Genomic DNA, 72089 nt, shown 5'->3' with positions numbered 1-72089 from the left:
CTACAGTTGACCATGGCATATGCGTGATTTCGCCTGCGTTACGCCCAACCATGACGACAGGGTATGGCAGCCCGGGCCCCTACAATGTTCCCCACGTTAAAAAAAATAAAGAAGGAAACGAGTGAACGCGCTGTCTGCACGCCTATATCCTCGAAGTCGTCTTTTTACAGTTTTTCGTGAGCGGCATGCATCAGGGTAGTCAAGGCACTCATCGGGTGTCGTCGCAACGCTGGCCACAGAGGTTCAGCGGAGCGCTAGTCGCGCTCAAGAGCCCTTGAGAGGCGCGCTCAAGAGCCCAAACAGCGCGCAGGCACATTGACACATGCCACAGCGCTATGGCCGAGATACAGTGACGCGTGGAGGTTTTTCTGGGATAGAGGGGGGGGGGGGGGGCACGGACACAAATTGTGTTTTTTCAGGGTGGCAGGAATGCACAGAACTTAAGCGTTTTCTTTTGACTTCGTTTCGTCCTATAGGGGGGAGCAGGTGACACTTCAGGGGGGGGGGGGGGGTTCTAGCCCACTCTTGCCCTCCATGGTGCCACCCCTGGATCGAAGCTTGTCGACACTATCTCGCAGGTTGCAAGCACAAACCGGAAGCGCATCGCCCCTAATGCTGTCAATGGACAGTTATTGTTTACCGTTAGCGTAGTTAAGGTAATAGCGTTACCGTACCGCAAACGTTCGTTGCGAACAGCGCCTTGTAGTTCAGAGGGATAGTGTTCACGTGATTCGGAGGAGGAGGAATAAACTTTATTATTCAGAAAGAGGAGGAAAAATGGGGGAAAGCAAGTTTGACGGAGGCTAGGTGGGGGCCCAAGGGGCCACAACACCAACTAACCAGTCCGCCAGCTTGGCCTGTTTACGTGATTTACGAGCCTAAACTGAGACGATGGCGCCACTTAGCGCAGAAAAAAAACGAGAATTCTTGCTTCTGACTTTGCGTGAAGCAAAGCTAAAAGTTTTTTTTTGTTTTAACAATAAAAGCGAATAAATATGAACCACGCACCAAATGGAAAAAATACTTATACTGCTGATTTGTTGACATCGATCTCTTAGAGATGTTAGAAATGGGAAGCTATCTCAAAAACTACGCTAACTTATCCGTAATACTTGGTCATCGCAGCTAACTGAAGGCAAGCGAAGCCGTTTTGAACAGTCACTAGATGCGAACGAAGTGAATCTCCCAAGAACCACGCCAAAATCACTTCGAAGCGTGCGTCCGAAATAGCCGCAATGTTTTACGTCCACTACGTAAAACACGCTTACATGGTAACGTTAATACTGAAAAAAAAGCGTGCGTACACTGAGCGGTAAGGGTCACGTACGTTACTGCGCATGCGCACTTCGATCCCGCTATCCCGGTAAGCCCCAGTAAACTGTAATTTACATCGTTATGAATGTTCAGGAGGCGTGCGCTCATTCACACATTGTCTCAGGCAAGGGGGAAGGGACCCCTCCCCAATCACGTGAAAGGGTGCACCAATTCTGCGTCGGAGCTTCACTAAGCCTGACGTTTCCCGTCGTTTTTTAAAAGCCTGGGGGTGGTGGTGGTGTTGCAGCAGGCGGGGTTAGCCTGGCCTGCATGGCCGGCAATTGTTCCGCCTGAGCATCTCCAGAATTTGGAAAATGTCCCCACGTGTCAGACAGCCCAGTGTCTCGCAGGAAGACCAACAAAATTCGTTGCACGTTTCTCCCAGTTGCCGCGGGTCCTCCAGGAAAGATGATGTCATCAACTGTCCGGTGCCTATGACAGCCTTTTCGCAAGGTGCGGATCATCGCTGCTCTTTGCGCATCAAGCTGTGGGCAAAGCCAAGTGAAATGTTCAATATCCTCGATGTCACCACAGAAGGCACAGAACGGGGAAGCGTATCTCCCAGTCTTGAATGACCAGGCCGGGGTGTATGCGGAGCCGGTTCTAATGCGGTACAACAGCGTCGCTTCTTCACGAGAAAGTCCATGAAATACACATGCTTGGTGTGGAAACTTGTAGATCGCCTTGAAATGATTGCGTATCACATCTTTGTTGTTCTGGTAAGTCTTGGGAGTTCTTACATTTGGAAACGATGTACGTGCTTCGCATGCAAGGGCATCAGCCTTTTCGTTGCCCTCAATGCCAACGTGGGATGGGATCCACTGGAACTTTATATTAAAACTCTTGCCATTTAGGTGTTTGATTAGTGCCAGAGATTGCCTGGTGAACTTTTCTTGAGGTAGGCCACGATGCAGTCTTTGTAGCGCCGATTTGGAGTCCGTCAGCACTACAACATCTCGTGCAGAAAAGGATCGCAGTTTTCGCAAAGCCGCCGTAATTGCAGCACTTTCTACCGTTGTGGACGAAACCACGCGATGCAGGCGGCCCGACCATGACACGCCCAGGCTGGGTATGCAGAAAGCCGCTGCGCAGCTATCCGTCTGTGTGCACACTGATCCGTCGGTGTACACTTGTAGCTAGCCGCGGTACATGGTGCTCAAGTGGTCCAGCGCAAGAAATTTTGCTTCCGCGGCTGGAATGGTGCGCTTCACTGGTAGATTGGGTACGCTGAAGTTGCATGCAACATCCACAAAAGACCATGGCGGGTCCATAGGGCGCCGTTTAGGCAGTTTCAAGCCTAAATATTGAAATGTGTTTAGTGCCGCGTTGAAATGTGAGCCAGTTCTTGTTCTTAGCCGCCGGAGAAGCGCCGTGCCTGCGAAGGACTCGCCCAGTCTTGACAGCTGCGTCAATAAGGCCTGAGACGCCAAAAGGCGGAGCGGAAGAGACTCGGCTTCATTGGTGACCTTCGTGTTTGAAGCCGCCTGAGGGACTCCCATCGCCAAGCGAAGACCCTTTCTGTGCACTGCCTCTAGGCGTTCGAACTGGCTTGGTGATGGTGATATCAGGGGCAGCTGATAAAGAATGCGGCTTGTTATAAGCGCATCATTTAATTTAAGCATGGACATAGGATTGTTGCCCCAACGGACCCCTGCCTTACGACGAAGACCGTTGATTCTTTGTACTGATGCAGTGACTATACCATCAACCGCACGTCGCCATAATAGCTTGTTGTCGATGGTAATGTCCAGGAAACGGACACTTGTTGCACAACGAATTGAGTTGCCTCGAATATTCAGCGACAGACGTGTTGACTTCCGTCGCGCTCCCGGGAAGAGCATGAAGGCCGACTTTTCCGCTGATAAAGATAGGCCAAGTGTCAACAAGTGACGCTCAATGATTGAAATAGCGCTCTATGCTAACTGGGCCAAACGTTTGTGCTGGTACCCTGAGATCCACATGCAGATGTCATCGGCGTAGATGGATATTTTAACTGCTTTCAGAGCTGAGTGCAGCGTGTCGGGAAGCCTGGCTATGGCAGCGTTAAAAAGCAAGGGAGATAGAACACTTCCTTGTGGGATGCCGAGGGAAACACGTCTTTCTTCGCTCGTTACATTTCCAAGCTTAACACGGACACAGCGGTCTCTGAGAAATTCATGTGCGAACCAAAGAGCATTTCCCGACACACCCATGGCTTGGAGCCCGTTCACGATGCCTGCCTGAAGCACACAATCATATGCCTTGGCAACGTCCATGAAGACGGCGAGTGTCGAGAGTCCACTGACGCGGTGGTGTTCGATGTGGCTTAATAGGTCCAAAACACTGTCCTAGGCACTCAGTCGTGGGCAAAATCCGGTCATACACGGTGGCCATCGTCTTCCTTGTTCAAGGTACTAAGTTAATCTTGTACATAATAATCTTTCCATCAACTTAGATACGCATGATGTAAGAGATACCGGTCGATATGACGCGAGGTTCACAGGATCCTTTCCGGACTTTAGGACTGGCACCACCCATGCTGTCTTCCAAACAAATGGGATCTCTCCCGTGCTCCAGACATGATTTAATATGTCCAAAAGGGCCCTTTTTCGCTAATATGGTAGGTTTGTCAGCATTTGATTACTGATAAAATCGGGACCCACGGCACAGCGTCTTCTTAATTTGCTAAGTGCCATATCCAGCTCTCGGAAGGTGAATGGCGTATCCATCGTGTGAAAAAACTGGGGTGACAGAGGAATCGCCGCTCCTGCTGATCTACCAGATATGTACACGTCTGCGAAATCCTCTGCAAGGGTTTGCAAATCTATCCCTTGTTTCAAAGCGAGTGCTTCGAATGGCCTGTGTGTTCGGATCTTCCCAAAAAGACTATTTATTACAGCCCATATCTTTGTCAAGGGCGTAAACGTTGATAAACTCTCGTTGTCAAGGGCGTAAACGTTGATAAACACTGCGATGAATCGCAGTGTTTATCCTGTTATATTCGGTTTTCACAGACGGATTTCCTTTTGTTCTCATTATTTTCCGCTCTGCTCGTCTACGTGCTGCGCATAGGTTCTTCAATTTCAAGTCAGGAGCAGGAAAATGGTCGGGCAGTTTCAGCAATGAAGTTGCTGATCTCTTGCTTTGCAAATATCTGCGAACAGCTCACCAGTGGATTTGTCCAACACTTCTCTGTAGGTGTCCCAGCATGTTACATTTGTAAGGGGGTTTAATAGCGACGACAGGTAATAGGCAGACAGCCGGTACGGAAACAAATGCTCGGGCAGTCCAGCGTCTACAGCTCGTGCTCCCGCTCGCGCTTCGCACTCAGCGATGGTCCCACTGGTCATTGCCTAGCGAATTCCCCACTACAATGCCCCGGCGACAAAGACGAACCATCCTGGCGACTCAAGGTGACGAGATAACAGGAGGGTCGTAACAGGGCTTGAGGCGACTGACGTGGACCGTCTCACGACCAAGGCGGCGCTTGTCCGTGGACGGCTTGAGCAGTTCAATCACATAGGTGACAGAAGAAGGGTGCTGTATGACGCGTTAAGGGCCCGTATACTTCGGTGCAAACTTTGGAGTCAATCCAGGAGAGTGGAAAGGCAGTCGGAACCACACGAGAGAACCGACGGGGAAGGTATTCGGAACAAGATCATAGTCGTGGCGATCTTCTTGGAGGGCTTGGTTATCGGCTGTGAAGGACTGTGCAAGTTGACGACACTCTTCGGCATGTTCGGCCATTTCAGAAACTGGGCTGAACTTGGAGGCATCAGGATTGTATGGCAGAATTGTGTCGAGTGTGTTGCATGGGTCACGACCATATAAAAGAAAAAATGGAGAAAAGCCTGTTGTTGATTGAATCGCCGTATTGTAGGCGTACGTCACGAAAGGAAGAACAACGTCCCAGTTGGAGTGGTCGGAATCAATATACATAGCGAGCATGTCTCCGAGGGTTTTGTTGAAACATTCCGTTAGGCCGTTCGTCTGAGGGTGGTAGGCTGTTGATCAGCGGTGTACCGTACGGCATGAATGTAGGAGCTGCTGCAGAACTTCGGACAAAAATACGCGTCCTCTGTCACTCAGGAGCTCCCGTGGTGCACCATGACGAAGAACAAACCGGTGCAAGATGAAGGTTGCAATGTCACGAGCGCCAGCCGAAGGTAGCGCTGCCGTTTCGGCGTACCTTGTCAAATGGTCCGCAGCCACAATCACCCATCGATTACCACCAACAGAGCATGGTAGCGGGCCATATAGGTCAATCCCAACACGGTCAAATGGGCGTGCAGGACATGGCAAAGGCTGCAGTTGACCGGGTGAATGAGGGAATCTCTTGCGCTGCTGACACTGGGAACATGAGCGAATGTGTTTGCGTACAAACGTGTACATACCCCGCCAGTAGTAACGTTGGCGGATCCGCTCATACGTCTTTAGCGCACCGGCGTGTGCGTGTTGCGGTTCAGCATGAGAATATTTGCAGATATCAGACCGCATATGGCTGGGTATGACTAGCAGCCATTTACAACCAGCCACTTGATAGTTGCGACGGTATAACAGGCCATCCCGTATGGCTAAATGCGTTGCTTGGCGGCGAAGAGCACGCGGCTAACCGGAAGTTGATGCGTCAGACAGCATATTCAAGAGCGAGGCGATCCAAGGGTCCTTCCGCTGTTCGGATGGCATGTCTGTGACGCTGACGGCAGAGAGGGGAAGGTCCAGGGCTGATATATCCGTATCATCAGATTTCACGGGTGATCGTGAAAGCGCATCTGCGTCAGAGTGCTTTCGCCCCGATCGGTAGACGACGCGTATGTCGAATTCCTGGAGGCGGCCGGAAGGATCTTTCAGCGAAGCCAGCCAACAGAGTGCGTGATGGTCAGTTACCACATCAAAAGTTTGGCCGTACAAATAGGGGCGAAACTTGTTTAACGCCCACACAATCGCGAGGCAATCTTTTTCCGTGACAGAATAGTTGGCTTCTGCCTTAGTGAGGGCGCGGCTGGCATAGGCGACCACATACTCCGTAAAACCTGGCTAGCGTTGCACGAGTACTGCACAAAGGCCGACGCCACTTGCATCCGTGTGTACTTCGGTTGGCGCAGAAGGGTCGTAATGGCGCAGTACGGGTGGTGAGGTAAGGAATTGGCGCAGTGTTGCGAAGGATTCGTCACAGGCTGCTGTCCAATTCGAAAGATCTGCAGGGCCAGCAAGGAGTTTGGTGAGTGGAGCGATGATGGAGGCAAAGTTCCGGACAAAGCGACGAAAATAGGAGCACAGGCCCACAAAGCTCCGTAGTTCTTTAATAGTAGTCGGCTTAGGAAATTCGGCAACAGCACGAAGCTTGTCAGGGTCGGGAAGAATGCCGGCTTTCGAGACGACATGACCAAGTATGGTGAGTTGTTTAGCCCCGAAGTGACACTTCTTCAGGTTAAGCTGAATCCTGGCATTTGTAAGGCACTGTAGAATCTTACGCAGACGAGTGAGATGCGAAGTGAAATCGGGTGAAAAAACCACTACGTCATCAAGATAGCACAAGCAAATGTTCCATTTGAGACCGCGTAAAATGCTGTCCATCATTCGCTCAAATGTGGCAGGCGCATTGCAGAGTCCGAATGGCATCACGGTAAATTCATAGAGGCCATCCGGTGTGACAAACGCCGTTTTTGGACGATCAGACTCAGCCATTGGGACCTGCCAATAACCCGAGCGAAGGTCAAGCGAGGAAAAGAATTCTGCACCTTGGAGACAATCGAGGGCGTCGTCTATGCGGGGAAGAGGGTAAACATCTTTCCTCGTAATGTTGTTTAGGCGCATGTAGTCAACGCAGAACCGGATTGAACCATCCTTTTTTTTTGACGAGTACAACTGGGGAAGACCAAGGACTACAAGAAGGCTTGATGACTCCACGCTGTAGCATGTCGTCTACTTGTTCTGCAATTACCCGACGCTCCGCTGGTGACACACGATAAGGGCGCTGGCGCAAAGGAGTACTCTTTCCTGTGTCAATTGTGTGCACAACGGTGTTCGTTCTTCCTAGCACCGCTTGGGGAAAGTCAAATGAACGCTTGAATTCATTCGTGCAGCAGGGTAACAAGCTGCTCTCGTTGAGCCGGGGCGAGATGGCTGTCAATAGAACGGTGAAATGCATCGGTAGACACGCTGTTCGAGGCAAAGTGAGGAACCAACGCGTTCAGCTCCATATTCGGCTTGGTGTCGAAGAAATCGGCAGGCACGATAGTACCTTCATCGATAAGCTGAATGTGGCCGAGCGTGTCGTTGCGGCGCAAACTGAGGGGGCACGAGTTGGGATTGGAAATAAATATCCCGGTAATGTCTTGACAAAGATCAAGAACGGCGAATGGCAGCGATGTGTGGTGGCGGCTACCGAAGATGTCTGATGGCGTGAATAGGACGGTAGAGTCAGAAAGTGAAGCACAGCGGGCAGGGACAAACTGGGTGCTGAAAGGAGGAAGGTCTATGTCCGTCGCGATGACAAGGTTAGCCACACTAGATACGGCCGCATCAACAGAAGGCGCATCACGAAACGGTAACAGCTTCACTTCGGCCCGAGCGCAGTCCACGACGGCGTGATGACGTGATAAAAAATCCCATCCTAGAATGACATCGTGGGAACATGAAGCCAACACGTGAAATTCAATGATGTACAACACGTCTCGAATAACCACTTTTGTCGTACATGCCGCGACGGGCTCAATTTGTTGGGCGCTCGCAGTACTAAGAGAAACCACGGGAGAAAGCATCGTCACTTTACGAAGAGAGCGGCAGAGTCTTTGACTAATCACGGATATCGCGGCACCGGTATCGATGAGTGCGAGTGTTCGTACACCTTCGACGATTACATCGATAAGATTGGCGGGAGACAGGCGAGGGCTTAAACGACTAGACGATGACGCAGCTCGTGCCTCCTGAGCTGTGGCAGTTAGTTTTCCGTCTCAATGGGGGTGGGTCGTCGACGCATAGGCGATACAGAACGACGACTTGTTGAAGGTGAAGGCGAGCGGGAAGTAGAACGTCTAGAAGCGAATGTTCGGGCGCCGGAAGCAGTTTGCGCATCGCGTTCGTGAACTTCAGGTGGTACGTGAGGCGCGTGGTATGGAGGCCGAAACGAATAGTCAGGATATCTTGGTGCGTTAACTATGAAGCGCCAACGACATAGACGGGCAACGTGACCTGGAATTCCGCAAAAGTAACATATGGGCCGGTTGTCAGCAGTGCGCCAAGGATTTCCGGTGTGTCTCTGTGTAGCTGGAAACGACGTGGTGGACGGTCGCACAGGTTGTGGCGTATACATTGGAAGACGAGATGGAGGCATTGCCGCGACGGCCGCATAAGTCAGTGGCGCGGCAACAGGCGTTGGTGGAGAGGCAGGCGTAGGTAATGGCAACGCCTCGGAGACCTGCTTCTGAATAGCCTGTCTGAATATCGGCGTTAGGCGGTTCGTTGGTGCTTCGGTGGTCGGCAGATACGAGAGACACGAAAGTTGTCGTGCGATCTCTTCGCGTACATATTCTTTTATCTGCTCCAGCAGGGAGCTGTCACCACCGACGGCCAGGGCAGCGAGAGAGTCGTCTGCAGTCGTCGACCTCCGAACTGCTGCACGTTGTTTCCGAATCTCTTCCAATCTCTGGCACAAGGTCACAAGTTTGAATACGGTACTTGGGCCCTTTGCCAGCAACATTTGATAGGCATCATCGTCTATGCCTTTCAAGATATGCCTGATCTTGTCATGTTCGGTCATCTCAGGGTTGAAGCGCCAGAATAAATCGATTACATCTTCAATATAGCTAGTGAAGTTTTCACCCTGCCTTTGTGCACGTCCGCGTAGGCGCTGCTCAGCGCGCAGCTTGCGCACTGTGGGGCGATTGAACACAGCTGCGAGTGTGGTCTTGAAACCGGCCCAAGTGATATATTCAGTACGGTGGTTTGTGAACCACAGGCTGGCGACGTCTGAGATAAAATGGGACATACTCCATTTTCGAGGGGTCGTCCCACTTGTTGGCGGCGCTCACCTTTTCAAACAACTGCAACCAGTCCTCCACATCTTGGTCCTCGGTGCCGCTGAAGAAGGGCGGATCTCGTTGGCGCAGGGTGGTAGGCACGATGACCAGTTGAGATTGGGCCGTGCTTTGCTGGGTGGTGCCTTGCTCGGTCGTCTGATCAGGCATTGCTGATGCAGTGGGCAGCTTCCGGCTTAGAAGTTCCAGGTTTGCGTACCCAGCACACTTCCACCACTTTGTAAGGGGGTTTAATAGTGACGCCAGGTAATAGGCAGACAGCCGGTACGGAAAAAAATGCTCGGGCAGTCCAGCGTCTACAGCTCGTGCTCCCGCTCGCGCTTCGCACTCAGCGATGGTCCCACTAGTCATTGCCTTGCGAATTCCCCACTACACATTGCAGAATTGTCGACCAGCAGTTCGAAATCCCAGGATATTGGTGAAGATGGGGAAATGGTCGCTCCTTATCTTGTCTGGAGCCGTGGTCGATGATACCAGAAGGTCCGTGGAGGGAAGTACAAGGTCTATTGCACTCCATGAATCTGGTGGCCTGAAAAATGTAGGTTTACCATCGTTCGGCACACATAAGTCGGCAGCATCTGCAGCTGCTAGAAGTTCCTTGCCTCGAAAATCTAAACTCCTATCTGCCCAGAGTGTATGGTGCGCGTTAAAATCGCCACAGATTATTCGAGGAGCGGGACATCGAGTGCAGAGGTCCTTTAGAAAAGTCTCCATAGAGACCTTTTTTCTTGGGCTTATGTACACCGATACCACACTCAGTTTTCGGTTTCCCAGGCACACTTGCACAGCAGCGACTTCCAGTAAGTCGGAACAGAGGTCTTGCACCGGTAAGGTGACGTGAGGTATTTCCCGCCTTATGTATATCATTGCGCTTCCATTCGCAAACGACGTTATGCTCGGGTTGCCGTGTCGGGTGTACCCTGGGAGCGTCCTTGCATTCGGTAGACCGGCTTCGGAGAGGGCTAGAATCGGTATTGGAATGTCGCGCAGGAAAAGGTTGAGTTCGCACAGGCGTTTTAGAAAAAAGCCTGTGCGGTTTAAAAGCCTGTCTTGTGGCTCACCATTCTTTTTGACGGTGATGGCGACCGAAAATGTGTGAATGATGTATTCAAAGGACAGCTTTCCTCCCCCGGATTGCCGGGACCTATGGCAGGCCTTTGCTGGAAGCGCGTCTTCGCTTCTTTTTTTTTTTCATTTTCGCATACACGCCGCATCTTGTTTCCTTTGGGACTCAACCTATGAGGGACGGAGGGGGGAACGCTGCAGTGAGAGTGGGGCCTCCCTACGGAGGACCCGGCGCAAGCCCAAAGGTGGTGCAGCAGGACATATAGGCCGAGCTTCGATTGGAATCGGCGAACCACACTGCTGCCTGCGTGAAACGACAGTGTATGCCAATTTATTCTTTGTGTTCTCGTGGTTTAAGTTATTGATTCGGCACAATTTGTTTCCACTGGTCACTTTTAACATTACTTTTATGCCTTAATCTGAGGACGACACACCGAACCCATCGTAGGACAAAACTCAGCGTGGTAAAACTTCAATGCAGGGCCCGATTAGCGCACGACGCGACATTTTTACGAGAATAGCCGTAGTCAGCAATCAATACGGGATGTCGCCAGAAACCGATGTCACGCATCCAACTGGTCCAGTGGTTTTTACTTAAGTGCGGCAGGTTCGACTGTCATCGTGTCATATCACCAGCATGGCCTGGTGTCATTATCGTAATCACGACGGCGTCACCGTCCCGCCTGGTCACGTCACGCGGGTTGTGACCGCAGAGTTTCTTAATATACGCTAGAGGGAACTCTGGCGCTAGTGTCTATGGGAGCGGCAACGCACGGCGCTTCAGCGAGCATGGGAATGATGGGTATATGGAGTACACAGGTTTGTCCAATCTTCGTACTTCTGGCCTGCTTCTGGCTCCGTGTGTGTTCGTATGGCTTAGAGCTGTTTTCTCACGAAACAAATGTTCAGTGATTGCGCTTCACCACCTTATTTTTTTAGACTTACCATTTCAAATCGGGTCACAAAATTGAAAAAAAACTTCGTTCTTTCTTTCAAAACGAAACCGAAACCAGTAATAAACGAAGCCGGAAGTGCGATTCGCCGCCTGCTAGTACGAAGAGCAGCCAAATCTGTGTACAACCCATCATTCCCATGGTCGCTGAAAGATCGCAGCACCAGAGTCCTTTCTAGTTAATTTTAGGAAACTCTATGGTTGTGACGTCGCATGGTTGCTCACCACACAACATCCTCGCTCGGGTAAAGGTGGGCCGATAACGGAGGCCACGTAAAACAACGGCGAGATCCAAAAAGCTCGCAACGCCGCTTATCCCGGAGGCAATGCAGCACCTACGTTGGGTACAGAATGCTATTGGCGGGAGAGGGTAGTTTCATCGAACGAGTAGGGAAAGAACAAAGGTTCCGCCTTCGCAGTCGTCTTAGCGGGTTGCGTAAGGGAGCTTGAGAGTTTTTTTTTGTCCTTTACGGGAACCATCGCATACCCTCACCAATAATCACAGTAAAATTGAGTGTGCTAGAAAGTGCATCGGTAATATTGTAACGATGTTGAAGGACTCGGGGTGTAATAAAACGTATTTATTAAAGGGCGAACCTGTGCCCACAACTCAAAGGGACTATGGTCGTAGCACGTTACAGCAGAACACCAAAGATGTCTCCTTCTTCTACTTCTTCAAGAAGAGTCCCAAGCGCGTGGCGCACATCAGCAGGGGCCAGCTGGGTTCTCGTGCTATCATCATCGTCTCTGCGCAACACTAGACGACGCGCATGTATGTCCCTGTGCGCGCGGTGGTGGGCGCGTTGTTTGAATGCAGGCACTATGTCGCGGCATAATCTCCCTCCTCATACGCATCGTCCCGATGCGGCAGACAATGAATAGATTCGTAATAGGCGGCACTGGTCTTCCGGTGATCTTTCATAGTAAGGCTTCATCCGGACTACATGTAGAACCTCTGTAGGGTTGCGGCGTTTTGAGCTCCCGTGTATATCGGATCTGACTTGGTAAGTTACATCGCTTACACGATGGAGTACTTCGTAAGGCCCGAAGTAGCGGCTAAAAAGTTTTTCAGAAAGTCCACGGCGACACACTGGGGTCCATATTCATACTTTATCACCTGGTTGAAAGTGCGCTTCGGTACGACGCTGATTGTACCGATAGGAGTCGATACGCTGTTGGTGGCGTATTCTGTATCTCGCCATCTGTCGTGCTTCCTCGGCTCTTTGCAGGAAGTCGTCCAGGCCAGGTGGATTGCTGTTTTCATCATTCAGGGGTAACATGGCATCTAGTGGAGTGGGGACTGTTCGGCCGAATACAAGTTCAAATGGTGTCACTCGCGTTGTTTCTTGAACGGCTGTATTATATGCGAACGTGATGTAGGGCAATATTTCATCCCACAGTTTATGTTCGACGTCGACATACATTGAAAGCATATCAATCAGAGTTCTAGGCGCTCCGTTAGGCCATTTGTTTGAGGATGGTATGCGGTAGTTCTTCTCTGGTCTGTATGGGCCATTCGCATCAGACATTTCATTAGGTCTGCGGTAAAAGCTGGGCCGCAATCGGTAATTACGACTCTGTGTGCACCATGTCTGAGGACTATGTCATTGATGAAGAACTCGGTAACTTCAAGAGCTGTTGCAGAGTACAGCGAGTCAGTCTCAACGTAACGAGTGAGATAGTCCGTGGCTACGACTATCCACCTTTTGCGTGCAGTCGATGTCGGAAACGGGCTTAAGAGATCCATACCGACTTGTTGGTATGGGGCATTCGGTGGTTCTATTGGCTGGAGGAGGCGTCAGGTTTCACGGATGGAGTTTTGCGTCTTTGACACTCACGGCAACTTTTCACATAGCACTGAACTGAAGATAACAGTTTTGGCCAGAAGTATTTTAGGGGAATTCTCGCGAATGTACGGCTGACACCCATGTGTCCACATGTTGGCTCATCATGACATGCGTGCAGAATCTCGTTTCGTAAAGGTGCAGGTCCAACGAGTAAAAACTTGTCACCATGAGGCTTGAAGTTCCTCTTGTAAAGGACCCCTTCTCGAAGACAGAACGAAGGGAGCCCTCTGGATAAAGTGCGCGGGACTTTAACGTTGAGTCCTTGGAGACGCTGTATAAGCGGCAGCAAATCGGGGTCATTTTGTGGTTGTTGAGCGATTTCTGATGCCTGGACGACGCCTAGAAACGGGAAGTCTTCTTCCTCCAGCTCACTCGTATCCGCTGGTGCGCGTGACATGCAGTCGGCATTGCTGTGCTTTTTCCAAGATTTGTATACCACAGTAACATCGTACTCTTGTAGCCTAAGGCTCCATCTTGCTAGTCGGCCAGAGGGATCCTTAAGATTCGCCAGCCAACACAGGCAATGGTGGTCACTGACTGCTCGGAATGGTCTACCGTAGAGGTATGGCCGAAATTTACTTATGGCCCAGATGACCGCGAGACACTCTTTTTCAGTTGCAGAGTAATTTGTCTCAGCTTTCGAAAGCTTGCGGCTGGCATACGCTAGCACTTTTTTTGGCCGTTTTGCCGCTGGACTAGAATGGCTCCGAGGCCGACGTTACTCGCATCAGTGTGAACTTCAGTTTCGGCAGTCTCATCGAAGTGGGCGAGGATTTGAGAGGCTTGCAGGCGTGTTCTTCACTCATCAAATGCTTCCGTTTGTTCACTTTCCCACATAAAGGGCACCTCGTCTTTTGTTAGATTAGTAAGTGGTTCAGCAATGTTCGAAAAATTTTCCACAAATCACCGATAGTGCGCGCATAAACCCAGGAAGCGACGTACTGGCTTCTTGTCTTTGGGTGTCGGGAACTTCGCGATGGCAGCTGTCTTTTCGGGATCTGGCCGAACGCCGCCGGAGCTGACGACGTGGCCGAGGAATCACAGCTCTTCTAAAGCAAAGTGGCATTTTTCTGGCTTGATGGTGAAGTCTGCTGAACGAATGGCTTCTAATACTGTGCAGAGTTGCTCTAGATGTTGGTAGAATGTAGTGGAAAATACGACAAGGTCATCTAAGTACACCAAGCTGGATTGCCGTTTCAGTCCCGCGAGGACAGCGTCCATCATTCTCTGAAACGTAGCTGGCGCTGTGCACAGGCCGAATGGAAGCGCTTTAAATTCGTAGAGGCCGTCTGGGGTTATGAATGCCGTCTTTTCACGATCGCGCTCATCCACCTCAATTTGCCGATATCCGCTCTTGAGATCAAGGGAGTACGCGGCAGAGGGTATACATCCCGTTTCGTTACGCTGTTCAGTTTCCAATAGTCGACGCAGAATCGAAGGCTGTTATCTTTATTTTTAACAAGCACTACGGGAGACGACCATGGACTGCTGGAAGGCTGGATCACGCCATCTGAAAGCATCTCCTCCACTTGTTTTTTGATGACGTCTATTTCCTTTTGCGATACCCGATATGGGTGTTGGTAAATCGGTCTTGTGGCTTCTTCCGTTATAATCCTGTGTTTTGCAATAGCCGTGCGTAGCACCTTAGAGGACGTTGAAAAGCAGTCCGAAAACTCTTTTATAAGGGCGGACAATCGTTTCTTTTGATATTCTGGGAGCCTATGGTTGACGTTAACTGATGCGTCGACATTGCAGGTCTCTTGTGGAGTGGTTGGCATTGTCGCTAAACTGCATAGTTCAGTCGCCATGCAGAACTCGTGGAAATAGGTGATAGCCATACCTTGCGCGATGTGCTGACATTCATTCCCAAAATTCGTAAGGAGGACAACTAAGCGGCCATTCCATAAGTGAACAACACCCCTCGCCACGCAAATTTTTTTGTGTAAAAAGAGCTCTACGTTTCCATGCGCAATTCCTTCGTGGTCACAAAATGCCTTATTTTCAACAAACACCATTACACTACTGCGTGGTGGCACTGTGACGTCATCATCAACAACGCGCAGAGCAGTAAGACGTCGCTTTTCCGATTCCTCCACTGAAATAGCTTGTTCGGTCGAAAACGTTACACTGGATCTGCGCAGATTAATTATGGCTCCATTGGCTTGCAGAAAATCCATTCCTAGTAAAAGCTCCCTTGAACAGTCAGGCAGCACGATGAAGTCAGCAACGTAAGTAAAGCCTCTTATTTTGACCCTTGAGGTGCATCTGCCAAGCGGTGTAATAGTGTGGCCACCTGTCGTGCGTATCTGTGCCCCACTCCATTTTGTCACAACTTTTTTCAGTTTCTTTGACAGTTTGTGACTCATTACCGAATAATCAGCGCCACTGTCAACTAAAGCATTTAGCTCGTATCCGTCTATTTTCAACCGCAAATCTGAAGTAATCTTCGCACTGCTGCGCTTATCCTCTGTAACATAGCATCGTCACCTTGAAACCGTAATGGAGGATCTTCGCAACTGTAGTTATCAGCGGCCTCACCTCCACAGGTCGCTTGCTTCAGTTTTTCGGGTGTGGGCTTGTAGAACGGTGGCCAGACCGTGCGGAAGAAGCACGTGGGCTGGGTGATCGGTAACGCCTGGGCGACGGCGATCTTGGCTGATGTTGGAGTGGAGTCAATGGGATCTGGCGCGCGGACAAGTACTCTTTGATCTCCGTTGGCCGTTCACCGTTTCGAGGGCATGGTGCGTACAACGGAAAGCCCCTTAACCTTGCCTGTCGGTAAGGGCAGAACCTATACAGGTGACCTGCTTCCCCACAATGGAAACACAAAGGCCTGCGCTCATGGTCACGCCAGATGTCACTTTTCCGGGGCCTTTGATCCACGTAGCGAGCTACACCACGGGCTCGTGGCAGGTAGGTAGCCATCGGTTCCAGTGGACGAGGTGCGCTGCGTACCGTCTGTGGGCAAGGAGAGGCCATTGCAACTGCTGCATTGGTGTGCGCCACGGGTTGTCTGAGTATTTCAGAGTAGGTTGGGATGCGTTGGATCGGCTGTGGCGCACGCTCCGGCTCACGTATCATCTGCCTCAGTTCATCTCGTACTACGTCGACGACAGCAGTGTTGCTGTAGTGTGAGGTGCTTGCAACTTGCTGAGCTCTTCCCTGATCACCGACCTGATAAGTTCTCGCAGGGCGTCGATGTCACTTCGCTGGCGTCCAGAGAAGACATTGGCAGGTGCGTAGTTTATGTCTCGATTGTACTGTCGAGCGCACTGTTCCAGCGTTTTCTCGATGGCTGTCACTTCCGTATGAAACTCCGCAACTGTTCGTGGTGTGTTGCGGACGAGAACAGCGAATAGCTCTTGCTTGACCCCACGCATGAGGTGGCGTAGCTTCTTGTCTTCAGTCATATGGGAATCTGCGCGCTTGAACAGGCGGATCATGTCCTCGATATACATTGCGACACTTTCGTTGGTGAGTTGGTTCCTGGATTCGAGCGCAGCCTGCGCCTTTTCTTTGCGATACGCGTTGGCATAAGTCGCCAGAGCTTGTCGCCGAAATTCATCCCAGGTCGTAAAGGAGGTTTTATGGTTCTAATACCACGTCTTTGTGAAGTCCTCCAAAGCAAAGTATACGCGGCGGAGCCTCTCTCTCTCGTCCCCAGCGTTCAAACGTGCCACTCCCTCAAAGAAGTTCAGCGAATCTTGTACGTCTTCAGACGAGTCGCCATGAAATACTGGTGGCTGGTGAGGCTGATTTATCACCACTTGGGCTGGTGTTACATGACCTGTCATGGTGGCGGCGTCCATTGACTGAGTTCCCCTTGGCGGGAAGTGGAGTGCACTGAATTCTGGTGAATCACCTCGAAGACGGCGACTGGTCCTCAGATGCACAGGTGTCAGCTCCCTAGGATCAACTCGCTGGTGATCGGGGCTACGCTGTCTTGCGTTCGTAGGGCTTTGATTCATTACCCAGCACGTCCACCAGAAATGTAACGATGTTGAAGGACTCGGGGTGTAATAAAACGTATTTATTAAAGGGCGAACCTGTGCCCACAACTCAAAGGGACTATGGTCGTAGCACGTTACAGCAGAACACCAAAGATGTCTCCTTCTTCTACTTCTTCAAGAAGAGTCGCAAGCGCGTGGCGCACATCAGCAGGGGCCAGCTGGGTTCTCGTGCTATCATCATCGTCTCTGCGCAACACTAGACGGCGCGCATGTATGTCCCTGTGCGCGTGGTGATGGGCGCGTTGTTTGAATGCAGGCACTATGTCGCGGCAGTATTACCATTTCAGTAAGGTCACGCGGGCGTTTCACGCACGAATTGCATGTCAGTAGGTTGGAAAGGAAAACACTCGGCCGTAACAAACAGCCCACCTAGCATGAATGGCAACACTTTGATGAAATGATCAACTTCATTTTAGTAAACTGAAGCATAGTGTACATATTTAGGTTTGCCAAACACTCTTTGAGCTGTTTGCGCTGATTCCAAAGCGAGGGCGAGGACTCTTCGTTAAAAATACACGTATTTAACATGGAAAATATAACTTTGCAAGCAGCAGTACAGCTGCTGGCTGAAAACAACTTTGTTTATTGCAATTAAAATAATTTTTAATAGGACAAACGGTCACTGATTGCCAAGAGCCCAGCATGACACATGAAGCCGACGTGAAGTAGCTCTTCTTATCTCTTCGTTTACATCAAAGCGTAACCAACGCAGTTAAATAATTTGCTTTGCCGTGCGACCACCAGACGAAGAAAATTGATTGATTGATTGATATGTGAGGTTTAACGTCCCAAAACCACCATATGATTATGAGAGACGTCGTAGTGGAGGGCTCCGGAAATTTCGACCACCTGGGGTTTTTTAACATGCACCCAAATCTAAGCACACGGGCCTACATTTCCACCTCCATCGTAAATGCAGCCGCCACAGCCGAGATTTGATCCCGCGACCTGCGGGTAAGCAGCCGAGTACCTTAGCCACTAGACCACCGTGGCGGGGCGGCAGATGAGATCGTGAGCACTCAGTCCACGCATTCCTCTTGGCTGATCGAGGTTCTCAAACCTTGTGCGGTTAGACCAAGTTAATACGAGGCAAAAAGACCCTTCTTGCCTATTAGAGCTGCATTACCCTTGTCAGATATGGCAAAAAGAAAGACACCAAGGAGTGTGTTTGTTCGGCGGTGGATACCTAACTCACCATGCTGGATTAGAAAAATGGGGACCGTATTCCGCAAAAGCTGCGGGAAAAAATTTCGTGGCAATAGCAATTGGTGCCTTTGTACCAACATATTTGTTTGCTTTCTTGTCGTATACGCATATACCATTCGTTTTTCCTGGAGAATTTGATTTTTGTAAAAGTTTATTGTGCCCATTGACGCCTCTTTCCGTCTTGATGACGAGGTGCTGCTGCTGATACCAATTCGAATCCCTGGTCTCTCTGACAAATTTCAACTGCACTTCATCGGGCCATGATTAGTTTTGGAACAGACTTTGCCTGTCAATTATTGTGTGACCCTGCACCTCGACCTCATATGACGTATTGGTTGACCCCATGGTTATGCGAGGGAAGACGTCGGAAAACGAACGGGCAGAGCACGCAGCCAAACGTATAGGCTGGTATAGACACACGGTGACGATGAGGACCGAGAGACAAACATTGATGGTGATTATGATCATGCCGAGGTGAGGGAGAAGTCAAGAGCAAATGCCCACACCATATTTATAATTTCGAGGGCCTAAAACAGACCGCCTATTTTTGGCACCTAAATCTCAATTCTTTAGTGCCTCTAAATACGGCCTCTAGTTATCAGCCACAAATTTTTCATCGAAGTGGTATCTAGAAGATGTTGCACCTTTCCAAGCCCACCGTGACAGCTTTGATTTTGCTATCAAAATAAAATTCTGTTGCTCAAACCATAGATAAGCGTAAGCGCTGTGCGTGAAAACATATACAGAAGAAAAAAAAAACTAGGGTAACTAATTGATACATGAGGTTTAACGTCCCTGAACCATCATATGATTATGAGAGACGCTGTAGTGGATGGCTCCAGAAATGTCAACCACCTGGAGTTCTTGAACATGCAGCCAAATCTAAGCACACGGGCCTACAGCATTTCCGCCTCCATCGAAAATGCAGCCGCCGAAGCCGGGATTCGACCCGGCACCGGTGGTTCAGTAGCCGACTACCTTAGCCACTAGACCACCGCGGCGGGGCTCATAGTAATTAACTGAACAATAAACAGACTTAAGCCAATTTTTTGTCATGAAAATTTCAGTTGGCAGTATCTCGCACTGCAATCAAGTTCTATCAATCGAGTCAGGTGATATCGGTTGCATAAATTAAAGACACAATGAAAATGTTACTGGGTTACATGCTTCTTTGGTGGCAAAGTGAAGGGAGTGAAAGCCTGAGAAAGTTTGGCAGTGGGAAATATATAAGAGAACGCTTAAAATTAAATAGATTTTTTCAAAGAAACAAAACCAGACGTGATATCCGTCGCTCGAACTCCACAATGGCGTACATCGCTCATCGTCGACGTATTTCTTCCGCTTCGAAATTCTTCCAGACCAGTTTTTCCACCCGAAACGGCGGTTTACACATAGTGGGTACATGTCCGAGTCAGAATGATGGTTCACACATTCTATAGATTCCCAGGATGCCCTGATCTGCAGCCCAAATCCCAACGTTCAGCAATACATCATCCGTCAAGCCCTTGCTGCTGCCTTGTCTTAAGGGATTCCGGTCGACGGCAAGGGGCGATGGGTCATGCCTGACGTTATTCGCTGATTTTTTATTTAAATAAAGGCCAGTGTCTCTTTTTCTCTTCGCACCGGGCCAGGGCTTCTTCACCGTATTCGACCGTCACGGGTCACGGCTCGGGCAACGGGCTGCCTGTCCTTTACAGCTTCGCCCATAGGTTTGAGCCGCAGCGCAGACACATTTTTTTTCGCGCTTGGTTAATATGGGGGGGGGGGGGAGCTGTATAATTACATTTTACGTATGTTCGTGCGTGCGCTTGCATGTGTGCGTGTTTATATACAGATACGAGATTGATTGATTTGATATGTGGGCTGCAACGTCCCAAAACCACCACATGATTACGAGAGATGCCGTAGTGGAGGGTTCCGGAAATTTCGACCACCTGGGGTTCTTTAAAGGGCAACCCAAATCGGAGCACACGGCCCTATCATATCCACCACCATCGAAAATGCAGCCACCGAAGCCGGGATTTCATCCTGCACCTGCGGTTCAGCAGCCGAGTACATTAAGCACTAGACCACCTCGTCGGGCGATGCAAGATTGAAAAAAAGTTGAAAGGGAAATGGGGAGGCATTAAACCACTCATTCCCGTTGGCTACGCCAGTGGTCGCAACGATTATTGGTATACACTTTCCTCGAGAAAGCCTATCGTACGCAACCGTCCTAAAGGCACAGGGCTATGCAGCTTCCCGCACAGGTCTCACCGTCGTCGTCTTGCGAGAACTGGCAGCACAGGAGGAAGGGGTAGAGATGGTATTTGAATATGTGCATTGGATTCCTCTCACATGTGGTAGACTTAACTTCAATCAGACTGGCCGTTGCGCTCACGATAGAATAAGAGAGCATGACAACTATGTGAATAAGCACCAGATGTTTTTTTAGCTATCCACAGTATGTCATGTGCGTGCTGACCTCTTTCTGAGAAATGTAATGTAGTCAATAAACGCACTCACCGCCTACCACGTGAAATCGTTGAAGCGTGTGAGGTTCAGCAGTTCGTTGAACCACTGTGTCAGCACCCCGCCAGTCACAATTTTGACCAAGGAATCTTACAAATCTTTCTCGGTCAGACACGCCCAACTTTGAACGCAAAAATATGTAATGGCCTAATGGCGGTTTAATTACATTAGAGCGTGCAGGCCACACCGCCACTATGTGTAGCCGTTTTCCTACGAAAGTTAGGTGCAACCTCCCGAATGTGCGCCGTGCGTCATGAGTAAGGGTTCAGAGAAGGTCTGAACTATAACTGGGCAATCCTGTATTATTTCAGGTGCTGAAAAGGTGAGGGATTGGCTTACGAAAATGGTTATGTCGTTGTGTACAGTTACGCTGGCTATTTACACGTCCTCGCTTTCCTCACCTGCTTGCTTGAGGGATGATTATTATTATTATTATTATTATTATTATTATTATTATTATTAGAATAATAATAATAATAATAATATAATAATAATTATTATTATTATTATTATATTTGATTTGCATAATCATACACAAGGACATAGAGGAAAGAGGGAGAGAGCAAGCTGGCAACTGCCACCTGGAGGGGCACAACGCCTGCTCACTCTTTCAGGAGGAGAAAAGAAACAGAGGAAAACAAATATTAGAGGGGAGAAAGAGGAAACAAGGTGATGAAGAAAGTAAGAGAGGGAGAAAAAACATCAAATTGCCCATTTCAATTCGGATCTAGCTGGCATATCGTGAACCAAGCTCGACCAGTATTCATCAGCGAATGTATTCATTTCGACCATTCTTTCGGCGTTGCACTGAGTTGCGTGGCCTGGTTGCACATAATGTTTTTTGCTTCTTTTAATATGATCACATCAACCATTTGTTGATCCATTCATCACACACGCCGATGTCGGTATAGTATACTCCCGCGCCTGCGCGGCTAAGCTAATTATAGTCTCCTTCTCACTGTCCACTCGACGATAAGGATAGCTAAAAAGAAAAGAAAAACCCACCGAATCGTTTACTGCGCATGTCCACGTCATTATTAAAACTGACAGACTTTAACGCCTCTCCCCCTATTCCTACGCCACCTATTCTTTCATCGAAACCTGCAGCCAAGCATTAAAAACGAGAGCTGCCTGGCACACTGGTTTCACCCATACTGCGTAGCTACACCAACCATGGCACTGCAATACCGAAGCCTGACGCATCTGGAGCGGCTGATTGAAGAACTTGCCGTCGTTCAACTGTCTAGCAGTACGCCCAGCCCTAGGATGACGAAGACACGGGCTTACACGCTGACCGGCTTCACCGACTCTCTGGAGCGGCGACGGCTCATTTTCCTCGAGCCCTTGCCCGACTCGCGAGTGTGTGCCACCTGCGGTGTGGTACCTTTCCAAGCTTCGCTGTTGCCCTGCGGGCACGCCTTCTGCAGGTTCTGCGAAGAACAGATAAGAGACAGAGAGACCTGCCCCGTCGACCAATACAAGTACGACGAAGAGAACGTCCAGCAGGTCAACTTCCCGCTGGAAGACTTGGAACAACATCGTGTCCTGTGCGGTGTAGCCGGAGAAAAGTGCGAATTCGTCGGCACGGTGTCCGACATGGAGTGTCACCTGGTCGAGTGCGTCGCCGACGAAAGCGAATGCGCCAGGTGCCGTCAACCAGTCACTCGCAGCGACGCCGTCGACCACTACCGGCACTGCACGGCTGATCTTACCGCGACGTCGCTAGGACAGGCGGCGACCTGCTTTGTTCCGTCATCTGTCTTCCAGAAGCTGAGTGCCATCAAAGAGGACGTGGAATATTTGCGTCAACACTTGACATTGTCAGAAGACTGGGAGGAGGGATCGAGCGATGGCGCCGACGTGACCTCGTCTTTGATCGACAGCGTGGTAGGGCTTGTACGTGAACTGCTTCCGGTGGGAAAAGTAACGACGGACCAGGACCGCGTCTTCGCGCCTTCAGATTCTGCTAAGTTACTGTGGACCTTCGGGCCTTATCGAGGTGCGTCCAAGGCGGGCGTTTTCCTCGCGACGTGCGCCATAGAGACCGTGAATGCTCGCTGGGACTCGGACGACAACGGAAACGATGTGAACGTAACCAGCGAACAATGCACGGCCGCCGGATACACGTTCCGTATAAGAGCCCACTTCGTGAAATACACGAAGCAAGGTGTTCGCGTGGATTTCGCCTTCTTCCTAGAGAGTGGCGAGTGGGATGACCACATTGCATGGCCGTTTGCCAAGCAGTTCTCTCTCAAGCTGACCCATCCCGTGGACGCTAGTAGAGACGTCGCCCTGCCTGCGATCGCGGCCGATGAAGACAGTGCCAGGAAACCCATTCCCGGAGTTCCCAACGAAGGATATAAGACGGACACCATTGAATGGAGTCGCATTCTGAGGCACGGTTACATTGCCAAGAACAAGATCTATGTGACCGTTGAACTTGAGTAGCATGCGGGGTCGTTGCCTGTTTGTCTTTGTCGCTTAATCTTCTTTTCGAATGTGTCGCGCTAAAGTATATGGGAGCACCGGGAGTTTAAGGCGCCCACACGCGTTCAGTAGAGTATTTTTTAAAGAATATTTCGTCACGATATTTGCCCTGCGTCTTCCAGTTTTGTCCAGAACATCACTTCGGCGTTTTTTTTCCTTCTGTTCCTTAGTTTTTTATGAGTGCAACCATAATAAACTTACTCAATACATGTAATTTCCATTGCGTCTTCTTTAGTTTTTTGTTAACTTTATCTCGACGCTAATTCACTCATCTAGCTTAAAGCACCGCTCTGCTTAAGTGTGAAGGTTGTCTTCAAAGGGCAAGGCATAAATTTGCACACTTTAGTCATAAACTCAATTTTTATTCAAATATAACTGCTGCTGTTGAACTGTACCAAGTTGCAGCAAAAGCGTGTGAGAACATTACTCGTATAGGTAATCGAGCTACATTTTGTAGTCATTCGCCGAAGTTTATTTTTTATTTTTATTTATTGATACTGTAAGCCTTAACAGGCTCATACAGGAGTGGGAAGAAATTTGACAGATTGTCATCTTCACATTAGACCACAGAACAAAAATAGTAAAAAAAATGAACACGGGAAGAAATAAGAATGAACAGTACAGACTACTCTAAACAATTACAAATTACAACTGTACATCTAGTCGAAGAACCAAGAAATAAAACAGAATAAAAACACCACAGGCTAACAGGGAAGAGTGCATATTAGACACAGATCTGAGAATTGAAACATCGAGTGGCATACAATTCAAAACGTACATTCAATGAAAAGTTGCGCCATTATTCTTCAACGCTGCAACTTACTGATCCAAAAACTTTTCAAAATTGGCAGTGAATAATTCGAGAGATTCTGAGGACACTATATCACGTGGCAGGTTATTCCATATTTCTATTACTGACGGAAAGTAGGAATACTTAAATGAATTGCAACGGGAGATGAAAGGCCTGATACTCTTGTCGTGGTTTGTTCTGGCGGAGCACTGATATGGTGGTTTCCAGTATTCGTGTTTGTTGATGTTAATGTTGTCATGATAAAGCAGATAAAGAAATTTTAATGCAGCTATGCGTCGCCGGATCGCCAGTGTTTGAATGCTTGCCCTATTGCGGAGCGCGGTTATGTTGACATCTCGAGAATACTGAGAATACACAAATCGGAGCGCTTTATTTTGTATTCCCTCCAGCTGGTTAAGAAGGTAAGTTTGATGCGGATTCCATATTACACTGCCGTATTCGAAGATTGGTCGTACAAGGCATTTATAAGTTCTTTTCTGTTGCTGTGCCATCTCGTGAAGTGCTGATCTTTGGCAAGCATAAAGTAATGAATACGTCACTGACGTCATTCGAATGCTCTTCGCAAGCTCACAATTCCGCAAAAGGGGCTATCCTTATCTCGCGCCGCTTTGTCGAACTTTCTTAAAAGCAGCCGTTATGTGGAACGAAGAGGGATTTTTTTGTTTTGAAAAGTTGATGCTTCAATAGGAAATGGTGCAGCTTCAAAAGAATATTCGTGCGAACATGTCAGGAACGCAGACTTCGAATACTTCCACAGAAGCCCTTGTTGCAAAGTAAGAGGACCCGTAAGTACTAAGCCAGCGGCCGTTTCTCGAAGGGCACCCCCATATTTCTTCTCATGCCAAGCGATACTGCCCGCGTTATCGTCTCGCGGTAAATTCTGAACCATTCGGTAGTCGTTACGATGCTCGGCTTCTGAACCGAAGATAGCGCGTTTGATTCCGGCCGTGGCGGTCGCATTTTGATGGTTTCGAAGTGTTACGGTATGGACCCGTGTGTTGCACGATGGCATGCAGTGCACCTTGAAGAACACCTGGTGGTCAAAATTACGGGACCCCATCACTATGGCGTGTCTGATGACTATGGCGTATCTGATGACGATGGCGTGATGATGACTATATACGTTAAACCCCAGGTATACCCAGGTGCAGTATACCACCAAATAAAATATTCGGTGAGGTGCTGATCGGAAAACTTCCATTGACACACGCGCTAACAATTACGCGTGCTCGCACGCATGTGCTATCAGCGTCATATGAAATACCGAACAGCAGCAAGCCTTCGCGATGGTATAGTGTACGCAGTCCACTTATCACTCAGGCACGCAAATGTGCGCAAAGCTGCTGAACAGGATTCGCGCGCCTGTCAATGGTGATAACTGGACGGCACGCACTATGCACTATCGCAAAGGCTTGCCGCTGTTCGGGTTTCATTTGACGCTGATAGCACGTACTGTCGTGAGCAATATTAGTTCGAAAACGCAATTGCGTGTAAAATAGCCTCGAACCCTGCACCTGCCGCATCGCAGTGGCCGATGTCGAAAACGAAGAGGAAAGGGCGCCGCACTTCCGCTATAGCTGCTGCCTGCTCCCGTGTAGATATCGTTGCAGCAAAACGGTATTGCATGTCAGAAGCCCCTAGCGGCGATATTGTTTCGCATTAACGAAAGAAGCTACGCCCAGTGTCCCAATAAGTTGTGTAGCTGCCGATATAACGGTTGTGATGTAGTTTGCCTCGATGCACAGGCCATGCTTTTAATAAATTTAGGTGGTGTTGGCTGGGCATTTTGATACTTTTCTGTACTATCTCTCTTTTTTTCCTTTCGTAAAATAGTAATGTCCCGGGCCACGGGTGCCTATAGTTTGATCTAGGTTCCAGTGCCTAATTATGTCGCCATTTGTTTTGCTTGAGCGGGAAAAAATAGTCCAGTTGTCACTGAAAGGTTACTCGCAGAGCAGTATTGCTACCTCGACAGGCTGTAATCTGGGCACTGTCAACTGGACAATGCGAGCTTACCGAGATGAAAGACGCATCAAGGATTCGCCGCACGAAAGGCAACTCCGTGACATGTTGATGGATCAAGAACGGCAAGTTGTTGCTGTAGTCAGCCAGGAGCCATTTGTAAGTGCGCAAGATGTACTTTCGATCTCATGGATGTGAGTGACAGCACAATACGGCGGAGGCTAAGCGAAGCCGCATTCCGAAGTCGACTCGCTGGTCAGAAGCTCCCCTCTCACATTTTGTCTACAAAAACTGCTCGCCTAAACTTCGCTGTCGATCACCGCGGCTGGACTGGAAAAATGTTCTTTTTTTCCGACAAACCAACTTTCTAGAGCCGCTGGGACCAGCAGAAATCAGAAATCAGAAATGGTTTTATTTTGTCATCAAATCAATTACAAAAATTTGTGCATGTAGAAGGAGGTCCCATAGTCAGAGACTGAATCGGGACCTCCTACAGTAGTGAAGATAGAAAAAATTAATTGATGCAGCAAACGGTTGTATAGAAAACAGGTAATGAAATACATCGCAGGTAAAAACGAAAAAGAAGTTCTACTTAAGAAAAACATTAGCAGAAAGCAGCAACAAAAACTGAAATGAGACAACATAAAAAATAGAGGTAACTCAACTCTCCTAGGTAGTTTTCAGATAATTACCATGGTGAAAGATAGTAAAAGTAAACTACGAGAAAAAAAAACTAAACAGTGACATCTGATATCAGCAATGTAGGACAATAGTTGCGCATGGAGAACACGCACTTCCGTCCGTAGAAGATCAAGAAGGTGGCCGCAAGTGGTCACACATCGGTAAACCTTCGGGCAGTTATATGCCGCGTGATGGCCTGTGAGTCCCCTTGTGACGATCTCTCGCAGATTCGCAAGTGCTGCGTATTGCACGCTGCTGGAGCGCGAGATGATTCCATGTGTATTGAATGGCCCCCACTCAGACGGATGCTATCCATTCCATCAGTACTAGTCTTTCGAGTATACAGAAAATAATGTCGTGCGTATTTTAGATGAGCGAGAGGTAATGCGCCTTGAGTGATGCGTGGAGGGTGCGGACACGGCTATTACTGAACAGGCGTAACCACGTATCAAGGCTAACCTTTCTAGGCCTTTCCTGGACGCTGTGGCAGCTTATGAACTGTGGGAAGCTGTGCAAGAGCAGTGAAAACATATTGAAGTTGACACAGCCTTCATCGAGGCTCTCTACAGGTCTCTGCCAGAAAGAATGGAAACCATATTTCCAAGCCGGTTGAGCCATGGCCGGTCATTAGCTCGGCAAACGGGCATGAAAAGTGCAGGCTAGCTGATAAATTGTGGGTAATAAAATTTTGCTACGACTTCGGAAGCAACCAGTAAATGTTTTCCGCCAACTACAGCCTGCCACATTTTTCGGTTTACGAGGTCAGGAAACTGCAAAATAGTAATAAATAGCATTACAAAATACCGCTTTTTTTTCTACGCTGGCGCTACAATATCAATCAGGCAACCTTGCGAGATATTCTCCGCTAGCAACTAAAGTGAGACAAGTGTGTTTTGCGCTGAACCTTGGGTAACAGATTACCACGTTCTGCATGCTTTAATAGCTTATCATAGCTAGCGGCCGACGGCACGTAATCGGCTACTGTTTCGCAACAACGCCAGCGAAGCTGGAGGGTAAACAGTTAGTAGAAGAGCAGTCCTTCCTTCTATTTAGAAGCTTTACTCCCTTGTCCTCCAGTTGGGGCAGCGCCATCCACGTACGACGCTATCTCGGTCTTGAAGATATTTGCCACGTGCTCGCGTGTTTTAACTCATATTGCTCCCCATAGTACGTGCACACTTAGTTTAAGAAAGATTGTGGTAAAGAACCTCAGGTGTAAATGTTAATCAATCCATAAGACCTTGCTCTGGCATCGCTACCAATCGATAATTGTGCACATCGTGGCTTTAGCGCGTACATCCGGACAGCATGATTGTTTAAAGAATTTTATCGTCAATTTTGAGACCCTGACAAGGAGAGAACCACGAGATTGTTAATGTGGTTTGATGACGAAGCCTTCCCCTATCCCAGCATTCATTGCGTAGTGCATCGTGGGCACTCTCGTTGCGGATGATGACGGACTCTACACCGCTCCTATGTAATAAATACCCCGCATGTGCAACTGGCCAATTTATTCAAGAAAACAACTGCCTCAATGCACGCGGGGCTTGGGCTCGCCAGACCGTCGCGCTCTTTCGGACACCAGTTCAGGAATTGACCACCGGCAGTCGAAAAAGATGCACGCCTGAAAGTAAAAAAAAAAAAATAGCGACATGAGAAGAATGGTGATGATTCCAAAGCTATACCCTGTTTTATATTCAAATATAAACTCTGCGTTTGCAGACATATGCGAAAGACATACGTAAACGTTTTTCTAAGATAAATAACCCCCTGTTTTTGCCATAAAGTTTGTGATTTCGTTTTCTTGAAGTTCAACAACATGCCGAACGTGGTTTGTTACATTGAAAATAAGAAAGTGTCAAATTTTGTTGCCGGTACGTTGATTCTGGACATTTCCCGTTTTTTGGCTTGTCTGCTTAGCTTTTACATTTGATTCTGTTTTTTTTTTCCTGTCGATGTGGGCTGAAATACAAAAAAAAGCTGTTTTAAAGATGTAAGCGCATTCTAAAGACCCCTCTACGTTGTCAAAAGTGAGCCTCATTGCCTCACAGGGGAGTGTTTGATAATCGTGTTATGCTATCGGCGCGCACACTCCGAGAATTCAATTTTATTTTCAAACAAGGCTCATTTCTTCTTGGCTTTTCGTCACTTCTTGGGAGCGTCAATAAATCACGATGTCGTACCAAATTGGCCCCTATAGTAGCTCTACTGGCACTTACGGAGACTTCCTTAAACGTGGCGTCTTCTTCAGGCGTCAATCCCACAGTGGCCTGTAAGGACAAAGAGCGAGCAAAATAATCATCCTCTGCTCCTTCTTATTAGAGCTTACTCCTCTCTTATTGTTAGCCTTTTTCCGATTACACAACTAAGTTGTTCTTTCTATTTCTCATTCTCCACATCAAAGTAACTCTTACCCAAGCATCATCATGATCATCATGCTCTGGGACAATCTGGATGGTGTGCTGAAAACACTGAATAATCAATTAGAAGCGCTAAGGGCAAATGTAATGCGCTTCCAAAGCTAACACACGATCACGGCATCGTTGGTTCTTCTAGCAACCAAATCCCAACAAGCGTGAGGGGCTTTTGGGGCCAGTGTTATTCATAGTGAAAATGCGATCAATGGGCGCTTAAACGGGAATTGAGTTTCTATAAAATAAGACGTAGTCTTTGTGTGCAGGTTTTCCCGGACGCCAAACGCAAATGAATGTACGCTCCTTTGTATCTATGAGGATTAGAAAGAACCAGGAGGTAACGTAACGGTCACGTAACCAGCCGTCGCAGCAAGTATAGTCTTGGAAGACCACTTGTATGGACAAGTTACCATTACTGGCGTAGCCAAAAGTGTGCACATCACCCCTCCCCACCGGAAATTTTGACTCTGGCATGCGTATATGCTCAGTGTGCACAGACGCATACAAGCACACGCGTGCAAAAATACATCAAAAAGGTATCTCACAGCATCAATGGATACACTTTGGCGCGAACGAAATCGACGAAAAACGAAAGGCGAAAAGATAAACGGGCGTGAACTCACAACCCAGTTAATTGAAGGAAGTACACAAAATATATCCCAGGGTCGCTCAAGAGCGCAAGTGTGTTTGCCTTTCAGAATAAAGTGGAAAGTTTGTGACGTGCATGATAGGGGCAGTTTATTTATTGACCTTAACGTGTGCTGGTTTATATTAGGTAAAACTGTCCAGTGCATTAATAATTGCCTTAATGAACATATAAAATATGGTCACTAAGACCAATAGTGGTCACCCCCACCTAGCCGAACTTTGCAGAAACTGCCAATGTTATCCTGCTTGCTATGACACAAAATTTTGTTTTAACACAAGGACAAGTTAACTCGGGAACTAGTAGAAGCCTTTTATATCAGAAGGTGTACTGATGATATGCGTAAGTAGCCCATAAACTGCACTGATTGACAAGGAGTTCGCCTTTTTGTGCCATACTTGTCTTTAACATTCTGCTGAACGTCGTAGATTTACTTATCTAAAAATTACTGGCATGTTGTGTTTTGTTCTGTTTATCTTTTGTTTTCGTTTGATTTGCTTACTTGTTTGTTTGATAAGTTTACGCACATGACTTGCTTCATCAAACTTAGTTGTGAGTTCACGCCCGTTTGTCTTATTGCCTTTAGTTTTTCGTCCTCAGTGTGTGCGCCGAAATGTTTACAGTGATGTACTCAAACGAACATGCTCAGCTTTCCTTACTGTTACATCTGCCAGCACTCCTGGTGACCACTGATTTGGGACCACTTGGCCAAGACCACTTAGTCTTCGGTGAGCTTCATTTGATGCACACTTCGCTTGCTTTCACGAATGCTTTGTAGGTGTTCTCTCAAGGCACGCTTAAACAAATTAGTTTTCACCACAACGTGTGAACTATCGCTGACAGGCGAAGCATGGACGCGAAAACGTGAGACGAAATGATACTGAAGTGAGGCGCACTGACAAAAAAAAGAAAGAAAGAAAGAAAGAAAGAAAGAAAGAATGCGCTTTCATTATGCGTAAATATTACGCTCTCCAGTTGTTCAATACTGCATACACATCTTGTACAAAAACAGTGGAAAACGTAATGAGCAAGACACTAGAATAACACAGTAAGAGTGCTGTCTAACAGCAGAAGTTTAAGGAAACAGAAATGAATGCAAAGAAAACTGCAGCTTACGCGTGCGCCGAAAAACTTGAGGTGACGCCAAGAGAGAGAGAGAGAGATAAAGATGCAAGGAAAGGTAGGGAGGTTAACCAGACGCACATCCGGTTTGCTACCCTGCACTGGGGAAGGGATAAAGGGGAGAAAAGAGGTTGCAGAAAGATGACAAGGTACACACAATCACGAGCACACTCGGGGAGCACACACAGTTTACAGGCGGTCGCTCAGGTTTGTTGACTTAAGGTAAAGTAGCAGTGCTTTAGTTGCTTTCTGCGCAACTGAGGCAGATGCCCAAGGTCCTAGTATCTTCTGCACACAAAATAATCCGGGGTCAAGTCGATTCAAAACCATCCGTAGCTGGCATCGCTGTGTGTCGTAGCAAGCGCAGCTGCACAGGACGTGTTCGATGGTCTCTTCATCTCCGCAGTAGTCGCATGTAGGAGTGTCTGCCATACCAATGCGAAAGGAGTACACCTTTGTGAATCCAACACCCAACCAAAGGCGGCATAACAGTGTCGCATTGGAGCGGGAAAGTTGTGATGGTAGCTTTAGCTTGAGCGAAGGATCCAGTTCATAAAATTAACACCTTTGGAAGCTGGTAGATGACCAGAACGTGAGTATGACATCTCGAGCCAGCAGGTAAAGTTGTCTTGCTGCATCATTCCTTGATAGAGGAATCGGGACTACACGGGTTTCTTCATGGGCTGATCGGGCTGCATCATCGGCTAATTGATTTCCGGTAATACCGATATGTCCAGGCAGCCATTGATATATAATATCATGCCCTCGTGCTAGAGCTTCATGATGGCAATGTCTTATTTCTTGTATCAGTTGGTCATGGCTCCTCCTACGCATGGCAGCCTGCAAACTCTGAAGCGCTGCCTTCGAATCACAGAATATGACCCATTTTCCTGGACGTTCTTGAACGAGATATTGTGAAGCAGCCCTTATAGCAGCAAGCTCTGATGCCGTAGATGTAGTCATATGCGACAACTTAAACTTGATTGTCATTTCTGCAGCCGGAATTACAGCGGCACCTGATGAGCTGCTGGATGAGACGGACCCATCAGTGTATATCTGCGTTTGGTCTAAGTACAACTCATGTAATAATAACAGTGTTGCTTGCTTCAATGCTACTCTGGAGTGACTGCTTTTCTTTTTGATTCCCGGAATTTCTATACGTACTTGCGACTGGTCGAGGCACCACAAAGGGCATGCCGTTCTCGCAGCTGCCGTATATCCTGATGGAATGCTGCTTAGGTGCTTGGCTATGACGTCTGAAAACGTAGCACGTGGTCTTCCGGAAGGTAGAAGGGCCAAGTGGTGGTCGGGGACACGGCTAGCATGTCGAATGTGCGCTCTGAGGCAATCCACACCTATATATGTCCTGACCGGATGGTCTTTGGCAAGCATGATTGTGGCATAAGTAGAAGCGCATCGGGGCAGTCCTAGCCAGATACGCAGCGCCTGACCCTGCAAACTCTCCAATGAATGAGTATTCAATTTGCAAGTGTTAGTCAGTACCGGCAAGCTGTAGCGCAATAGACCCAGAAATAGGGCCCTGTACAGCTGTAGCATGGAGGCCACAGAAGTTCCCCATGCTTTACCGCACAAGAATTTCATGGTATGCACAATAGATAGAAGTCTCTTCTTCAAGTACGCACAATGTGGGCTCCACGAAAGACTTCTCACGATTATTATGCCCAGGAAACGATGCGTCCGTGCATATTTGACACTCTGCCCATTGATGTAAACAGGGTATGGCGTCATTGGTTTGCGTGTAAACGCCATCAACGCGCACTTCACAGTTGATATACTTAGGCCTTGTTTCTGAAGGTAGGCTGTTGTGAGGGTTGCTGCCCGCTGTATTCGTGCACGCACCTGAGGGCGAGTAACTGCAGCACTCCAGAGGCAAATATCATCGGCGTATATGGATAGGCACACCGACTTTGGCAGAGCCTTCACCAGACCAATGAGGGCCACATTGAACAATGTGGGGCTTAAAACACCTCCCTGAGGTACTCCGCAGTAGGTGTAATGTTGGGCAGTTGTACCCTCTTATGTTTGTACAAAGAAACCCCTGCCAGTTATATAATCTTTTATCCATTGAAACATTCATCCACGAATGCCCATTGCTGCGAGAGAAGTGAGGATGGCATCGTGAGCTACATTATCATATGCACCCTTTACGTCAAGAAAGAGTGCCACTGATATGCGCTTGCGACTTTTTTCTTGTTGAACAAATGTCGATAAATCAAGGACACAGTCAATGGAGGAGCGGCCCCGACGAAAGCCTGCCATGCAAGAAGGGTATTTGGTGTATCGTTCCAAGTACCACTCGAGACGAAATAGAACCATTCTTTTCATCACTTTTCCGAGGCAGCTTGCGAGGGCAATAGGGCGATACGCTGTCAAGTCCAATGGTGATTTTCCCGATTTCAAAAGTGGTATTAATCGACTTAATTTCCATTCTCGGGGAACACTACTGCTGAGCCAGGAGTTGTTGAAGCATGTTAAAAGTTCTTTTCTAGCTTTTTGTCCAAGGTGTCCCAACGCACTATAAGTAATACCACCAGGACCTGGCGATGGCATGCGCTTAGAAGCGACTAACGCACCTTCCAGTTCTTCCATGGTGAACGGAATGTTAATTTCTGGTAATCGCGTCTCAGGAACGATCACGGCGTCGATGCTCTCGTTCATAATATTCCCGGCAACTCTCGTGCGAAATTCTTCAGCCACCTCGAGTTCTGTTTTTCCATGATGGAGTGCCAAAGCTTTAAAAGGTGACGCTAAAAAATTGTTCAGCTTGTGCACCTCGCAATCTAGTAGACAAGCAGAATAATCAAATATACAATGAGATCCCTGTTTTTATATAAAGAACGCTTCAGCAAGTTCAGGTGCCCTTTATATTTGTCTCCTGGTGCATCAAATCCAACTCGCCTACCTCTATACCTTACTGCATATACATAATCCGCAATTCATTCGTTTAAGTATTAGTACCCACATGGTTATTTTGTCGAGCAAGAGAAGCAGTTTACTCTCGTACACCTAGAACCCTTGCCAGGGACAACAGCTGCAACTTGGGTACAACGTGGTTTGTGTGCACAGAGTGGTACTTGATTCCCGATATGTACTCAGAGGAACTTGCACTGAAGGAAGTAGATAGTAGAGTTATATAGACAGAAATCGCTTTATACGATAGCGTCATCGTCCTTCTATCTAATGTGCTGTGGTCTTTTTGCGTAAGATTCCGGTATATAAGTTATTAACGGCCTGCGCTGCAGCTGGAACTAGCTTGGGAAGATGACGTCAAAGGAACGGCCGCTGCGGTTGCTGATTCCTCGCGTATTCATTTATTAAAGTGCGGTAGCTTTGCCATGATGCTCCCACTACCTACTCATTAAATTTATTTGTTTGTACGTTAAAAGCGTACCTTTGTTTGGAAGGCCACATCTTTGAAGCACTGCTTCTCCTGAAACGAAAAGAAATGTATGTTAATTGGGATTAGCAAATCGATGTCAGAAGTAGCTGCAGCTTGAATTCTCGATGAAACCATTCATTTAGAAAGTGAAATGTGCCATCTCTTTTGCGTGGCTCGTATATTACTACAGTGCCTCGTTACATCGCCAAAGCATAATAGCATATATACAAATGAACAGAGCTTCTTGTGGGTACCGCAATAAAAATTATAAACTTCGAGATTGGTCAATGTAGGAAACGAAAAATTATCTTCTTATTTATATAATAAATAAATAACTGTATCGTTTCCTATATTGCACCACTTTTGAAGTTATATATATATATATATATATATATATATATATATATATATATATATATATATGTATATATATATATATATATATATATATGTGTGTGTGTGTGTGTGTGTGTGTGTGTGTGTGTGTGCGTGTGTGTGTGTGTGTTGCTACGGCGCGCCACAGATGAACATAATAGTAGGAAAGAGGACGATGCTTAGCGCGAGCTCGTGCAGACTGGGGCTTCATACTGTATTCCTGCTTGTTTCTCTAAATTAAATATATTTTTCAGGCGCCTTTTTCCCGTAACATTTTGGCGATGAGAACGACGGTTCTTCGGAGACTACCCCGATCGTCCTTCAACAACCAACAGCAATGCATCCAGCCACTACTAACGGCACCGTCGTCCTGACCCAACCGCGTCACCCAGGCATCTTTGTGGGCAGTGACAGCGCTGACGTGGAGGAATGGCTTCAGCTGTACGAACGGGTGAGCGCTCTGTACAACTGGGATCCGACGCTCATGTTGGCCAATATTATTTTCTACCATGATGGCACAGCTAAAATTTGGTTTTCCAACCACGAGGAAGAGATCACCAGTAGGGACATCTGCAAACAGAAACTCGTTGATCTCTTCGGCAAGCCCATTGGGCGTCGTCTTGCTGCGCAGAAAGAACTAGCATGCCGACTCCAGTCCTGCACCGAGTCATAGGTTACATACATACAACAGGTGCTCGCCCTTTGCCGGAAGGTTGACGACAAGAAGCCGGAATCTGAAAAGGTCGCGCAGATCCTCGAAGGAATCACCGATGACGCCTTCACTATCCTCGTGTTTCAAAACTCATCGAACGTGGACGACATTATTGATTAATGCTGACGCTTCGAAGAAGCGAAAAGTCATCTTATCACTCCACACTTTTCGCGTCTTCCCAACACGGCTGCAGCATCTACCTGCGAGAACGCCCGTTTGCCACCATCCCCTGCTGCTTCCGACAATATCGTGCGCATCGTGTGCCGCGAAATCGAGGCAGCATCTCCACTGTCTGACCAAGTTCGGGCCCCCGACGACTTTCGCGCCACGACTTCTTTGATCCAGAGAGTTGTGCGCCAGGAACTGGCCAACGCCGGACTTCAGAGCCATGCCCCGTTGACCGACGTGGCTACCGACTGCCCAGTATACCTAATATGTCCCGCGGACCGAACAACCGCCCACGTTACCGGAACTCGGCAGAATGGCGAACTTCCGATGACAGGCCGATCTGCTTCAACTGTGGACGAGTCGGCCATATTTCACGTCATTGCCGCACTTTCTGGAATTGGCAGCCATGGTCGCAATATTGCAACATCTGACGCCCACCTTCTGGTTTTCGGATATCGATCTACATGGAACAAGACGACAAGACGATGCTTCGCCATCCAGGACCGCCCGATCGAACCGCTCCCCGTCACCCTCTGGGCGCATGTTCCGCTCAACTAACCAACGTCGCATTCCCTCACCCTCCTACCACCAGTCCTCGGAAAGCTGACCAGCGCAGCTCATAGAGGTGAGCCTGCCTTGACGCCCCGACCCGAAATTCCTCTACACATAATACACAAACACAACAACTTGATTGAAGTAAATGTTGACGGTACTTCTGTAGCAGGAATCATTGACCCCGGCGCTCACATATCAGTCATTAACTCTAGCCTTTGTGCTCGACTCAATAAAGTGCTCACTCCCGCTCCGATCACTGTAGTACGAGTCGCCGATGGTGCAACACCAGTGGTCACGGGGATATGTGCCGCCCACGTCAATGTTGCTGGACGTCATACCACTGTGCTGTTTTACGTACTGCACCACTGCCCACATGACATCCTTTTGGGATTCGATTTTCTGTCGGAGAATTTCGCCCTAATTGTCTGTTCTGCTGGTGTTGTTCAGCTCGTCGTACCACACGCCGTTGACCTCCCTGATCCTGCACCGCCAAAGCTATGCTCCGCCTACTTTGTTCGCCTATCTTTTCGAGCTGTGACGTATATCGAACTCTCTTCTTATCCACCTGTGGCTGACGGTGATTATGTTGTGTCACCTAATCCTACCTTACTCTGTTCGCTCAATGTTGTGTTCCCCCACGCCATCATCACGATGAAGGACAACGTGGCATGTCTCCCTATTGTGAACTTTGGACGCTGCTTTGAAGTGCTGCCACGAGGCATATCACTTGCAACCCTTGCCCAAGCCGGCGACTACATCTCCACCTTAACAAAGAATACACTGTCATCTGCCAGTATTCAGTCGGGCAGTACACTATACTGCATAACTAAAATGATTGCCTCTGATCTCCCGGCTGAGCATGTGTCATTGCTTCGTGGCCTTCTTGCGTCGTATCAAGGCGTTTTTGATCTCCATGTCCGACCCTTAGGTCAAACGACCGTCGTAAAGCATTAGATTAACACCGGCGATGCAAATACAATGCACCGGCGGCCCTATCAGGTTTCCTCCACCAAGCGTCATGTGATCCTGCAAGTCAATAAGATGCTTGCCCGAGACACCATATATCCATATTCAAGTCCTTGGGCTTCGCCTATTGTGCTCGTCAGAAAGAAGGATAACAGCTGGCGCTTCTGTGTCAACTACAGAAATTTTAACAATGTCCTAAAAAAGACCTGCATCTTCTGCCAGGGATAGATGACGCTATTGACTGCCTTAGTGGAGCAAATTATTTCTCTTCCATCAACCTTCGTTCCGGGTACTGGCAGATATCAGTTGATGATGTGGACCGTGAAATACAGCATTCGTAATTACTGACTGGCTATATCAGTTCAAAGTAATGCCGTTCGGGTTATGCAATGCCCCGGCTACATTCGAACGAATAATGAACGCTCTTCTTCACAGTTTTAAGTGGTCAATCTGCGTATGCTACCTTAATGAAGTCATTGTTTTTTCGCCGACTTTCGAAACTCATCTCGAGCGTCCCTCAACAATTTTTTCGGTTTTGCGCAAAACAGGGCTCTATTTAAACTCGTCGAAATGTCAGTTCAGCCACTGGCAGCTCACTGTCCTTGGACACCTTGTAGATTCTTCCGGTGTTCGTTCCGATCCTGAGAAAGTCCACGCTGTCAACGATTTTCCTGTGCCGACCTCTGCGAATGACAATCGAAGCATTGTGGGTCTTTGTTGCTTAATTTCGTAGATTTGTGCGGAATTTCGCTGATGTCGCACGCCCGCTCACGGAACTACTAAAAAGAAAATGTGACCTTTGTGTGGGGACCTTAACAAGCCAGAGTATTTGCTAAACTGACGACGAGACTTACGAAGCCACCGGTTCTCGGCCACTTTGATATATGCGCTCCAACGTAAGTGCGTACCGACGTCAGCGGCCACGGAATCGGAGCTGTTTTAGCACAATGACAGCATGGCTGTGAGCGCATCATTGAATACGCTAGCCGTCTTTAACGCCAGCAGAACGAAATTACTCCATCAGGTAACGCGAATTCCTCGCGCTCTGGGGGGCAGTGGCTAAATTTCGGCCATATTTGTATGTACGGCCGTTCACGGTTCTCACACATTATGCTCGCTGTCGTCCTTAAAAGATCCTAGTGGACGTCTCAGCCGGTGGGCTCTACGGCTACAGGAATATTCCTACACGGTTGTCTATAAATCAGGCCGCCACCATGAGGAGGCTGATTGCTTGTCGTGTCATCCAGTGGACCCAGCAGAGCCTTCTGAGAGCGGCAAGTCTACTTGTGTTTTGGCACTTTCCGCGTTCAGCAACATTGGAGATAAGCAACGCCGTGATCCTCACCTCAGAGATATAATCCTTCGGCTTAGTGGTCCCACAACTCCTCCGTCTATCCGTATGTTTCTGCTCTAAGTTGCCGTATTGTATTGCTACAACATGCATCCTGACGGACCTGGGCTGCTGTTGGTCATACCACAACATATGCGTCAGACTGTCCTCACACAGTGGCATGATATTCCGACAGCTGGTCACCTGGGAGATTTAAGAACTTATGACTGCGTTCAACGTCACTTCTTTTGACCCGGTACGAGCCAAATATTATATAGCACAGCATGCAGCCTGCACTTCAATTTAAATTATTAAAGTCCAATATTGCTTTTTCTTCTCTCGTCAAATGACGGAGGAAGCTAAAAAATCACACGTAGAAGGCCTTCTATCAGCCATTGGCTGATTTGAACATGACGCGCTTGGCGATTAAGGAATTGCTGTGTGAGGCCGCGATTTGACCACGCGTGCGCGCACGATCACACTGGAAAAGTCACGCGTTCTAAGCAAAAAAAAAATGCTCAAGGTGGCGATGCGCGCGTGACGTATTTTCTTTGCCCTTGATACTCTCCCCAGGTAAGCATCCAGCGCTTCCGTCGAGACGAGAGAAGAGAGAACGCGATTGCAGCGTGCGACAAATCTTTGCAACTCCGCTCGTGCTGAGCGAATTCTCAAAACTTTTTCAGCGTTGAATTCGCGAGGCACTGAGCTTTTTTAATCAATCCATTTTGTGGTTACTCGAAAAAAAAGTTTGAGGGCCCTTGAATTTTTTGGCAAAGCATAAGAAACACCCGGTTTTTGTTCATAGCATCTGAATGTCGCGCAGTGTAATAAACACTTCGGTACATAAATTTGCGTATCTACGCATTTTGTCAATAGGAGGACACAGTACCTGACACTTAGCTTTCGATACTGCACCTCAAATATGCGTGAATTTTGCTTCTTGATTCACAATATTCAAAAGCATGAACGCAGCCACCAGATTAATATGGGTGGGTTTTAAGCATAAATTTAAGCTTTCATCGGATGGCTCAATCGTTGGACAGCTACCAACACACACACACACACACACACACACACACACACACACACACACACACACACACACACACACACACACACACACACACACACACGCACACGCACACGCACACACACACACACACACACACACACACACACACACACAAACTGAAGTTTTGTGTTGAAGTATCGTACGAAATAATTTGAAAAAGGTGATTCTCGTGGTCTAGTTGTCTTGGGCGATTGAGTAAAGAACCGTTTCGCTTTTCTGGAGGTGATGAGTGGTGATCACGTCAAATTTTGGAAATTTTAGCATAACCACAACGTCCAAAATACGATGAGATAATCGAAAGTAGTGACGTGAAACTAATGTATGGTGATTATAGTATCAACTATAGAAGGTCTGCAGCAAGTTCATATGAAAGTTAGACATTTATTTTTCTCTCCTTACAGAGAAACCATCCTTTCAGATTACCGCTAAAAGCCCACGCATCGATGTCGTTATATTAATATGTAAGGTTTAACGTCCCAAAACCACCATATGATTATGAGAGACGCCGTAGTGGAGGGCTCCGGGAATTTCGACCACCTGGGGTTCTTTAACGCGCACCCAAATTTGAGCACAAGGGCCTGCATCATTTTCGCCTCCTTCGAAAATGCAGCCGCCGCAGCCGGGATACGATCCCGCGAACTGCGGATTAGCAGCCATTAGCGATTAGACCACCAAGGCGGGGCTAGATGGCGTTACGATTTCACGGGGCCTGTATAATATTGCGTCGCCTATGTGGACTTGAAGCTATATACGCAACAGCTTATAAATTTGTTGTGCTTTCCTGCACTGTTATGTCTTTTGTCTTAACAGTTTCAAGTAAGGGTGTGTGAATATTAAAAAAAATTCGAATAGCGTCGTGTTTGGTGCACGGATAGAAAAGTGCATACCCGGAATACCAAATATTTTTCGAATGATCAGCAGCAACAGATAATGCTCGAAGTAACGAGCAGTAAAATAGTGAGTGGGAACGTTTGTGTTCATCATATAGTTTCGCAGATGCATTCACCCCATGTATGTACCTCCGCAATGTCGATGTAATATTGATCGCAGTATGAAGGCATTTTTGCTTAAAAATCCAGTGTCATCGAAGCTGCAGTGTCACAAATCCACCATCTTAACCATAACATGCGCGAGCGTGTTAACTCACTAAAGCGCCAAATATTCATGTATCAGTTTTGTTTAAATACTGTGGACAATATACCACACGGAGCAATGTAGTGACTGCTTTATGTGAGCCGGCAATTACAAAATATTTGGAAGGCTCCATGTGCTGCTGTGTAAGAGCTTGCCTAAATTGAAACAATTGGGCTATTTTTGTCTGGTAATGTGTATTTGTTAAGCTTGTTAATATTTTTTTAAATATAGCATTTTATGTATTTCTCCCGCTGTTTTGAAAATCATCGCCTTTCACCATCTTATAGACTGCTTTCAAAACTGTTCTTTAATTATCCGAAAACTATTCGAACGGCATCCGATTTGCATTCTTATTCGATTCGGCGTCATCATTCCTCAATTCGCATTTGACTAGGTTCTGAAATATACCATTCGCACACCCCTAGATTTGAGGTATGACCTTCACATGTCAGGAAATGTTGGGTATTCCACAGGGTAATGCGATATTCTAGTGCGTGACTGAGTAGTACCACAATGAATGAATGAATGAATGAATGAATGAATGAATGAATGAATGAATACTTACCGCTTGGTCCCTCTCGACGGGATCCGGGATTCCGGATTTCATAGACGCACACGGTGTGGCTCCAGATACGATGGGCATAATCATCTAGAAAAAAAATGAGGCACAATCTAGTTTGCTATCACAGTCATTGTTTATGAAAAACAGGACGTTCGAACTATTGTTCGGCCTTTACAGATGCCGTATTTCTGGTCCTTAGCATTGGCAAGTATCAAGTAGCCATCAAGGAAGTATTATCTCCGACTGACATGTTCATCGCCATGAATCAAGAGGTGAGAAAAACTTGAGCAGGGAGAAGTTGGTGCCTTGAAAAAAGCAAGACCACATGTCACGAAGTTGACTCCGTTTTCAGAAATTTCTCATCCCTTGACGCCTTCACATTTTTCTAAGTTTCGGTCTCGTTCACGTAGTCATGATTTAGCTAATAATGCATGGTGTCTCGAATGTTCTCAGGGATGTTCTAGGAGAGGTCTCCAAACAAAGTTTAAGGACGTCGGGCTCATTCAAGTAAAACTATATGTATCTATACATTAGGCTCAGGAGCCTTACTACATATAGTCCCAATTATATTCCAGATTACGCTTAAGTTCTAATTCAAGTCTTATTATTGCCTGAACTGGCATCGTCGTGCCAAATAGAGTGCCTAGTATGTGCGTACCATCGAATTATGTATTCCTTGTGATGCCTCGAGGGGTGTGTCTCATAGAGCTTCCTAAAATTAACTCGAGGGGACTCTAGCGCAGCGATCGTTCAGCGACCATGGGAATGATGGGTAGTACACACATTTGCCTAGTCTTCGTACTTGCGGGTGGCGAATCGTACTTGCGGCTTCGTTTATTGCTGTGTTTCGGTTTTGTTTTAAAGAAAGATTCAACCGTTTTGAACTTCATGCGCCAATTTGTAAAGGCAAGTCTAAAAGAATAAGGTGGTGAAGTGCAACCACTGAACATTTGCTGATTTTTTGTTTCGTGACAAAACAGCTCTGAGCAACACGAGCACACACGGAGCCAAAAGCAGGTCAGAAGTACGAATATTAGACAAATATGTGTACTACCCATCATTCCCATGCTCGCTGAAGCGCCGTGCGTTGCAGCGCCCATAGACACTAGCGCCAGAGTTCCCTCTAGTGTATATTAGAAAACTATATGGTGTGTCTATTTCAGTGGTGGCCTTCCAGACACTGAATCGCGCCCATGTTCGCGCTTTCCACGAGCCACTCAGGGATGACGTAGCCATCGTAAGAACCAAACAATGGCAGGTAATCTCGAAATTTCAGGTCTGTGACAGAATATACTGACTTTCGGAGAGCGCGTGCGGCTACACCACAGGAATTCCGACACCGTGATGACTTTGTAGTCCTCGTCCCCGCATTCTCGCTGTTCAATTTTCAAGACGGCGTTGAGTGAAATGGCGTAGACAAAGGAATTGAAGCTTTTCCCAAACAACGCTAATGCCAATGTGGCACGCGTCTCCCGAGTAACGTCACACAATACGAGAGAGGTATTTCTTTTTGAACACGCATAACTACAAGATGAATATATAGCGACACAAATCTACGGATATTGAAAGATTAGTGAGCTGGGTGCCCTTTACATATATGTATTAGTTTATAAAGGCTTCATTACCTGCGCTTACAGGTCATAAGCTCACAAGAAACAAAAGTATTTAATAAAGTATACTAAGAAACACGTTTCAGAGCATAGCTTGGCCCTGCCTGACGTGTATTTAATTTAAACTGTCTACATGAGCACCCCACATGCAATGATTTATGTATGGACGTTGCAATCGCATATCTCCTTAAAAAATAACACATGGACTGCCTCGTAATCTACGCATGTCTGGGCGTATGGTTCGGCAGAAACATCTAACAAGGACATCTTCAAGTCCCTCTGCTGTTTTATCTTTGCCTGTTTTGTAAAGTCCCCAAATTGGTCAGCAGGGTCACCTTTCTGAGAAGCGCCACACCGACTTCATCGTAGGCAAGGGAGCAGTCACGTGCGATAGTAATCCTGTGGAGTACTTTCTGCTTCAGCTCGTCTGTGCTGGCGAGTTCATGGATTTTCTTCTGCAGAAGTTCCATAATATCGTCCACTGCAAAGCACAGAGCACAGATAGATAGATAGATAGATAGATAGATAGATAGATAGATAGATAGATAGATAGATAGATAGATAGATAGATAGATAGATAGATAGATAGATTACTCAAAATGTTTGTCAACATTGCCTATTGTAACAATGCAGTCTCCGATGTTCTTTAGTGCCAACGCGTTCAGTGAAATGGCTGGCTCGTGAAGTTATATTGCTGTGTAAGAAGCTATTTACAATGCTCGCAGCCAAAATTTAGTTACGCAGCACATGTTCATGTATTCTTCGAAAGTGATGCACCACTTCGACATCGAAAGTGTTGCGCAGCCTAGCTTGTCGATTCTGCTATATTCTGCAGCTATAGTGTCAGCCCTACTTTATCCTGAGTACAAAAAAAGAGCTACTGTGATGATAAGTTTGCAGTGCTAATACACAGACTACGCGTTCGCCGCAAAATCGCGCACATTGCGTTATTCAAGGATTGTGTACGTAGTTATGTTTTGGCTCGAAAAAAATACGTAGTTAAGACACTATACATTTTCATCGACGATACGGAAACGTATTTGAGGTGCAAGTGAAAACCACCCAGTTCTAGTGCAAAGCCGTGAAAAAAATCCATCAGTGATTTGAAATAACATAAGAAACACTCTTTGTACTACAGGGATCAAATCCGGAATCAACGTCTTTACGGGGTTGTTGCTATACTAATAAAGCTGACTGAGATGCTATAACAATCGGCAGTACGAAGACCCAATAGTCATCATATAGTGGCACACGCACACATGATATTTCAAAAGAGCTGTTCGCCATACCACAAGCCCAGCCGGCCGCGGTGGTCTAGTGGCTAAGGTACTCGGCTGCTGACCCGCAGGGCGCGGGTTCGAATCCCGGCCGCGGCGGCTGCATTTCCGTTGGAGGCGGAAATGTTGTAGGCCCGTGTGCTCAGATTTGGGTGCACGTTAAAGAACCCCAGGTGGTCTAAATTTCCGGAGCCCTCCACTACGGCGTCTCTCATAATCATATAGTGGTTTTGGGACGTTAAACCCTACATATCAATCAATCAATCGCCATACCACAAGGTGCCGGAAGGGTTAACAAATGGATAATTGTCAACCAGCCATTTCTAGTTCGAAGATACAAAGAAATTGTGAATTTTGTCAAGTGTTCTTATATCAATTAGTCCTTCCTTTACCTTTACGTCAACTCCGCAGAACCACCCAATTAAAAAAAACACTTTTGATGTGTTCACACACACACACACACACATATATATATATATATATATATATATATATATATATATATATATATATATATATATATATATATATATATATATATATATATATATATATATATATATATATATATATATATATATATATTAGCACTTACCCTCAGTAGACTGAATCCCAATCCCAGAGCAACAACACAGTAAGAAGCAAGCAGCCAGAATGTGGTTCATCATGGTTGCCAGAGTGTTGTCAAAAACTGAAAAGCTCAAGCACGAAGCAGCTTAAAGGCCTATGTGGAAGTCAGCGCTCTGACGTCGCCGTGTCGCCGCTGTCACATTCGAAAGGCCCACAATGTATCTATCGAATTAACTGACCGCATGCAGTCGGAGTGGACAAAATTCACGCTGCCGTGAGTGTCAGATGGCATTCGTAACGCATCGAAGAGCACCTTGAGGCCCATTTCCTTGACACGAGGTCAAATGAAGCACACCGATGCAGGACGTCCCGTTTATTTCCTCGACTGTTAATGAGCTTGCTAATCATTTTATGCGGAGATTCTTAGAGATGGTCTCCGCTAGTGGGATATTCGCTTCGAACGATTGTGACGGCGTGCAGCCTTTGTGGCGAGACGAACCGAGGAGATAGTGATACGAGCCGTGACAGGCGATATTCGGAGGCTGCGTCAAACGACCACGCGTCTCGTCAACTGTAAGAGGGAGAGAGTGAGCGAAATGAGTCTACGTGCAAGGCAATGTTATAATGATGAGGCTGCTACGAGGGCTAGTTGGTGAGGTGACACAGTGTGTGCATCGTTCTTGAGCAACACTAGAAAAGACGGGGCCCAAGGAAAGAAAGATGTCTATGGAGCTTTCCTTACAAAGGAGTTTATTGGAATAACTGTATTGATTTTAAGCCAGATAAAAGGCAGATACTCACGCCAAGAGTCAAAGACAACGCTTGAGTCGCTATTTCACGTTTCAGACTAAGTTTTTGTGCCATTTACGTAGTTACCTATTTGAGCGCGCACATATGCTTGTTAGCCCCGCCGCGCTGATCTAATTGATTAATATGTGGGGTTTAACGTCCCAAAACCACTACATGATTATGAGAGACGCCGTAGTGCAGGGCTCCGGAAATCTAGACCACCTGGGGTTCTTTAACGTGCGCCCAAATCTGAGCACATGGGGCGACAACATTTCCGCCTCCATCGGAAATGCAGCCGCCGTCGCCTGGATTCGATCCCGCGACTTGCAGGTCAGCAGCCGAGTACCTTAGCTACTAGACCAGTGGCCGCGGTGGTCTAGTAGCTAAGGTACTTGGCTGCTGACCTGCAGGTCGCGGGATCGAATCCAGGCGACGGCGGCTGCATTTCCGATGGAGGCGGAAATGTTGTCGCCCCATGTGCTCAGATTTGGGCGCACGTTAAAGAACCCCAGGTGGTCTAGATTTCTGGAGCCCTCCACTACGGCGTCTCTCATAATCATATGGTGGTATTAGGACGTTGAATCCCACAAATCAATCAATCACATATGTTTGTTATCTGGCTTAAAAAGCAAAATATTTCTCTGGTAAAGTGATCTCGGGATTGTATATTTCAGTGAAGTGTGCAACGCCAGGGAAGAAATGCGATGAAAAATTTTCAAAACCTGTAACAGCGCTTCTCTTTAAATCAAGCGTAAAGCTTAACACGTGGAGCGGGAAAAAAAATGGCACATCCCATGTACAGTGGGAATCGATGATAAGCGGAGCACGAATGATGAAGATTGATATGTCACTTTAAAATCACACAACGTCACGACGCGAACCTAAATTATGCCGTACATGACTTCCATTTGATGATTAACACATTTGAACGTGTCTTCGTCGTCTATTCATGTCACGCGTACCGAAATTGGTATATATGGAGCTAGCGAAACGGCCGTAAGCAGGCTATGAGCGTAGCAGTCTTGTTTCACATGACACGCATGTCATGATTATAATGTTTCGACGTCACCCATTCACGTCATGTAATACCAAATTCGGTGTCACACACTTTGGGTGAGGCCCGCCGATCCAACATCGACGTGCGGCAGTCTCGCAAGCTTCCACTTTACGCTTCGGCCTGCGACGCCTGAAAGTCCTCGAAGTGGCACATTTCGAATTTATTTGCGGGTTGGTCGACCCGTGCAGGTTGCACGTGTGATGATGTGTGGGCCTGACCGACGCACTCATAAGCAGACACGGAGACTTTATGCAAAACAAACTAGCATTTAATTGAAACAAGGGCAAATGCAGGAGTAAACAAAAATAACAGAGGAAGAATAACACTGAGGCGCGATGGAAAGAACAGCTACATCACAAAATGGGCAAAAAACACTACAAAAGATACAGGCTAAAGACAAATATGCGCAATGTTAACAAACTGATGACATGAATCAAAGGAGATACAAGGCAATAATTACAGAATGCTCATGGTGGCGCTTTTGAATTTCAACGTGCGACGCAGCGCACCCTACAAATATTAAAAAAAAGGCTGGTTATAATAATTTAGCAGTTAAAAAAAATCTCATTAAAAAGTTCCATACGGACCAGGCCAGCTCTTGGTGCACGTAGGGGAGTTGACGGGTGCGGCTGAAGGTCTCGCCGGCTTGGTAGACGACGAGGGTGCCCGGAATTGCAGCCGTCTCAATACGTTGCGCGGGTCACTCCATGCTCGTCGCCTACGCGAGACTCGCGACACCGACGACCGCACTTTTTGCTGGCTGTACGTCAACTGCCTTTTCCGATGCAGTGAAAACCTCTTCAGCGGCGTACCCGTGACCCCGTCTCATCTGGGGGTAATTTTCCTTTTTTAGACCGCCGGTGCCCCTTCCGGTACAGGTGCAGGGAAGACGAGCCGGCGCCACGCTGGGTCGTTAGTCGCCGGATGTCGTCCCCCGAACACAAAAGCGCCCCTCTTTGGAAGATGGGGCCCGCGGATAATCCGAAAATTGGAGTCGTTTGTGACATTCGGTATATGTGAAGCTAGCGAAATGACCGTGAGCGCACTATCTGCTTAGCATGTAGTCATGTTTTACATGACACGCATGTCAATATTATCATGTTTGGACCACTCTTAAACCTTCGTCGTCTGTTCGCGTCACGTTATACCAAATTTGGTATATGCGAAGCCAGCTAAACGATCGCGAGAGCACCATGAGCGTGCATACACGGCTTACAAGACACGCATGTCATGATTTCCACGTTAGGGTCGGTCACCTATTTATCGCGGTCTGTCATTTAGTTTATTTGCATCGTTCTTAATTTTTCGGTCACGTATAAGATGACGATTTTTCGCTCCCAACCAACGACACCGATGCCGACGCCAACATCGAAATTTTAGTGAAATGAGCTCTTTAACACTATCGCGTTAAAAGTTGCTTCGTGGGGGGATTAAAACCAGATTACCCACAATACGTAGGCGAGAGTCTTAACCACTCGGCTGTGCAGGCACTCTGGCAGAGCATATATCCTTCGGTATGCAGTATAGCAAGTGGGTGGAAAAGAAACGTGTGAGTGAGGATTTGGTAAAGGAGTACGTGAGACAGTAAAGCCGACAATATAAAAACAAAGAGAGGGACAGACAGGGTGAAAGGCAAAGGACAAAAGGGCAGAGAGAGAGAGAAGAAAAAAGAGAGGGAAAGATGTAGGCATCGAGTGACATAGTTTATATAAGGAAAAAGGAAGTGAGAAATAAACAGAGGGAGAGAATGAAAGGGAACGAACAGAAAGAATGATAGAATGCCCAGAAAAAATTAACACAGAGAGAAACAGATAAAATACGCAGGCATAAAAAAGACATTCACAAAATCAGAAAGAAGACGAAAAAAAAACAGGAATAGAAGAATAAAAAAAACACCAGGCCTGCACAGAACACGTTGCACACTTGCAGCGAAAGCTGGAACAGCGGTCTTTCAGAGCCTTTTTAAACACTCTTTGGGTAACTAGCCAGTTTGTAAACGGGTTACAAGCACCGGCATGGCTCGGTGGTACGATACTGGGCTGGGACTCAGCGAACCGGGGTTCTAATGCCATTGTGTCCTTGATGTTTTTTTTTACTTCCAGAGTTGTTTTCTTCATAATGAATTGAATGTGGCAGCGTTAGGATGAATACACGAACGAGAAGAGACACGACAAGTGCTCCACCGCGGTGGTCTAGTGGCTAAGGTACTCGGCTGCTGACCCGCAGGTCGCGGGTTCGGATCCCGGCTGCGGCGGCTGCATTTCCGAGGGAGGCGGAAATGTTGTAGGCCCGTGTGCTCAAGTTTGGGTGCACGTTAAAGAACCCCAGGTGGTCGAAATTTCCGGAGTCCTCCACTACGGCGTCTCTCATACTCATATGGTGGTTTTGGGACGTTAAACCTCACATATCAATCAACCAATCACCACAAGTGCTGCACTCACAATTAAATTTTTATTGAAAAAAAAAAACTCCACCTATATACCCAGCGTCATCCAACTCATTGTCATCAAAGGTGCCACGTGAACAACGTCAGGGCAATATCAGCTCAAAAACAGCCTCGTGGAAAACATGAGCAACATAAAGATTTACAACACATAGAAGCAATACAAAGTGACACTATGCTGTGCTATCGTGTAATTAGCGCAAACTCGCTCCAGCAATTTCACTGTCGTACCATACCTGCATCGCTTTTCCCATGGTCTCAAGATAGTTTCAATCATTACAAAGTTGATTTGGTGTTTTCCGCCCCCAGGAAGATTGGAAGGAATCGCTCACTCATCATAAAAAAAGCAAGTTCATCTGTATAAGTTGGATGCGCAACCAACCATGTCCACAACTTCATAACTTGCATGATAGGCATTGTGTACATGATATTTTTGTCATGTGGAAAACTGCATGTAAGACAAAGTGGGAGGTGCCTCAATAAAAGACTGCAAGAACCACGCTCGCTCTCCGCCGCTAATCCTACTAGTAATCATCCATCCAACCATAGCCACTCATGCGGATGTAATCCACATTTTGTTGACACCGCCATTTTGTCATGCCATCCTAATAAAAAGGCAAGAAAAATAATAAAAGTTTTCACATCAACGAATTAAAAGAGCAACGCATTAGTCAAGCATCTATAGACTTTTTATCAAAAGAATTTAGACTATCTCTTGCAAATGTGCATAGCATAGTGCACACTTCGTATTGCTTATATCTGTTGTAAATCTTTATGTTGCTCATGCTTTCCACGAGGCTGTTTTCGAGCTGATAATGTCCTGACCTTGTTCACGTGGCACATTTGATGGCAATTAGTTGGATGACGCTGGGTATATAGGTGGAGTTCTCCCAATAAAATTTTAATTGTGAGTGCAACGATTGTCGTGTCTTTTTTCATTCGTGTATTCGTCCTAACGCTGCCCCATTCAATTCATTATGAACCCTAACCAACTAGCCCACCTTTCCGTTATTCTGCAATGCATTTTTTTATTTCTTGCGATACTGCAGTTACGGATATCAGGGGCGGAGGCGGGCAACTACAGTACCACACGTGACCCGTGTTCTGATCTCATAACAGCTTTCGCTGCAAAATGTGCAAGACTTAGCTAAACAGCTTCGCCGATTGGTCCCTTTTTCATCTCTTTAGCACTGCTCCTTCAGTTCAAGCTACGCAAATTTTCTCTCTGTTTTCTATTTGTAATTTTCGTGCGCGTATTACCGACGTCACATCCGTGACGGAAACCATGCCAGTGAAGGCTTAGAGGACTCCGTCATAAAACACTTTTGTGTTTTATAAAGAACAACTCCAACTATGTCACAAAACTATGGACAACCCGAGATAGCGGTGTGCCGAAGAACGGTAACACAAACAGAAACAATAACACGACGCCAGCTCTCAACTACGAGTTGTTAGCTTTCGTCATGTCTTTGTTCCTTACTATTGTGTTATCGTTCTTTGGCACACCACCATTCGAACTTACCCAGCAGTCGGCCCTTCTGTACAAACACATACTGTGCGAGATAGTACCCTTTTATTGTGCATCGTAAACCTTTATTTAGTCGAACACGAAGTACCGACTGTACTGCGAGCTGTTTTCCATCTCCTCGGCCTCGCGCTGTTTGTCGAGATCGCGCAGCCTGGCCCGCTGCCTGTTAGCCTCGGCCAGCCGCTCTCTGTACAGGCGCCTCACCTCGCGCATCTTGGCCGGGCAGCTGGCGTACGTGGCCGTATGACGGCCGCCGCAGTTGGCGCACCTCGTCAGTCCGCCCTTTTTCACCGTGCACAGCTTGTAGGTGTGCGGTCCGGCGCATACCTTGCAGCGCGTCTCGTTGGGGCACGACTTGGCCACGTGGTGCATCCCCTGACACCTGGAGCACTGTACCGGAGGCGCCACGTAGGGGTAAACCTGCACGAGGGAACGTGAACGTTGACCTAAACACTCTTGAGTGCGACCATTGGGAATGAGGCCACGCGGAAACGGGAGCTTTGCGGGCGCAGCAGCTCACTGCAGCAGCGGCAGAAGCAGAACTCACTGCAGCTCTGGATAGACTGGACGATCGGCCTTTGTCGGAACAAAGGATTCTGGGTCATTGGCTGAGCCCATACTCAGCCCAGAAGGCTTTGAAAGCTTTGCTGCGCTTTTTGCGGACAACTGGCCTCAGAGACAGACTTTAGTGTCTTATACTCTTTGATGTTGCCTTTCCTCTGTCACATTTTTTTTGTAATTTCTCTCTCTCTCTTCGCAACATTTCTTTTTAACATCTTTCATTCCCCTCACCCCTTTCCCCAGCACAGGGTAGCCTGCTGGTCTAAGAACTGGGTAACCTCCCTGTCTTTCCGCTCAAACTTTTTCCCTGAGTGCTTTCTTCCTGCGTGCGCTGCGTTACCTATGTATGTATGTATGTATGTATGCATGTATGTATGTATGTATGTATGTATGTATGTATGTATGTATGTATGTATGTATGTATGTATGTATGTATGTATGTATGTATGTATGTATGTATGTATGTATGTATGTATGTATGTATGTATGTATGTATGTATGTATGTATGTATGTATGTATGTATGTATGTATGTATGTATGTATGTATGTATGTATGTATGTATGTATGTTTTCTACACTGCACATGGGGAGAGAATTGGGAAGGTGGAAAGATTAAAATGAAAGAGAGAAAATAAGAAGAACTTATGGACTTTTCTTTAATGAGGAGGAGGACTTCCTCCTTTCTGGTCTGTTGCGCGAGACAACAAAAGCCGACGTCACAGCCTCTGTAGTGCAATTTTCGGGGGGTCACGTGCACTAACAACAGCCAGAGAAGACTATGGCGGCGCCCAGGGAGCCTTGAGTGAAATAGTCTATAACAAGAAGTTATTACAAATAGAAGTATGTAAGGCTTGCTTCGATGTGTAGCTGATGCCTACCTGGAACAGGTTGAATCCCAGCTTGACCTGCGCGGGCACCACTCGGTCGGGGCCGAAGTGTACAACCACTTGATTCGTGGGCTTGATTCGCACGCCGCCTCCCGGAAGCTGAAGGTGGTTAACTTGGCGGCGCACATTAATCGCTCCCAAATCGTGCAGCCTCTCCATCAAATTCTTCTCGGTGTACCGTTCTGGTACGTCCTTCAGTTTGCCGGCGTTCTTGTGGAACCAGCGTGGGAAATCAGCCTGGGACATCGTGAAAACGGGGACGTAGACAACGATCAGACGAGCCCTTTGAGCAGTAGTTTGATCGCAATCGACATCGCACATAGTTGATCGAGAGAAAGTAAAGCGTTATTAAGGGGCAACCCTCGTGGTAGAAGCCGCTTTGGCGAAACACTTTGCAAAAAACGCCGGCGTGTCTTACAAACTGTCACACGAACACCCTCGCGTCCCGTGTATCGAGACGCTCTAGCTGCGCGTTCAGTTTATTCTTGCGACGAAGACAGTACAAGCTGCGTTAGTGTGATATAAAGTACGAGATAAAGCAGTCACATCGGATGGCTTTCGCCTTCGAATAGTCTTAGGCGAATGCATAACAGGCCCTGTTAGCTCTTTCATGACCAGATCGTTCACACCCTGATGTGGGCGGCAAATTCACTCCGTATATTAGTGTACTTGGGCTTTAGGCCTAGCGCTGTTCCAAAGCGGCAGCTGGTCGTGAGAACTTACGCTTATCAGTTATGCCTCCCAAGGCTCCACTGTTTGTGGTTGGATAAGTGTTGTATCTGTGTTCTGTGTTGTGATTGCATATCCAGAATATGTCGTATATAGGGAAGGTGTCGCAAACTCACTTGATGTGGAGAGTCACTGTCAAGACATTTCTTCCGTGAATGGGTCAGAATGGCATGGAAAGTAGAAGCCGGGGCACGCAGGTGCAGTTTTAGCGAAACATCAGCTACTCCTACCTTTACCATTTAAAAAGAAGGCTCTTCTGCGTATCTGCCATATGGGTCAGTATTGCAAGGAATTTGACGTCAGGTTTCGAGAAACATATCGGGATGGATCTCTGCAATGACTGAGATATGGACAACAATTCCGAAATCTAGAGTCAGTTTTGTACGGTCATGTTTTGTCATACCGTGAACAGACAGAATACTTGACGAAAAAAAAAAAGATGCTTGGGAAAAGTAACGTCTATGTAGCTCATCAACATACCTGCTAAGAAAATAAATTTTGAAAAAAAAGTGGGAAGGACGCAGTCATTCGTGGGTTGAGGCGCTACCGAATTGTTCCTGTGATGCGGGTGGCGCGCGAGCCAAGAGTTTGATTCCAATGGTAGGACAGGGTCTCAAATACACGGCCTGTGGGCCACGTGTGGTCCGCTAGATTCTAGCTTCCGGTCCGCGGAGCTCACGTATCTCACTCTCTTCGGACCACATTGAAAAAAAAATTACTGCTGAGTACTATTAGTGAGCTTCGCAGGCATTATTGATTTGCAGCATTGTTTTAGTTTTACCCCGAGTGATCAGTGTGTGCCGAAACATAGCCGCGAAACGGAAAGTACATTTCAAAATTTTCATCCAGATACGGTAATATTGGAGATCGGCATTGTAATGCTGCCGGAATATTGAAAACGAATTTCCTTCACAAATGATCTGTATATGAGTTGCGGGAAAGGTTTTTTTTTAAATGACAGCGTTTACCAACCATTTCTACAAACACACCGATCCCCGTTCCCCTATTTTACGCTCTACGCAATAACGGCCCGTGCGGGACTAAACTGTGGTGCTGTGCGCCACTCTTTCAAGTGAGTTTATACCCCTTCTACAGGCTGTTCACCTACTCGCAGAGCATCCAATATTTTGTGTTTATGTTCCACGGTATTTTGCATCCAGCGGACAACTTTGTGGTAAAAAGGACAAATGGAGGCTGCCTTCACGCTTTACTTGTATGCCGAATAGTGGCACACGTACCTCATCTGGCTAGGTGTATTTATTGAAACAGGGTCACGCTGAAGAGCATCTCAGAGACCATGCAGAAAGAATCACGTTGTTGAGATCTGCTCCGTCAGGTGTCACAACGAAACCGTCTGCTCGTTTATTTAACTCATTCAGTTAATTATTATAAGGTGATCTCCCAATTAGCTGGTCCTCATCATAAGTAAACTTGGGCTCTAGTATTATATGTATCCAGTGCGGCTCTTGTAGCGTTGCTTTCGCATTAGACAAGTCTGATTACTAAAAAAAGAAAAAGAAATGGAAGTGCGTTAACTGGAAGTGGTTGGAATAGAAACTAGAATGTCACGTGTTGCTAGATCCACCAATAAACGACCCTTGAACGCTGGCATAACAAGCTGTCTAACACTTGTGGCCGGTTCATGCGAGCCTATACACCTTTTCACATGAAGGAAAAAAAAAACACCGCCATGATGGGCGGTGCGCGGAAGTACAAAGGCTAAGGGCGCAGCGTTGTCGGTGCATTTTCGAGGGGACGCGCCAATTTGCACAGCCCAAGGAGGGCTATGGCGGTGCCCAGGGAGGCGTTTATGAAAAGGTGATTACAACCGTACCTTCACTGGAATGCCCGATAGGGAAGTGATGGCTCTGAGGCGCCTGAAGGCCGACGTGCTCTTGACGTAGGCGGTGAGGCAGCCGCGGTTCGAGAAGAACGCGTTGCTGAGGCGTTCGCCGGCGATCTCCTCGAGCGAACGACCGATGTACTTGCTGCTGACGTCACTCAGCGACACTCCCGGGTCTGTGGAGCGGATCACCAGTGGTGCCGTGCCGTCCTTGATGACCATGCGGGTGTTGGGGGCGCCGCTCTTCTTCACTTCCTCTTCAAGAATGTACTTGCTGGAGGACGAGCCAGTCGCTTCGGGACGCCTGTCCGTGTACTGTATCGGGATCGACAAAGGAGTAATTAGAGAAGCGATTCGCGTGATTTGGTCACTTAAATTATTTAACCACAAGCGCTATTCTGAAAACTGTCGTGTTCAGCCACATTGTCGAATTTCGTAACGGGCACCATTGCAAGCCAATCAAAGAGGTCGTAGCAGACGAATGGCGGGGCGGAATTTAACAGTGCTCTACAAAGCCCCCCTCCCCCCTTCCCGGTTCCTCACACATCGGTATGGATTATTCAAAAAATTTTAGTCATCAGTCGGGACAGTGTAGTGGCTACAGTGCTTGGCTACAGTGCTTGGGTTCGGTCCGGCCTCAGCGGTTGCATTTTGTTGGAGGCGAAATCCTAAGGGCTGCTACTGCGCGGTGTCAGTGCATGTCAAAGAACACCGATTGGTCAGAAATTTCGCAGCCCTCCACTACGGCGTGCCCCGTGCGGTTTTACACGTAAAACACAAGATATCTTTATAAGAAAACTATAGTCAGATACTACTTAAGAAGCGTGAACAGGCTCCGCCCAGATCACCGAAGTGTCGTAGCTCATTGACTCCGCGACGCAAAAAAAAAGTCGCACTCATGCTCTTGGAAGCGTGCTGCGAAAACGCTGTCACCATCCACTTAGCTCACAGCATAAGTTTGGAGGGCTCTCCTTCCTTATTTTTTTATTTTTTTCCTCTCTTTTTCCCTTTATCCCGTGTAGGGTAGCCAACCGGGTGCTGCAACCTGGTTAACCCGCCTGCCTTTTATTTGCTTCGTTCTTTCTCTTTTGGAGTGCTCGCCATTCTGAGCGTCCGCGTTTGAGGAAGAAATAACGCTGACTGATGAAGTTGAGTGCGACTATAATTATATACATCGGTAAATCTAGTTTTCGGGCTGCGTGTTTCCGTACCGTGAGCTGCACAGTATCAAAACTTCCGGATGTCGTGACAAGTAACAGAGTCACTTGACTTGAGCAGGAACGTCACGTGTGACGTCGTACCACCCCTAAAGTTTGAATGACAGATAGAGGTTCGGCGTGGCATAGCAAGAGTACCGCTATTTCGCTGGTGTTAGTGGTTGGTACGGTTAACTGGAAAGTCATACATGCAGTAACCTTGGCCATGGCCCGTCACGGTTGTCACTATTTCAGCAGCATCACTGCTACGAGAGCCGCTGAAGTGACGTACTAATAGCAGTTACGTCAAACGGAATGCTTTCTGTTCAGATCACGTTCCCTCCCACACCACACCACGGTGATCAAGGGGTTCACGTACTCGGATGCTGACCCGCAGGTCGCGAAATCAAATCCCGGCTGCGCCGGCTGCATCTTCGGTGGAGGCGTAAACGCTGTAGGCCCGTGTGCTCCTTAAATAACCCCAGGTGGTCGAAATTTCCGGACCCCTCCACTACGGCGGCTCTCATTATTCATATCGTGGTTTTGGGACGTTAAACCCCACATATCCTCACGTTTTCTCCCGCATGTGATGGGAACCGGAAGTTTTGCTTCTGCGTTCTTAGATGCGAAGCAGCTTAGGGTCGAGCTCAATCCAGTGTGCGGCGTGACCACCCTTACTGCGCATGCACGTCCAATCTCTCTCCCCTATTCGCAAACCCAGCGTAGGAAGCGTCTGCTAACCAACACTTGCTCCCCCTCTTTCTCCTCTAGTCATCCTTCCCCGCGGTGCTTACACCCCTTTGCGAATGCGCCCCTTTGCTCATCCACTCCCTATATATCCTCTCCTTTTCTACGATCCCCTTCTCTCGCCTCGCAACGCTGACGCAAGCAGCGTTTGCTAGCGATTTTCTTGATCGAAAAAATCTGCTCATCCTCCACGACTTTTCACTGGTCATTCTATATATACAGACCGGATCTTTACTTCCGAGCTAGTGCCGGCTGGAGAGTTCTCGTGTGCGTTATTGAACAATTAGAAATCGCAGCATGCGCGTTAACTGAAAGCTGACTCTGGTTCTCTGTGTTCAATCGGAGACTTCTGTCTCTCATTGCCCATCGGCCGCGATTCGCATGTTCTAGTAGGAAACACCGGCGCGTCCCTGCATGCTCTGCTCCTCCTCAGGTTTCTCACCTGCGCAACGCTGCGTTGTGCGCCACCGTCGACGTCACCGCCAGTGTAAGCGTTAGCGCCCGCTGCTTCATATCTACACATGGTTCTGTTTAGTGGGAGATGGTGCAATTTCTGTACCAAAAAGAAGTGCGTGTACGAGCTACGTCTAGGAAAAGAAAGTGTGTGACGAAAGAATGAGTAGGGCGATGTGCTTAGCAATGAAAGAAGAATCACGGAAGAATTCTCAGAGGAACTACGAAAGTGCCACGAAGTCAATATCACAATATTTCCCAACATTACACAAATACAGTATCCAATGCAGAAAAAGAAAGGAAAAATCAATCAAGCTGTCTGTTTTTGTTAGACGCAACTAGATAGTGGGCCAATAAATAGTGATGCCAGAGATAGCGCATGGCAAAATATTTGTAATGTACTGATTTCGTGGTTATATGTACTGTTACATGATCGATATTGCTATTTAAGGGGCAAAACGCAAAGGAACAAACAGACCAACAAACAATGAACTTTAGTCACTGATCCAACAATGAACTTAAGTCACTGATCCAATTATAAGTAAATAAAGAATAACTAGTTAGTGTGAATTCGAACGAGAAAAAAAACAAACAAAACAAATGTACGCTGCCAGGCACTGCGTTTCCAGAACGTCGTCGCTTTGAAGAATACCGGTTCGGTTATTGCGGTCTTGCGAAAGCCGGAGTGCGTAATCTTATGTCCCCGAATATTCTATCTTTGCATGACAGACGAGATGAAGTTTTGACACACTGATTAGTGTATAAAGTCAGACATAAGAAATAATAATGTACTATTTGTAATGTTTCACTGGTCAAACACACGATAGAATTAACCATGACATAACTTTGGAAACTTGCTCGTTTTTTTTTAATTTCCTTCATTGCAAATTATTAAATTTATAACGACAGCATTTCGCCCCTATAGAAACGGGATGATGTCCTCTAGCTAACCAGGGTGACCTTCTAAGCCATTACGATTGATTATGTTACCAAAACGAAAAGTTCAGGCTCCATGACCCAGAACGTCCGTGCGTTTACCTGACGCTGACGTGGGCTTACCTTCTTGGGGTATCGAAACATATTACGTTGACTCTGGTAGATCAAACGACTCTGCTTGACCAGGACCTAAAAGCGAGGAGCTCGTATGTAGGCGTGAAGGCTTCTGCAGGGACTTCAAAAAAGAATAATATAAAAAAACTCACGCGGAAGTAACAGAGCTGTCTGGCATTGACAGCCTTCCCTTTTTTTCACGGCTACCACAGCTGCGCAATATTTGCCTCATATATAGTGCAGGGCTCACGTCCGATTCAGACTGTAGTTATAGTAAATACGTGGTCGTATTGATGATCGACAAAGCCGATTCAAACTGGAAGAATAATATACGCAAGTAGGCATTCTACGATGGCTGGCAACAGATGAGGAAAATGAATGCATATTTTTTATACTTCTGGCAACGTCGAGCTGGTAACATGGCGTAAATTTGAAATAGTGACGAAGGTCATCACAAGAGCAACCAGGATTTCATTTCAGAAAGCTCCTAGCCCCCTTGCGTGCGTGCGTGCGTGCGTGCGTGTGTGTGTGTGTGTGTGTGTGTGTGTGTGTATGTGTGTGTGTGTGTGTGCGTGTGAGTGTGTTTGTGTGCGCGCGTTTCGATTGGCCTAGCCTCCGTGGTCTCCTGAATCTCTGTCTTCTAAACTTTAAAGACTGTTACACCATATTCATTTTTCGTAAACAAGCGTAATACCATAAAAAGAACTCCATGCATGCACTGTAAATACAATTGTTTTACAATAAGATGGACAGGCGGGCTTGTTGGTAATTCATGATTGTTCAGCGAACTGGGAGCGCGGGACTGCTTTGTGGCTCCTCATTGCTTCGTGTCTGTGTTACTCCCGCACTCCCAGTTCGCTGAACAATTATTTTACACTGCAGCAGGCAAATCGATGCACTGATGAAAATGGACTTCTAGTTTATGTGTAATGTCACTGTAGTTTGCAAACCTATGGGCTACCGGAGCCTCTGACGTGCTAATAAATTGACAATGTCGTTTTCTGAAGCTAGGTGCATCTCTAATGAAATCAACCGTCAATTAAGCCAAGGAAGCTATAGAGGACATTCGACTGTCATAACGACAGCGTAGTAATTACATGCAAATAAAGAGCCTAAAACAGACAAAGAGACTACTTTTCGCCCATAGAGAGCGAAGCTACAATCTTGGAATCATGCGTTCGATGCTCCACCAATTGAGCTATACGGTTCTGCTACGCTTTCCTTCCAAAAACTTCATTTCGTATTTGTGTTCGTGCTAACCTGGGACTCTTAGCGCTGGCATCCCTAACACGGAATGTTAGGGCTGTCAGCCCTTGTATATTAGAATTGCTTTAATTCGTTTTGTAAAGTACCGAAGTAGATCATTGGGGGCGGGGGGATAAAGTCGAAGGTAAACTTGTGGTTGGGCTGCAGCGTACAGCCATTTTTAATTGAGTTCATAATGTGCACGGCGGGCACCTGTCATCCACTACCACATGGTCCAGCATAGTTGTCGAAAAAAGAAGAAAAAGAAAGGAAATGTCTCGATTTATAGCAGGCATCAAATAATTTTTATTCTCCATATTCCCTGTCTCTTTTATAGCTTATCACTACCACGGTTTTTCTACGTAATGTAACGTGGAGGCTTTAGCGTGCACCGCGCTCAGTCTGGTCGGGCATCCCGAGAACGAGGCCACGTGACGGCCCATACAATTGCAGCAGCGCAGGTTCTTAGGCCTAGTGCAAGCTCGGTAGTTGTGCCGACCGGCGCACAATTTGCAGCGGACGGGCGCGTTGCAGTTGCGTGCAATGTGGAAGTACCGCTGGCACCTGACGCACTGGGTCGGCGAAGCTGTGAAGGGCCGCAGTGTGAATGACACCAATCCGAGCCAAGCCCGCTCCGGGGGTCGGGCATTGGGACGAAAGTAGAGGACGATGCCTAGCTGTGGACGAACGATGAGGGAGCCGTCGGTCGTGTGGACGTGGTTGACCTGATGCCTCACGTAGATGACGCCGATGCCGTTAAAGTGTTTCAGCAGCTGGCACTCGCTGTACCGAACCGGTACGCCGAAGATCTTGCGCACGTTCCCCGAGTACCAGCGTGGGATGGCGACCCGACACGGAACGCCGGCCAGGCACTTCAACTCGAGGAGGCGGCTCGCCGCATCCCCTGTCCTCACGCTGACTGCGAGGCATCCGTTGCGCGTGATTTTGTGGTACGGTGGCACCTCGACCGCGTTGTCGGCCAGCTGGTTCCGGATGTCATGAGAGCTGGCGTCGTAGAATGTGACCTCTCGATTCAATGGCGTCAACAGTGTCGGTACGCGAGGTCCGTGTGGCTTCTGGACGTAGCTAGAGACGAACGTTCCTTGAACGTCGTACTTGGTGTACATGGAGCGAGTCTCGGTGCCCCTGGGAGGCTTCGCGCACTTCGGGGGCCAATCAGGAACGTATCCGACAGCGTGCGGTGAGGTTGACTCTCCGTCGTTGTCGCCTATTCCGGCTGTCTTACGATGCATTCTTTAAACTTTTGGGTCCGATGTTTAGCGCTGGTGTCCGTTCTTGTAAAGAGGGAAGTTGTGTCTACAGTGATGTTGTCTTCAACACAAGAGCTAGTATAAATTGATGCAGAATAGCTACCAGTGTAACTTTTTCTAGTGGCTATGCCACATTCTAAAGAGTTCTTCGCACGGTCTCCAGAATTATTTTGAGTCCGTTATAATAACGATGTCCAGCAACTCCTAAATTTTCAAGCCATGAAAGAATATGTTCTGAATGTACGGCGATCAAAGTATATGGGAGCCATTCATCAAGCTTTTCTTTCTTTCTGATACGCCGCCACCGTGAATACTTTCTACATAAAAATACTGGCCACAATATCTGCACTGCGTGTGCAATCTATCAAAAAGAAGGATATATGCCTACTGTGAAGCGCGCTAGGCAACTAGTCAGTCTTTTCTGGGAGCGAAATAAAGGAGCCTTTGTGTACAATGCCGACAGTGTGAAGAAAGCCCTCCGGTCACGCTTTCTTTAAAGACGTACCGCCTATTGAGGAGGATAGCAGCTACCCCAGTGTTTGAAGTGAGATAGATATTGTCAGGTTTATGCAGTAGTTTCTATGTTCACGCGATCTCTATGGCATCATGGCGTTCAATAGTGCAACCATCATCTAGCGAAAGTCAACTTTCGCTTTAGATTCCTGTTTAGGAATATCTCTACGTTTATCATCTGGAAACCTTTCTAGCTTAATGTCTTCTGTAGTCATCACTAGAATCGTATAGTGGATAAGATTGTGCGAATCACAGGTGCTGAGCACGGGCTTGACAAATCAAAAGATAATAGAGACGATGGTAGTACATTCTCTTTCAAGGAAGTCAGTACACATTTTATAAAAGCCGTAGACCCGCTTGACTCAACAGTATAAATCCCATTGAAGTACTATCGATGGGAGTCGCAGACCGCAACGTACGATCAAGTCCCAACAGCGCAGTAGTGAAACTATCACCACTTGGAGCTAGAAGCACCCATACCAAATTTGGAAATGATCCAGATAACGATTCCCTCTTTGGTGGCGAGTGTTCATCAAACCCTGTAATTGATCGAACTCTCGAATCCCACCCTGCATCGGGCGATGGCTGTTGTTCGGAAGATGGCTGTTGCTCGTATCAGATCAGACAATCTTCATCAGGCACCCACAGCGACAACTCAAGTCATAATGAAGAACTGGGCTTTGAAGCAAACCGGAAAGATGCCGGAAAGGATGACGCCATCCATGCACTGCTGGAAGCCGTTGATCAAAGTGCGCATGGCAGCTTTGTTTCTGCTGATACCATGCAGATAAAGTGGACTCGTTCTCCGTGGAAGAAGAGAAGCTAGTTCCTATGGCGGGTTTCACTTCAGCACATCACGTCGTTCCTGTTATGTATAGACCTTTAGAGCGCTCTCCAACTTTCTGGCAGGTTGACTACGCGAGAGTGAGGCATGACTTGGTCAAGTTTGCCGGGTGCAAGCTTCCCGCCTAGAGGGTACTCATGTTGGGCTTCCTCTCCATCATAGCACCGAATCCGGAGGCCAGCCGAAAGCTGCTTCGACTGACCGTCATAGCGGACATCGCCGTTGACCCGCGCCTGCCCAGCTGGTACATCAAGAACGTGGGCAAGATCTCAGGTGTACTATTCCGCTACACGGACCGGCAACTTCTGTACTGCTTCACTGAGGCCGCCGCCATCCATGTGCGTGGCCAGATAACCTTTAGGAAGGACGAGGGCGGCACCCTTTCGACGACTCCGGAGGACTGCATCATCTTGACCTTCAGACCTGACATCGAGATGCCGGAAACCATAGCGCTCGGCTTCGACGTGTTTCGCGTGCAGACGTGCTACGCGGCTCCCCTACAGTGTTACCACTGTCTAGGGTTCGGCCACACAGCGTACCAATGCAAATCACCGCGTCGCTGCAAACTGTGCGTGGGCCCACACGTCTGCAAAGAGTGCAAGAGGCAGGTGGATCCCGTGGGCGCCAACTGTGGAGGTGCGCATGCCGCCACTTTCACGGGCTGCCCAGAATTGCGCAAGGTTGCCTTGTCGCGGCGCTTCATGTCCCGTTACTACGTCGAGTGGGAAGACGTGTCCCATCGGCACTCATCATATTCGTTGTACTCTCGTTGAAAGAGACATTCCCGTCCGTTTAGGAGAAACGACACTGATGCAAGAGATACAGGGATGAAAAGGGGAAGCACAAGAAAGAAAGAAGGGGAAGCCCGACTGAGGGAACAAGTGTTTCGAGAGAGGTTAGGGGGAGTTTTGCAGGAATTAGAGAAACGCCGAGAAAGAAGAGAGGCGTCTCTATGGACGAAATCATTGTAGAGGCATCGAGAATGACCCGGCAGAACGAGGGGCTGTCCAAAGGCTTCGAGGACAAAGAGATGGGCCACACCGGGGACTCTGACGACGCGACGGATGACGATGACACTGGGGCTACTCCAGCGAGCAAGAGCCTGTCGGAGTCTCCGAAGGAGCGTCACGAGCCTCATAGCGTCGTCAAGTTTCCGAGGTTGAGCAGGAACAGCGAACGTCGTCTGAGGCATGGCTACCGTCGTTACCTGCAGAAACTAATGAAACTAGGAGAGTCCCTTTTTCAGCGACCGTCAGATAATTAGGATTTCCCACCGTGTACTCTGTATTGTGCGCTACTGCGAAACGAAGAAAGGGTCAGCACGTGTCTTCATTTTCTTCTGAAACCTTCATGAAGCTCGAAGAGATCATCAAATCAGAACTTTCCCTTTGACACTCGTAACGAAAGACAACAGCTGGAGCGTGATTCTGACGGTTACTTCGAAGTGCAAATAATTTGCGTAATCACTTGCCTCATCTACACCCACGTGTCAATAAAACTATTTGCTGCAGGGTTTATTCTGCTTCAATTCATGATATCTGCATATATGCTCGAAATATAGTACTGTTTTGTTTTTAACTTTGACAGCAGATATATTTTTGTAATCTGTGGCATTGATATTTCCGTACTTTACTTTTCGATGACTAAATCATGGTTCTAGGTATTATTTGGGACAGATTTAGCACTTTTAACTGATGCGGTGGCGTAGCCAGAGCGTGGAACTCCATGACATTTTTTTTTGCCACAGAATATGGTGCATGGAATGACACTCCACCACTTGTGCCTGCCCGGACCCACTTCAAATCAAAGAAGTAACGCCCCCCCCCCCCCCCAGATATGTGCCTACGTCCTGGTATGTAACCATCAGTCCGTTCGGTTGTATTCTCCTATGAATGGTGTGAATCAGCCTTGATCCGCCAGGAGTCTTCTCAGTGTAGGGAGCTCGTCACTCAAGAAGAATGACCACGAAGTGCTTTGAAGCAGTGGCAATAAAAGAACTACCACTGCGCTCGAGGCTCGTAATGACGCAACGTGTTTATTGAAGTTAACGGCTACAAGATTTAAGGTCTGGCACTTGGCAATGTAGCCATCTTCTCAATGGCAGCCTGCTATCTAGTCATGCTCCCGGCCCACGCAATGCGTTTTTCCAGCGCTCCAACTTACATGATTATACAACTTCACACTGACGCATTTTATTATTAACACTATAGCGTCAAAGAGCTCATTTCGCAGAAATTTCGTCATCGGCGTCGTTGGTTGTGAGCGAGAATCTGTCATCTTAACGTTACTGAAGACTCGAGAAAGACGCAAATAAAATAAATACGAAAAAAAATTCTCGGTCTGAGTGGGGATCAAAACTTGGTCGTCTGCGTGGCAAGCCGGTTTTCAACGATACAGCCACGCCTCTTTTTTTTTACATAGTATTTATTACAAATGCGGTTTACGTATATCGTAAGTCGGCTAATAACTCTTTTCTGATGTATGAAAAGAACTTCTCACGTGAAAGTTCCCTGCGTTTCGTCTTCTAAATAAGGCGAGTTAGAGCGGCTATCAAGCTGAGAATAGCAGCCATAAAATATCTAGGCTGCATGCGCGCTGTTCACTTACCGTACGTGCTGTATACAGTCGGCAAAGACGAAGACTTCATGTGGAAGGCAGGGGATTGACGTGATTAGGCACTGTGTCTGTGACGTATGGTTTTCGGGCAACTTCCAAATCACTGAGGGGGTTGAAGTGATGCGAGAAGTGAAATATTGACACTGCAATGACCATGAATTATATTAGCACAATCTGCGAAAGCTGTGAGATTCCGTGGTCTGTCTGCTCGGGACCATGCTTTGCTTGCCCTTCAGGAGTGAGATAAACGGTGCATCTACCTCGTTAATCTTCTCTGAATCACCCTCATACATATGATATCTTTGCTGTAGAGCTCGTAGAAAGTGCAGGCTGTGGAATTATATTTTTTGGGACGTTTGAAACGGACCCAGTCACAGGTGCTTTTAATACAAGTGGTAAAAGAATCGTTGGAAAAATCTAGACAAACCTTTGTCATGTCAGGCTACCTGTTTCACAGTGAAGACGTCAATGCTCCAAGTGTGCCAAGTGATGAAGCATCGGCACTTCCAACTATCAGCAAAGGAAGTTCGAGACCAAACGGAGGAACAACCAATTGGCCAGTGCAGAATTTAAATGTACAATATTCAGCAATCGATAGCAATCAGCGCCCTATTCTCGCCGATCATGACGAGTTTTTAGTGAACACAGAAATCGACAGATGTGGTCAGCAGGTTCCTGACGTGGTAAAGAATGATTCACTTCTTCACCGAAGTGCGCATGTTCGAGAGCGAAGCTTGTCAAAGAAACACAGTGGATACTACGATTACATACCAGAAGCTGATGATTTTACGAAACGCGAAGACGTTAATTTCGACGACGACAAGTATGCGATGTCGGAAAGCTATGATCGTTGCCATGCAGATACAAGAGAACATTTCGGGACGCAAGAAAAGTGGCCTTCTGCAAGGGAACAAGACTCACCCAGAAGTAATGCTGGACAAGACAGTAAGTCCGGAGATCTGAAAGAGGGCGATCTTTTGGACAATCAAGCGGACCCTTCTAACTCGTGCTCATTCAAAGAAGTGACGCTGCAGCCGAAGTTGGACATCGACAGGATGCAATTGGCCATTCCCGTAATTTTTCGACCTCAGGAACGCTCCCGAAGCTTCTGGCAGGCGGACTACGTGAAGGTGAGGCGGGATCTTGTCCAGTGCGCCGGGTGCAAGTTACCCTCCCAGAAGGTGCTCAGGTCTGGCTTTCTCTCCGTCATCGCACCGAATCCGGATGCTGGCCGGAGGCTGCTACAGATGTCCTCCATTGCGAACATAGCCGTTGACACGGTGCTTCCCAACTGGTACCACAGGAATGTGGGCAAGATATCGGGCGTCCCATTCCGCTACACCAACCGGCAGCTGGTGGACATCTTCGCCGAGGACGGCGTCATACACGCTCGTCGGCAGGTCACCTTCTTGAGAAGAAAGAATGGCTCCGTGTCGACTACGCCGGAGGACGGCATCGTCCTGACTTTCAGACCGGACATCGAGATGCCGGAGACCATAGCCTTGGGCTTCGACGTCTTCCGCGTGCACACATACTGGGCTGCGCCTACGCAGTGCTACCGTTGTCTCCGGTTCGGCCACATCGCGCACGACTGCAATTCGGCGCACCGCTGCAAGCTGTGTGGTGGGTCGCACATCTACAAGGACTGCAAGTTTCCCAGCGAACCAGTGTGCGCTAACTGTGGGGGTGACCACGCCGCTACGTTCACGGGCTGTCCGGAGAGGCGCAAGGTTGCAATGGCGCGTCGCTTTATGCCACGTTACTACGAATCGGGGGAATACGCGTCGTCAGATCGTCGCTCGTTTTCTTCGAAGCACCGCATGAATGCAGACGACCACAGCACCAGGCGTAGTGCTTCCGAAGAAACACGCTACAGCGACAGATGGAAGAGTTTCATGAGTGACAGGGGAAGTATATTTGATGAAAGCGGCAGTTTGAAGGAGAACACACAGAAATACAGAGGAGGTAGGAAGAGGTCTAGCGACAGAAGAGGTATTACGAGGGAAGGAACTACGAGGGGTAGATCGAGGTCACCCGGAAAGAAAAAAGGTACTCCCAGCAGCTCCGATAGCGAATACCACCGAAGCAGCAGGGACTCCGATGACTCAACAGAGGATGATGATGAAGCAGCCACGCCGACGCGCAAGTACGTTCCACCACCCAGGCCACGTAGCGTCATCACGTTTCCCAGGTTCAGCAAGGACAGCAGGCGTCGATTCAAGCACGGCTATCAGCGTTACTTACACCAGCTGGTGAAGCACGGCGTGCCCGTGTTTGAGCGGTTGCTTGGTTGTTAGCGCCTTCCAATAACATGGGCTTCGGGCTCCAGAGTGTACAAGACATAAGAGAAACAAGAAACACAGAGCGAAATACCAGAGGCTCTTCTTTCAAACCGAAACTCAGAAATGATCGAGAAAAAATTTGCCTTTATTTGCTTCCAAGTAATTTCTACGGCCAAGGAAGATATAAATCCTAATACTTGTGTCGAATTTGCAGTGTAAGTACTTTGAATGTTTGAGTAAGTTTTTTCGGTATTTTGGTGAAGGTAACTCTAAAGTTGATCGTTTTTCTTTCGGTTTCTTTAAAGGACAATGTCCTTTTATGTTTAGAACAAAGAGCTTTTGTTCTCCACTGCAAGCCTTATTACGTCAACCAACACTTCTCACATTATATATCTTTATTTATTATGGGCGGTAGTGCATGAATAACAGTTATATCTCTTGATGCAGTCATGACTGACTCTATGTATCTTTCAGGAGTACACGTTTGCGCCAGCAGACTGCACACACTGAAGTTTAGGTCGAGTATGAGGACTGAGAGTACATACGGGGGGCGTGATTTTCTGAAAGAGGAAAATGGAAAAGAAAAGTGAACCCCGCAAATGCGTGCAGCAAAGTGTGACACCTGAGCACTAGTTCCAAGAAAACTGATAAGGATGGATGAAACAGATAGAGAAATACAAGTATTTGGAGAAGAAGTAAAAGACTGGTAGACGGCTATAGAGAAGTCTGCAAACGGAGCCCCGACCGGCGAGCGGTTGTCGAAGACAGGACATCACGAACGCGACAACCATCAGCCACGAAATCCTCCAAGTGTCCCCTAATATAAAAGAACCAACATAAACCAACATACTTGTGTTATTCGTACACAATACGTATTTTCTATTTATTAGCTCAAACCATGTCGCACAATGCCTTTTGGGGAAGCAAATACAAAAACTATGAAGATGGATTGGTTTCTTTGAAAGCGAAAATCAGACTCGTTGAAGCCTGCAGTGGTGGGTATGCACTTGTGTCCTTTTTTTCGTGTCCCACAAGAATGTACAACGCCGTAATTTACCGCGAAGAGATATAATTCTAGTGGGCTTGTGGCATTTCCCTCAAGGGTCTTGCCCTATTTAGTGCCAATGGCAACATGTTCACATTGCGAAGCATATAGGCGTGTGGAGATGTCTTCGGTATGACTGACCTCCTTTTGTTGCCAAAACAAATGTAATGTGCCAGTAATGGTCATGGTTTGAAGTCCCGTAACCAACGTGTCATTACGAGGGGCGTCGTAGTGGAAAGCTTCAGAACATCCGACCACTTGGGATTCACTATACGCGTAAATCCAAGTACCTGGGCCTTTAAAATTTTGCCAGCATCTAAATTCAGCCTTTAAGGCCGGGATTTGATTCGGCGACCTTTGGTTCAGTTGCCGAGCATTATTAACACTAGGCAGCCGCGGCGGGTGCCCATACACAAGTCCCAATGCCATGTGTTGCAACACTACTCCGCCTAAACCGAATCGAATATTTATTGGCGTTTAGTATTCCAAAACCACAACATGGACGCCGTAGTGGTGAGCTATAAAAATTTTGACCATCTAATGTACTTTATGCTACACCTAAATTAAACTGAAACTCCCAGACCTCGATTCTAGCTGTCGCCAGCATTAACTGTCTAAAAGTGGTAGTTTGATTCGGTGCACGGAGATGACATGTGAAATACATCGCGTGGACAATACTTGAGAACAAGCGTTTAAATAATCACCCCCCCCTCCTCCTTCACATTGAAGAAAACTTCTTGCTGCGCATCTGTACACACCACGGTGGTGTAGTGGCTATGATGCTCTATTGCTGGCCCGCAGGCCGCGAGAACGAAACCCGGCGGTATTTTCTATAGAGACGTAAATGCTGGATGGATTTGTGGGTTTTAACGTCCCAAAACCACCATATGATTATGAGAGACGTCGTAGTGGAGGGCTCCGGAAATTTCGACCACCTGGGGTTCTTTAACGTGCACCCAAATCAGAGTACATGGGCCTACAACATTTCCGCCTCCATCGGAAATGCAGCCGCCACAGCTGGTGTTCGATCCCGCGACCTGCGGGTCAGCAGCCGAGTACCTTAGCCACTAGACCACCGTGGCGAAGCAGAGACGTAAATGCTTGAAGCCCGTGTACTTTTCTCGTTGAAGAACTTCGGGTGGTCTAAATTCAAAGTTTAGACCATGACGGCTTTCATTATGACATGTTGGTTTTGGGACGCTAAACCCCAATGATTATTATTGATATTGCTACGCCTTTGTCGCCTGTAGCGGTGGGACGCGTTAAACTGTTCTATCATTGGAAAGTGCACAATTCTGCCTATTTCAATGGCATAGCATTCATTTCTCACTGCGATCTCTCGTGTTTCCTTGCTTCCGTTTCCCCCACACAACATTAGGAATTGCGTGTGCGTTTTTGCGTACAACTAGTTCTGTTGTTCTGGCCCTACAGTATTTCCTCGATTTTGCATACAACCAGCTTTTCTAGGCGGCGTGCATGTAATGCTTTCCCTTCTCTCATTTTCAAGGTCGAAGTGAACAAAGAACAGTAACAATATAGCACCTATGAGAGCACCTTTCCGGAATAAAACAAATATAATAACGGCCAAATGTATCCGTGTAAGTCATGTGATGGTGAGAATAAAAAATTACGCTTCTCTCATTTTCAAAATCGAAGGAAACAAAGAAGACTAACAAAGGTGCACCTGGAGGAGCACCTTTTCTGAGTAAAACAAATATGATGATGGCCAAATGTATCAGTGTAAGTCATGTGAAGTTGAGAATAAAAATTTACGCTATTTGTGTTTTTTTATCTCATCTAATGCTACGCTTTTTTTTCAAAATTCGAAAGGAATAAAATGCTTAGTCGTTTCTTCCAGTGTTAATAAACGAAGTTTGAACTGCAGTAACTTCGCAAATCTTTAATGAAGACTTCTATATGGTTTAACGGACAAGATGCGACTACTCAAAATACATGATAACAGAATAATGTGCCTGAAAAAAAATTCGTACTCATTAGAAAAAAGTTCAATCATTGACGATGATAGCTGAAAAATTATTCAGGGTCCTAAAACTTATCTGAAGATTGAAATTTTCTCGTACCCTGAATTATTTGAGAAGTACGCAATTTATTCCAGAGACTGGACATATGTTTCTCTTATTCCTTTACGGGCACAATCGGTTCACCCATTTAAAATCACAGCAAGCGTTGTGGGCGGCGATAGGTTTTCGAAGAGTGACCGCAAGGTTTGTCTTCAGATTCTGCGATCCCGCCATTCGCACCAAACAGTGTTCGCGCAAGATATAAATGGCAATGCGGCGTTGACGTAAAGGTATAAATTGTGCTTCTTGTTTCACATTTATCTTTTAACGAATACACGAATACACAGCGTTCCTTGTGCATAGGCACCCGGCAAATCAGTTTACGAGATCTGATGGTAGCGTGTGGCAGCTTGGGCTAGTTGGTATGGCATGACGATAGTTATAGTGCGAGAACAAAACGATGACACAGAGACAAGAAGGACACGAAAGACACGAGCGCTCGTGTCCTTCGTGTCCTTCTTGTCTCTGTGTCGTCGTTTTGTTCTCGCGCTATAGCTACCGTCTGCTGGTAGAGCCAGCACACACAGCCTAGCCAGTAGGCGCAAGAAAACAAAGCCACATAAAAAATCGAACAGAACCGAGTCTTCCAATGCGTATTCTAGCGAGTAGATGCAGCAAAACCGAACTTGCACGTGCATATCATTTTCTTTTTCAGTTGTGAGCAAGATGGCCACGACTGATTATGTAAGCGCCCAGGAAACGTTCTTTGAAACTTTCCAAAAAGGGCACTGACACTACAGCGTGTCACTGTGCTCAGCGAGCGTTCCATTTTCTTAGTATCACTGGCGGTCAATACCAACAATGCTGACGCGGCCCAAAGAGTATCGTCGCGCCTTCTGGTCCACTGTCGGATGCCTAGACAACTAAGACAACTGGAAGGTAAAAACAATCTCTCTCTTTTTTTTTTCATTTTTAGTCGATGTGATGGGGAGTAGGAAATAACGAGCCGTGACTTCACGTGCCACCGCCAAGCGCCATCTTCATTTTTTTGCCGCTGACGAGAGCGCTTTCCGCCTTCGTTTGCTTGCTTCCCAAAGGAGGGCTCTTCAGCGGCATCGTGTGGCCTTACGTCGCATGACGTCATGCCAGAGTGAGGGACGTAACCAGGACGTTATGAATTTTCGCAATATCTACAGTCATGATAACTATATTGGCGATTACGTCATAATTACTCCTCCTGCGAATCAGCGAAGCGCTCGCTCTGCTTCTGTAAGGCAGCACGCGAACCTATACAACGTCACAAATTTTGGCAATCTCTACAGTCATGATGAATATATTGGCGACTACGCCATAATTACTCCTTCTGAGAATCAGTGAAGCGCTTGCTCTGCTTCCGCATGGCAGCACGCGAACCTATACGCAGATGCTCACTTAATCGATACTTTTGCAGCTGATGATGCCTAAATATTGTCACGGGGTCATGACGTGAATGAAGGAAGCAGACTGGAGGTCGAATAACAAGGTGTTCATTCGGGCCGAACTTGTGGCCACGTGAAAGGAAAGTCAGATTAGAGCAAGAAGCTGGCACTGATAGCGGCGACCAGGGCGTCGGCCGTCGATCATCTGACAAGCGGCGAAGCGTGTCGGCATATATACCCTTGCCATCGAATATTCTATCGTTATCGCTAGCGGCGGCGTATAGGTTCCAGAATAATCTGTAATGTTCACGAAGTGGGCGTAATCTTAACAAAACGATCTACTACGGCCTCGCAGCTTCTCGAACATCGTAGGCGCGGTTTGCGCTGAACGTAGTGCTACAAGGCGATAACAAAACTTGAGGAAAGGAACATGGCAATATGTCTAAGCGCATTGTAATAGTTGGGCCTTTGAAACAACCACTCATTGCGCCATTCATGTGTTTCGAGACATGGTGCGAGTCTGCGCTTTTGCCATATGAAATTACATGCTTAAAAGAATGCGTTGATGAGCTAGTTGGCTGATAATTTTGAAGCTTGGTAGCGCAAAATCGATGAGGACAGGAAGAAACGCATAAATACGCAGGCAAGGTTTTTCGGTAGAATTTATGCTTGCCACACAGGCGGCCTAGGCTCAATACTCAGTTGGACTGAAGTTTTTATTATTTGTCTTTTCATTTGCGTCTTCGTTTTGGTCACGGACAGGATGGTTATTT

General features: G+C 47.3%; 3 protein-coding genes across 3 annotated transcripts; 1 reads left to right on the top strand and 2 right to left on the bottom strand.

Moving 5' to 3' along the window:
* Positions 1-21837: 21837 nt before the first annotated feature.
* Positions 21838-23624, top strand: LOC142771681 (uncharacterized). The gene has a single exon (XM_075873475.1). The coding sequence runs from the start codon at positions 22097-22099 to the stop codon at positions 23369-23371; it is 1275 nt and encodes a 424-aa protein (XP_075729590.1). The 5' UTR covers positions 21838-22096; the 3' UTR covers positions 23372-23624.
* A 4736-nt stretch (positions 23625-28360) lies between these two features.
* On the bottom strand, positions 28361-45094 carry LOC142771310 (uncharacterized). Its single transcript, XM_075872787.1, has 6 exons — positions 44803-45094; positions 43266-43411; positions 41324-41407; positions 34459-34497; positions 29084-29134; positions 28361-28488 (listed from the first exon to the last, which is right to left on the bottom strand). The coding sequence occupies exons 1-6, from the start codon at positions 44873-44875 to the stop codon at positions 28396-28398; spliced, it is 486 nt and encodes a 161-aa protein (XP_075728902.1). The 5' UTR covers positions 44876-45094; the 3' UTR covers positions 28361-28395.
* Positions 45095-50541: 5447 nt separating this feature from the next.
* LOC142772081 (uncharacterized) lies at positions 50542-60559 on the bottom strand. The gene is made up of 4 exons (XM_075874204.1): positions 59699-60559; positions 54607-54930; positions 52035-52280; positions 50542-51014 (listed from the first exon to the last, which is right to left on the bottom strand). The coding sequence occupies exons 1-4, from the start codon at positions 60557-60559 to the stop codon at positions 50664-50666; spliced, it is 1782 nt and encodes a 593-aa protein (XP_075730319.1). The 3' UTR covers positions 50542-50663.
* Between the last annotated feature and the right edge of the window lie 11530 nt (positions 60560-72089).

The sequence above is a fragment of the Rhipicephalus microplus genome, chromosome 9 (assembly GCF_043290135.1).
Source record: "Rhipicephalus microplus isolate Deutch F79 chromosome 9, USDA_Rmic, whole genome shotgun sequence".
In the NCBI taxonomy this organism is placed as follows: domain Eukaryota; kingdom Metazoa; phylum Arthropoda; class Arachnida; order Ixodida; family Ixodidae; genus Rhipicephalus; species Rhipicephalus microplus.
The sequence above is the reverse complement of the archived record's forward strand: the minus strand, read 5'-3'. Positions and strand labels throughout refer to the sequence as shown.

Excerpts from the sequence above, each read along its gene's own strand:
- LOC142771681 (XM_075873475.1), top strand. The coding sequence starts at position 22,097 with ATGGCACTGCAATACCGAAGCCTGACGCATCTGGAGCGGCTGATTGAA.
- LOC142771310 (XM_075872787.1), bottom strand. The coding sequence starts at position 44,875 with ATGATGAACCACATTCTGGCTGCTTGCTTCTTACTGTGTTGTTGCTCT. Across the intron at positions 43,412-44,802 it reads TGGGATTCAGTCTACTGAGG|TGGACGATATTATGGAACTT; the intron begins GTAAGTGCTAAT and ends TGTGCTTTGCAG. Across the intron at positions 29,135-34,458 it reads ATGTGGCCTTCCAAACAAAG|GCCACTGTGGGATTGACGCC; the intron begins GTACGCTTTTAA and ends TTGTCCTTACAG.
- LOC142772081 (XM_075874204.1), bottom strand. The coding sequence starts at position 60,559 with ATGCATCGTAAGACAGCCGGAATAGGCGACAACGACGGAGAGTCAACC. Across the intron at positions 54,931-59,698 it reads GCCCGACCAGACTGAGCGCG|TACACGGACAGGCGTCCCGA; the intron begins GTGCACGCTAAA and ends ATCCCGATACAG. Across the intron at positions 52,281-54,606 it reads TATCGGGCATTCCAGTGAAG|GCTGATTTCCCACGCTGGTT; the intron begins GTACGGTTGTAA and ends ACGATGTCCCAG.